Source organism: Homalodisca vitripennis, chromosome 4, assembly GCF_021130785.1.
Source record: "Homalodisca vitripennis isolate AUS2020 chromosome 4, UT_GWSS_2.1, whole genome shotgun sequence".
Lineage (NCBI taxonomy): Eukaryota > Metazoa > Arthropoda > Insecta > Hemiptera > Cicadellidae > Homalodisca > Homalodisca vitripennis.
Window position 1 is genome coordinate 164,908,985 of NC_060210.1, and position 72,089 is coordinate 164,981,073.

At 34.0% G+C, this 72,089-nt stretch overlaps 1 protein-coding gene across 1 annotated transcript; it reads left to right on the forward strand.

Moving 5' to 3' along the window:
* The first annotated feature begins 4,686 nt into the window (after positions 1-4,686).
* Positions 4,687-58,658, forward strand: LOC124360525 (RNA-binding protein 33-like). Its single transcript, XM_046814224.1, has 15 exons — positions 4,687-4,767; positions 11,915-12,017; positions 13,564-13,628; positions 14,460-14,586; positions 16,034-16,070; positions 17,383-17,574; positions 17,721-17,930; positions 21,890-21,963; positions 22,048-22,173; positions 31,305-32,166; positions 37,258-37,655; positions 41,597-41,713; positions 53,088-53,210; positions 54,351-54,527; positions 57,466-58,658. The coding sequence occupies exons 1-15, from the start codon at positions 4,754-4,756 to the stop codon at positions 57,601-57,603; spliced, it is 2,763 nt and encodes a 920-aa protein (XP_046670180.1). The 5' UTR covers positions 4,687-4,753; the 3' UTR covers positions 57,604-58,658.
* Positions 58,659-72,089: the final 13,431 nt, after the last annotated feature.

Genomic DNA, 72,089 nt, shown 5'->3' on the forward strand with positions numbered 1-72,089 from the left:
GCCAAAGAAGATAAAGGACAGGAAAACTGCTTACAATTTAATAGTCATCGTTCTGTATTGTATGTTAACGATTGATATTCATTACTCAACAAACTATGTCAGCAGTTCATTCTATACTTAAACATTCGAATCGAAATTGAGCAATTGAAGTTCATAGGAAACCAACAGGGTGCCACAAAACCGAGAGGACATCGATCAGAACTGCGTGTCAAGCATTGCAAGGGGCTATAAATAGTACTTCGTATAGAATAAAGTTCAACTTAATAACTTTTTTACGGCAGGTAAAATTATGCTACCATTTACTTTGAATGTAGCAAATGAAAGACGATTCCAAAACATCAAAATTTAAAGGCAATCGTAAAAGTTTGGGAAGCCATTTATTTATTATACAATAACCTATAAAGCAAACTAGCCAGAAATAATCCCGTCTCTAATTGGAAATGAATTTTCAGTAGATCGCTCAAGGGAATTGTTTGTAGGGTATTCAAGGGTAAACTTATTAAAGTAAATTGTACATATTAAGTTCTTGACAACAAATTATGAAAACTCTTTTCATAAAATACGGTTTAATGGCTCAAAATGTTCGCAGACGGACTCACCACAATATAGTAGCCACTTCACTTTTTCATATCTAAGGTTTCAATATATAGATGTTTTGTTCGGTTTACTTATTTTTCCACGATATTACATAACATTTTTTTTCTTTTGTTTGAAATCACCGCCCTTGCCTTAATGTGTGTTGTGTGTTATTCGATAGCATAAAAATCGTGTTTTTATCTTTACGCTAACTCCGTTTTCAAATGTTGTAAATGAAATGTGGTGAATTGAAATTTTTATCAGAAGCGAGTGGTGTTTCGGGTTGTAAGATCTCTAAGAAGTGCAGATTTGGCTTCAAATCCCTCAATGTTGGACACAGGGTTTGCTAGTCCATGGTACTTTTTGTGGTTGACGTAGACGGTAGATGTACCTAGGTCGAGACCGTCGTCGTGCAAATCCATGCCACTGTAACCCGAGACCGGCAATTTATCAAAGTGCATTCACCACTTTATCAGTTATTAATTACTATATTAATTACTGTAGTTTGGAAAACTATTTTGTGATGGAGAACCGATAATATTTCGCTTTCGTACTTGGATAAGCCAAAATGCTTCATAATTGTTACAAACAGTAAGAGTTTTCCTTGCGGTTGCTATGAGCTCAATACAGTTGGCTTACTTTTCGTTTTTTACAATTCACCATCAGTATCTTTGACTGGCCATGTAAACCAGTAATAGAGATAAGTGATTTGTTAAAATATATGTTAAATATATGAACAGAATTGGGGTACAATAAGTTCAGAAAACCAGACAAAAAACGACAAGCAAAACAAAAATCAAATTCACAAAATTCCAAATTTAACTCGTGCAGTTTCCGTCGTGCATCAAAAAATGCGCAGTCTGCCACCAATAAAAGTTGATGAGCTAATGCTAATGGCAGAAGAGCTGCACCCCGACATATTTGTTGTTTCTGAACATGGCTTCACGGCTGAGACCGTTTCTATGTTCAGAATTGACAATTATGAATTGGCTACAATTTTTCACCGAACAAATTTTAAAGGAGTGGTGTGTGGCAATTTTTGTCAAATCACGATTGGAAATTTCAACCCTTCAGGATGGATTACTGCTGTGATCTAGACTTTGAGGTGGGGGGGAATTAAAAATTGATACAAATTCCGCGGACAAAAATTATAGTGATTGGCTTATATAAAATCCCCAAATGGATGTAACGAAAACTTTTTTGAAAAGTTTGAAACTTTACTAAATTTTCTCAATTCAAAATCGTTGAAGTTCATCATTACCGGGTGACTTCAACATCGATGTGTTAGACCACACCAACCCTCTGACCCAGCGACTACGGGATATTCTCAGTTCTTTCGGCTTAATTTGGTCCGTGAACTCGCCAACTCGAGTGACCGCTTCGTCGAGTACAGCCATCGACAACGTCATTACTAACGTAATAGACTGTTCTGTTTCTGTCATAGATGCGGCCATCTCAGACCACTACGCACAGGAAGCCGTAATATTACACCATAACCCAAAATTTGAAACTCCGTCAATAAAAAGAAAACGGGATCTAAAGCCGGCAAACATAGAGCTTTTTTAAGAAGTTTCTAATGAAAACATCATGGGAATTTCTTTCTGGATCGCTTTGAGCGGGTGGAAGATGCCTTTAACGCGTTTTTTCGACTGTTTAACTCACTGCCTAAATTTGACTTGTCCATTCAAAAATTTTAAAGAACGAAATAAGAAAAAGAGCAATACCTGGATTACTCAGAGTATACTCGATTCAAGAGAAGACTACAATTTTATCATTCAATATATGTTAAATCTGAAAATGAGGATTTCACAACGCTTTTTTCGAAATTTTCAAAAAGGATTACCGCAAAGCCATAAGAAACGCCAAGGCACGAGACGTTGAAAACCAACTAAAAACAATCGATAATCTTTCAAAAAGCGCCTGGAATATAATTAAACCTAAACACAAAACAACAAAAAACACTTCAAAATTTTCAATTCCGAAACTTAAAATTAATAATAAAAATTATTGATGATCCATTAAAAGTGGCAATTGCGTTTAATGATTCTTTTCAACTGTTGCTGGAACTGACAGTTCTTTGAATCAGAATATACACCTGCGGAGGGTTATTGACTAGATCGGCCTCGTCCATGTTCCTTCGTCCTGTGAGTGAGGTGGAGGTGGCCCCCGTATCATGCAGGATCTCAAACCTATAGAGATCTTGTGACATTAATGGAATGTCTGTGTGGTTAATCAAAAAGTGCTTTTAAGCATATTTTGACACCACTCACAAAATTAATCAATCTCTCGTTTGCCACAGGGCGTCTTTCCGTCCGTACTGAAGATATCCACTGTTGATTCCAGTTTACAAAAAAGATGATCCTTGCTCCTCTAAAGCAACTATCGTCCAATTTCTATCCTCCCAGTTTCTTAGCAAAGTTTTTGAGAAAGCTTTCCATCAATCAGCTTGAAAAAATTCCATGACCGCTTCGAAATTCTCTGTCCCGAACAGTTCGGGTTTAGGAAAGACAAATCGACCATCGATGCCGTAACTGAACTTATTCATAATGTTGTCGATGGCCTGGAGAAAAGAGAACGTGTTATGAGCATATTTCTCGACCTCTCCAAAGGCCTTTGACTGTGTGCATCATGCGACACTGCTGCACCAGTTATGGACTAGTGGTATTAGGGGTTTGCCGTACGATTGGCTCTCGTTCGTATCTTAAAGATAGAGAACAATGCGTACGGATTGCGAATGCTCTGTCTAATAGGATCAAAATGCCCTATGGTGTCCCTCAGGGATCACAATATTAGGGCCAGTTCTCTTCCTTATTTATGTCAACAAGTTGAATACATCAATCCAGATGGAAAGGTGATTCAATATGTCTGATGACACGACTCTCTGTATTAAAATCGAAATGTAAAAACTGATCTTGAAGTGAAATCATTTATCGATTTAAATTCATGCATCGAACATTTCTCAAGACTCAATCTGAAAACAAACAGCTCAAAATCAAACACAATAAATTTTTGCCTTCGGCATCGACAAGAACAGGAGTATCGTCCCGCAGTAATGATGGACGATGTTCTATTGGGAAAAAGGCCGAATCCGTTAAGTTCCTTGGAATGTACCTTGATCGAGGACTGACATGGGACTTTCACATTGACAGCATCTGCTCCAAGGTTGCTTCTGGCATTTATGTTTTGCGTAACCTTTGCAAAATTCTGTTCTATTGATGTATTAAAAAAACTGCCTACTTTGGCCTGATACATCCATATTTGTCTTACGGCTTAAGATTGTGGGGCAGCTGTTCTAAATACAAATTCGAAAGAGTATTTAGAGCTCAAAAGAAAGCTATCAGAATTATTTACAAATTGAATTTCAGAGAGTCGTGCAAAGATGCCTTCAGAGAGCTTGGATTGTTAACTTTACCCTGTCTCTATATTCTCGACGTCGTTCTATACTGTCGACTTAAATGCGAGTTGATCCAATGGGCAGTGACGTCCACCAATACGAGACAAGAGGCAGGGACAACTTTGGATTGTTCAACATAGAACGAGTGCATTTGAACACTTGCCGTCCAAAGTTGGTGATGAAACTGATAAACAAGCTGCCTGAGGGAATAAAAATATCTCATTGATTCTAAACTATTCAAATCTCGATTAAAACACCTCCTGGTGTCAAAGGCGTTTTTTACTCCGTTGAAGAGTTCATGTTGAGTTTGCTGGGATTAAAATTATTGAAAACTATTGAAAACACGAATAAAAATAAACCCCCAGTTCTGTTTATACAATTAAATAGCAATAACTGCAATGGAAACTGGTATATTATTATGAATGTACTTGACGCATGCATTGCAATGTAATAATTGTTTGACGCAATAAAGGTTATTATTATTATATGAGCCTAGAGAATAAAAAAAAATTGTGAAAATGTAACCAAAAATACAACGTAACAATATAATATTCCTCTACTCGGCTATGTAGACAGTCAAAGACTCGGTTCAGTATGTACAATACACGTTATTCTCCTAGACAATATCTAATACTTTAAGAGTAATAATTTTTGTCTAGAAAAAGGTTTTGGCTACCTTGTAACACTCGAAAACTAAAAAAAAGTAACAACTAACAAACAGTAAGCCTGCAAAAAAATGTCAGTCAGAGTGAGAGTGTAAGTACTAGTGTAGATAAAGTAAACATGGCAGACGTCGGGTAAGTTTAAATAAGTTAATTACTTTTATGTTTGGAGTATGTTTATCCAGAAAATCATATAAAATATGCATTGAAATGATTTACGGCATCCTTTCTTACAGATTTAACAAGTATAAGAGTTTATTGTAATAATACCAATTTAAATAAATATCTATAGGTTATATTATGGATATTGGTAGTATTATTTCACCTTATAAATTCCTCCTCTCTTTATATATATAAAGATCCAGCTGTATGCATAAATTAGATGATAAACATTGTTTGTAAATATATAAAATAAACATAAAAACTTTTTAAAATGTTTATTTATTTACTATTGAGACTTTGTAACCTGAACTACAATTTCTGTTTCTAGCTAGTTATTTTATATTATTGAGGTAGGGCTGCAGCATAATAAGCGTTCCAACACTCGAATGATCGATAATATAGAATAATCGATACTCATGGCTAAAGGATCCTTGCTATAATTACTTAAACCAAATTACAATATAAAAAGTAATGTTATGTTGAAAATAAAAAACAATCTAGGATATGTGTACTTATAAATATAACAAACAAAACAATTTACCATTTACTTACTTTAGACTATTTTGAAGGATAAACCTGTCTGACACAAATAAAACGTGCAAAAACACTGTCCTTGCTGCCATTACAGATCTCAAGTATTAGTGTCAGTGACAGGTAATTCAGTGGTAACCTATTACCAGGATACTGTTGTTTCAGTAACAGCTGGGCTGAATGATTTGATGTCCTTATAACCATTGTTTTGGTTTGGATTACTCGACAACCAGTAACAGTCGAGGCCAATTCATACAAGCAATGAGGCTAGGAATGGACATATTACACTATGCAATGTTATAATGCGATATAAGTAGCTTTAGATTAGGTTATCGGAATGTTATTTAGTAGTGTCAAAGTTAAACATAACCTTCACAAGTGCTTACATGATCTGAGCTTGTATTTGGATACTATCTCGAGGAATGTTTTTCCTTTTAGCCAGCAGTGCGCGGTGGGAGGTGCCACCGAAGCTGCACTGATGGCCAGAAGCATTTCCGATTATTACTTTCCTGATCTTAGATCATGTCCTAAATTGTATAACGTGAAGTCGGAGAAGTTGGCCGATCTGGGATGTTATCTGAGGTCGAGAAAATACCAATCATAAATAGCTCTGGCTGTCAGTGTGGGATTCTGTAGCACCTTTGGCGCTACCCCACACTTCTGACAAATTAAGAAAAACATTCTTCGAGATAGTACCCAAATTCAAGCTCAGATCACTTGAGCACTTGTTAAGTTTATTTTTAATTTTTTATATTTATAATACGTATAGCATAATAACAAATAGTATATAAGGATTTCGTAGTACGCAATAATTGTGATGTATAGTCATTGTTTCTGCCGATGTCACTACTCATTATGAAAATGATTTTACTGTACTGAATGAAATTAATTTTCAACTATATTGTTATCTGTTATGTCATGAAAACAGCTGGCAATGAATAATTAAGAATATCTGTAAGTAATTACTTAGATTGGATCAGCTGGTAACATTTTACCAGGCTATAGGAACGTCAACATGTTATTTTGTAATAGGTATTAATAAACAACAATATTTTCCGTCTGTAAAGGCTATTACTCAAATACCATACACATTATTTAACTTTGGAATACTTTGGAATAATAATGTTGAACTGAATTACGTTATAGACTTTTAAGATTGTATTATAGTAAAGCTATATTTTTATATGTCAGAGAAATGTAATGCATTTTAGATTATAGAAAATAATACAACTTTGTTTATACTAAATTTGAGCAGGTAGTACTTACAATTATTTAACAGGGTAAACATGCCTGACAGTATTTAAATCGTTCTAATTGATGATTCATTATTCAATCAATCAATAATTCTTTATTCATTAATTGTACAATACGGTACATGGAATAGTGTCATACATTCTTATGGCGTGTGTTATATTTGTGCACATTATTTTCTAAGTTAATTTGTTGGCCATGATTGAATTTAAAATACAGGATGTTTTCATATATATAAAGTCCAAAAACTGTTATTATTTTTAATTCTTTAAAGCAATTTCTAAAAGATTCTGAGAATTCAAGTTTAAGTATATACTTCTAATGGCTTGTTTTTGCACCTTTAAAATGTCAGTTAGGTTTTTCTTAGTTGTGGCCCCAAATATGGCTATGCCATAAGCTATGTGTTAATGTATATGAGCATAATAAATCTGTTTTAGCACTTCAGTAGTACATAAACAAGACATTTGCCTAATTGCATACAAGCCAAAACTAATTTTACCAAGCACAAATTTAATGTGCTCATCCCAGCTCAAGTGATCAATCCGAGAAATTTAATTTTTGATGCATTTTCAATCTCTGAATCGTCTATAAGAATATCAAAGTCATAATCATTATTATTTTGTTTAGTTTTAAAATTAATGAATTTAGTTTTCTCATAATTTAAATTAAGTTTTTTGTTGTTAAAAAATTGTTGTAGATTAGCCAATTCGATTGCTGAGATGAATTCAACTCTTCTTTCGAAATTCCAGAAACCTTTAGATTTGTGTCATCTGCAAATAAACACATCTGCAAATATTAATGATTACTCAAGTGTTGGACGCTTATTATACTGCAGCCACAAAATAAGTAGGCACTCTGCATTTTTAACATTTTTAACTGCAAAACTTTAATTTTCTACTAAAAGTTATCCTTAGCTTTACACATAATAATTTTCAAAAAATGAAGGCCATAGCTTTTTTAGTGAAAACATTTATGGTGTAATATGATGGAGTCCTACAATTTTTTAAAATACAAGTAGATATATCAGGTACTTATTATTTCAGCATCCGTGGTTGACAGATTCAAAACTTAATTACAATTTTGACTGGTTGTATATTAGTTTTTGTTGTAAGAATAAATATATGCATATATAACTTTTGTCTATTTAGATTAATTTTCTATGTAAGGAATTTCAAATGCCCTGATCAAGATAGTATATACCAACAAAAACCAACTTAGAATAAAAAGCATCTACTTTCGGCTCTTTTGATTTACTTTGTATCTAAGATGTTTTAAGTGCCATAGTGATAGTGGCTTTTTTGTCCCGATAAAGAAAACATTTATAACTTACGTACTGAAAAGTTACTGCGGTACAAAAGAGTCAGGTGCGACTGATTAAATTCACTTCCGCTCCAATTCATTTACGTATCCTTAGTTAAGTCCCATAATTATAGTTTCCCATATTTACCTGATCAAGAAAATGTGTACATAATTATGTTGGTTTTCAAAGCTTGTTAGGGTCAAAAAGTGTCTATCAGCACTTGCAATCTGCCTTCGGTCTAAGATATTTCAAGTGCATTTTTGGTTAGAGTTTGTTTCAATGGAATATATATATATATATTTTCCATTGAAGAAAATATATATATATATATATATATATATATATATATATATATATAGCCTACTCGTGTATGAATGAAGAGTTACTGCGATCAAAAAGTGTCAAACAGGCCATTAAATTCTTTCTCAGTCTAATTTATTAACGGTTTCACAGTTGGGTTAAGTTTGCTATACTGACCAAGAAAATAAACACATATGTGAGTTTTGAAATCCTTAGATTTAAAAGCATTTATTTGTGATCTTCAATGTTTCTGGTGCTATTAGTATTAGTATTGATTTTTATCCTGATCAAGAAAATATGTGCATACATAAAGCTTAAAAAGGCTTCTTTGGTCAAAATGCATCTACTTCCATCACTTGTATTCTGCTTCTCATATAAGGGGAAGAGTGTACCATTCCTTTGCTTTTCCTTTAACTACAGTAAAATTAGTAAGGGAGACGACCAGTTTCGATAACCTTATGTGCAAAATATACACAGCTTCATTTATCAAGATGATTAAAACAACGTTAAAATATTATTTTCAGTGCATTATTTGATGGTTTATTCGTCACTGGTGCAATCTAAAATAAAAATTAGATAGTAACTGTGTCTTTGCAATCTGCATAACACTACTGATCAACCTCTTATTCAATATTTTATCAAATTTAAATGTAAACAAATGTCTTTGCCACGTTGGTGAATGTCAGCTTTAAGTGCCAATAGGTGTTTAGGGTTAGTTAACTTTGGATTACATGCTGTAAATATTATAGTTATTTTCCATAATTTTATTAAATATTCTGAGAAACTCTTCCAATGTTTTCACCTTTTAAACCTTCCCTTCCTTGGACTTCTACAAATATTTCAAAACCAAAATAAACCAAATTGGTCCAGCCTTTCTCAATATTCATAAAATATATCACTATATTTACATTTTTGTGCAGATATTTACTCATTATTTGAAAAGGTTACAGCTCTAAAACCACTGAATTGTTTAACATAATTGAAAACTTATTGAGCCAACTTTGTTCCCGGAAAGAAGAAATGTTTTTTCAATCTCACACCTGTCACATAAATGTAAAATTGTTTTCTAAAATGTCATGGAAGCTGCTGAATCTATGGGAATTAACAAAAAAGTCACACTGTACAAATTTGATTAGTTCAGTGTAATTACTGTAAACCTATCTTGACAGTTCTGATTAGTTCGGAAGATTTTACTGTTGATCAAAGATGGTTAAGCCATTATTAAATAAGGTGAAAGAGGCAAAGCTCTCTTAGTTGCAAGCTGTTGTTTCCTGTGCACTAAGCATCCCACCTTCTAATGATAGGGTACAAAGAATTTTTTCTCCACATACGCCTCAAATGGACAAATGTATGCATACATTCTCCTGTTGACTTTGTAAAAGCTGAACTACTTATCACTTTTAACCTCGATGGGCCATGTCTTTACTGAATTTGTATCTTAATAAGCTGTAAAAACAACAATAGCGTAATCAGTCAAAATGAAAATGAAGTTTTATTTTAAATGTGTATGTTTTGTTTTATTGAATACCCATTAATAAAACGCATTACCGGAGAAGTCACCGATATAATCCTTCCACTGTATATGACCCTACTCCCTCCCCTCTATCATGTATCATCCCAGGATCTTAGTGTCCTGATTATTTCCTCAGCCAAGGTGGCAACCCTGTTTTAAATTGTTCTATAAAATGTGGCAAAAGTAAATAGTATCCAAATTTATATTTACGAATGTTAGGCTACCGGCACATATTTTTTAAGCCAAGACAATATTAGGTAAACATTAAAATAAAAATATGTTGACTCCAAATCCAATTTAATTCCAACCCTTTGTTGGCAGTCCAATAATTCAGAAAGTAAACCAAGAATATCAGTTTATTTTACACCTTTCACAGATATATGAGACACTGTTAAAAATTTTCTACATATATATGTATATTTTGGAATACCACAAAATGTTTGTGTAGAGACAACTGTATTTAATTATAATTTTGAAAGTCTTTAGGTCAATCGATATCTGTTTTATTTATGTATATAAAAAATAGTCCAGAAGATGTGTATATAATATCTCATTAGATGTACATGGTGGTATAGTTGTAACATAATTTTACTAAATTATAATTAAAAATTATAATAGGTACTGCAGCTGTAATATTTATTTTAAAATTAATTAGCAAAATCTCATATTTACAGTGCTTATTAGGTCTAGGTAGATTTTATACACCTTTATATCGGTACTTTATAACATTTATTCATATTGTTAATGATTCTCAAACTTAAAATACCTTTCTGCTTAGAAGTTTACAATAGCCAGATAAACCTAAGAACTAAGAAACCTATCAATTCTCCTCATTATCAAAGTGAAAACTATGTTCTCAAACCACCAGGTCATATTGTTCCGTGTCAAATGATTAATTGCACAATTTATATAATACTATTGTCATTTTAGTTCAGCATTTGATTCCTGAGACAGTACCTGTTTCAGTGGCTAGTTTATTGTTATCCATTCTGAATTCAAATATATTAATATGAATATTAATATTAATTAATAATATGAATATGAGTGTCAGACACCCAAGGGACCGTCTCTGAATTACGTGATGCTCCAAGGGGGAGAGGGGTTTTTAGTAGCATTACACACAGTTAATGTCATTGTTACAAGTCCATTACAAGGGGTGGGAGGCGGGTCTGAAAAGACCGATTTTAGCGTTATGTAATTTAGGGACGGCCCCAGTTATCTCTTTTATCGTATGGTATACGTCTTATTAGGTATATAGCATTCTCCAGTCAGTACTGAATATATATTACTGTGTTACAGTTCCACCAATACAATATAAAGTCACATCTGTCTATGATAAGTAAACATATAAATATTGTCTTCCTCTGGTCAAGCTTATATTGGCATTAAGTCTTTTAAGCAAGAAAAACTTGACCATAATTCTAATTTGAAAGTTCAAAGTGAGCTGAGTATATTAATGCTGTTCAGACAATAATATTGGGACTCCACTCAGTACCACATTGATTATAGAAATTTGGTGTTCTCTAACAGTACTTTGTGAATTATAGCTTTTCTCCCATTTTCACTAGTAGGACATTATTTTAAGGATACTCAGTTTGGAGCAACTAGGAATAATGATTTTTTAAGACTCAGCAACTAATAAAGCACAAAGCAGAGGGATATATACCAAAGTTACCTAATCCACCTTCGTGAATGGTTATGTGAAAAGGCCCGCAGCTACATACTTGGGCAGTTGCATCCAGCATTAATTAAAAAAAATATATATAAAATCCGAACTTTAGCAATATTGCTTAATAAACAAATAAGGCAGTAATTAGGTTTAGTAATATAGCAGAGTCCTTATCAGTACAATGAGCAAATAAACAAGTAGTCTTGCATCAAACCTTAGAAACATCAGTAAATGTATTTCTTAACGTAATAAAAACTGAAACATTAAAATAGAACAGCAAACAAAATACAAGAAGCATACCTAAAAGTATCTGTCTAGTTAGCATAACAACACAAAAAAATTGTTCAAATTTTTGGCAAGTTTAGTGGAATTACCTGATAAGGAAATCATTAATTTTAAATATAAACATAAATTTGAAAATGTGATTATGTCATTAGTTATATTTGAATTAAAATGTCTCCAATCACTTAAAGAATCTTTTTTGTACATATACTACATGCACGAGATTCCATTGTAATTAGAATGGTCTGTGTATAAATGAGATATATTTTTTCAGAGATGATCTTTTGGATGGGGATTTAGATGAAACTTCTTTTGGAGATTTGGATGGTGAAGAAGAAGATGCTTTGTTGGCAGACGATGATTATGAACCTTACCAGGTAATATTGGAAAAATTGATTGCAATATTTTCATATAATACAAGGTAGGAGTATGCCACACCATGTGTTGTGTAACAGGCATCGCTGAGATTGCATGCAACATTTTAAATCTGTAGCTCATTTCGTTCTTGAGATGTCTTGTTGAAGGATATATAGATTACAGAAAAGAAATTTTTACATCCTCCGCCAGACAAAAGATAAATTGTGTTAGCCTCCTGACTGAATGGCTTCAATAACGCTCAGCCAAATTCCATGTTTAGATATGCACAATCGTAGAACTCATTCTTGTCTAGGTAGATATGAAGTTTCCTGCAAAGTTTAAAGTTTACAAATTAAATCTTTCTTGAGATATCTTGCAACATGATACATTCACATTTTTTTTCATTAAGTCAGGTTTAATTTCAGTATTCCAATAATAATAGTCTCAGTCAAGCTAAGGAGGGTGCGCTTTTCAAATCTTGTCACCAAATTTTAACATTTACTTTCCACTCTATTGTTTTTTCTTTTACCTCTATAAATAAAAATATCACATGTTGAACCGCAATACAATTTACTGTACACAATTTGTTTTAAAATGTATTTATTTTTCTGTTTTCTCATTACCATTATGTTTATCTATAAGACCAATGTGAAAATATTCGCTAACGTTCAGCCAAGTCCCATGGAGTGACATGCACCATCATTGAACTCATCATGGTGGCATGTAAAATATAAAATTGAGGTTTCTTGCAAGTCTATAGGTCAATTCATGTTTAAATATTTTATTTTTAACATACATTATTGATTGGACAACCATCAAATTATTTTGACAGTTTATCTTCAAATTTATTTGCAAAAAATCTTTTTATTATTAACTTATATTATTTAGGCAGTGTAGAATAATCAAGGCATTATAAATTGTCTGTCTGTCCACATATCTCAAGAATTAACTGACCTATAGACTTGAAATTTTACATGAAGCTTCATTTTTGTTTAGGCAATATTGAGTTCAATGATAATACATGTCACTCCAAGGGATTTATCTGAGCGTTAGCGAATATTTTTACATTGGTCTTATAGGTAACCGTGATGGCAACGAGAAAACTGAAAAACAAATAGATTTGTAAACAAACTGTGTACAATCGTATGACATTTTAACATGTGATATAGTGACATAGACAATGTGATATGTGACAATGACACATGTAACCAAACTATCCGCAAGATGTCACGAGAAAGATTTCATCTGTAGACTGAAACTTTGCATGACACTTCTTCATTTCTACACAGACAAGAATGATGGTGCATGTCAATCACTCAGTAGACTGACACGGTTTCTCTTCCGTCTGCCCGGGAGCTGTAGAAATGTCTTTTTTATATGATTGTCTGTTTGCAGGACATTTCGAGAATGAAATGAGGTATATAGGCTTTAAAACTTGCATACATCAGTGAAGCATATTACATGACATGTCATCTGGCGCACTCCTACCTTTTTTTTTAGAAATACTGTAGGGAACAAATCTTTTTCAAACATTTTAAAATGTTTTGTTTCATTTTTTCTTTGCAGAGTACCAGGCGAAATGTCTTTTCAGGATCAACAGATCAAGCAGAAAGACATACAGAATTATTTCAGTAAGTAGATTTTTAAGTATTATCTAAAGTATTGGTTACAGTGTATTAACAAATTTCTCATATGTGTCAATAAAGATTTTTTAAATAAAAATCATCATATAGCAATTAGATAAAAAAACGTACTCACCAAAAGGTAAATTATGTATTTAGTATTATAGATAAACTCAAAATGTTTTGCTAGCTCCACTTTTTACTTTTTTTAGAATTGTTTGGTTGTATATTCGTATATTTTAACAAAATATTTATATTTCTTTGTTTAAAATTTCTTTATGAATTAAATAAATTAAATTATCTCTTTATTAAAAATGTTTATAAAATGTTCACTAAGCTATTACACTTTGCGTAAAATTGGTTAGCACTCTTGGACATGGCAGTAGTCTAGTGTCATAGTGACCTATTTTTGGTCTGTGCATACAGTGGCGTGTATGCTACACAAAACTACACTAGGGCTCTGTATTCAATGTGTTAATTAATTTTTGAATGTTTAGCAACATCATACCAATGATGTTGTAAAGAAAACTATTTTACTATGTTCACAGTGTCAGAATTAAAAGACAAGTCAGACATGATGTTCGATTTATTTATGGCTTTAGACATAGCAAGACAAACTATGTTTATATTAGCGTACCTTAATTTTTGGATTCAGAGGAATATTTTTTTAAATTTCATTAAACATGAATTTTTTCTGTTGTGTTCTTTAGCAGTGAATATTACAAAAGTGCCTTTGTAAAAGGAGAAAAATGCATTATTGTAAAAAAATAATTGTTTAATTCTAAAATTAATATAAAGTGTAAAAATAACTAAAATTAATATTTCTTGTTTTGAATCTAGTATTGTTGACCAAGTTCAAGATGTGTCTGAAGGAGATGAGATAATTGAGGATGGAGATGTTCTGGAGTTGGCTGTGGTGGATGAACTTGATGAGTCAGAACTTGACAATGGCCAGCTGAGTACTCAGGTATGTGTTATTGATTTCTTTTCTTACTTAACAATGGAATATGTCCGGAAAAATTCACTCAGGTATTGGTTTTTAAGTTATGTAACTATTCTGTCTTTTTTATTGAAGCAAACTATTTAATTGTATTTTTAATTATTACAAAACTCAAGATTAAATTGATTTCTTTAATATTTTAGTTGTGAAAAATAATCAAATCAAATATTTACAGTCACATCAAAATGTTAGGCCTAACCATATGCCACCTCGTGACTCACCTTCACTCGCTTACTTTGTTTTATTTTTTTAAACCAGCCTTAATACACTTTTTGTAATTGAGACCAATCCCTATGCAGAGAAATTTCTTTCAAACAATATGTTTCCTGATGGTTCTCGAGTAACTAAATAGATTCCTCTTACAGAAATTAAAGTATTTATTGCTTGCATGGATCTAATAAATAAACCAACAATTTGCTAATACAGTCTACAATTCCTAACTCAACTTCGTGGTTTCCATAAAATTATGATAAGGCACAGATTTAAGTTTATCCTGAAATTCTTTTACTTAGTGGATAACTCTAATCTTACAAGTTCTGTCCCAGGCGCATGCACAAAATTCCAAACAATTTGTAACCATGCTAACAGGTTGTTAGACACTATTATATACCTTATCAACAACTCTCTATAAATGAGTATTTATTAGGCACCAAAAACCATATATCACTAATACAGTATTTACACACAAAAAATAAAATAAAATAAAATAAAAAAACAGCACCAGAGATGGGGGGATGAAGTAATGGGTTCTGTGCGATGCAGTAACAAATTATTGCCTTGGATTTTTCGTCTACAAAGGTAAGAAAAAATTAACCCACAAGATAAGGATGTGATGATGATGTGAAGGAGTGTGGTCTGGAAAATTTTGTTGTTACAAAACTTTTGGGAACAAACCAAGGGAAATTACCTCAATAAGGTTTATGGATATTTTTTTTAGTTTGGTTCCATTGACTAAGTACTTATATATAGTAGAGGAACGTACATCACAGGAACAATAAGAATGAGTAGAAAGTTTTATCTGCAGACATCCAGCAAAAATTTCTTGTTGGGACTCTAAAATGTTTCAATAACAGGTTTTTGTTACTTTTTTACATACCAAGGATGGTACTCAATGCTTATATTTTGAATGCAGGCAATGTGAAACCAATGATAAAAGCTCAGCAAAAACCGATGAGCCATTTTCGTTTTACCAAAATTATTATCAACATGCCCGGTACTTCTTGCATATACCATATAATTTCACCTGAGACTCTTGTGAAAAACTATTTGAGAGAAGAGTTAAAGACCTCCTCGAACTAAGATGTGTTAAGGAAGCAATATTAAGAAGAAATAGTGTCCAATTTAATTGAACATTATTATTATTATCTCTTATTATTATATATTATCACATTATTATTTATTATCTCTGTTTCAGGCATGGCCAGAAACTTCCACAATGACAGTTGATTCAAGTAAGTTACATTTTCAAAAATAATAATATCAAAGGCAAAATATTCTCTTTTTATTCTCTAGGGGCTGTATTATTTAGGTATTAGTACCTCATCAAATTTGACATTTATAGTACGAACTTTATTAAAAATATTATGTTCCAAGGCCAAATTAAAAGTGATAATATTGTTTTGTTGCACAAACATATTTTTGAAGTAGTAACAATTTAGATTTTTCTGTAATAATAACTTAGTAGATATTCAAATTCCTATATTGTGGGAACCTGTTGCAACAAACAATTGCTCTATAGCCCATTTCATCCTAGAGATGTTTTGCGGACAGATACACAGACATACAACCAAACAGAAAAGAAATCTATACAAAAATGACACACTAAACTCCATTGGTGGACATGCACCATTGTAGAACTTGTGCTTGTCTATGTAGAAATGAATTTTCATAGCAAAATTTAAAGTCTACGGTTGAAATTGTTCTTGAGATATCTTGTCACATAATACATTTATATTTTTATTCATTAAGTTTGGTTTCATAGTTGTGTTCAAATAATAAAAGTTATGGTGAGCTAAGAAGGGTACTGATCTCAAAACTTGTAACAGACTTTTAACATTGACTTTTCACTCTTGCCATTTTTTATTTGTACTCTATGAATAAAAATGTAACATGTTGAAATCTCATATGACTTTACTCAATTTGTTTACACCATACACAATATTTGTATTATGCAATATTCTCTTCATTGGGCTGTTAAATTTCAATAATCAATTTAGTTGATCCTGAGATGCAATACATAGTAACATAGAACAACAAGTATAAAGCTAAAAACAAGACATTTGAAAAATTACACCTAGGTTATTAATACAAATTAGGACAAGTTTTAAATGTTTCATTACAATAATAAATACATGAAATACTATTTAATTCTGTGCCCAAAACATGATTATTATTTAATAGTTTACTGTGGTTTATTTAGTTACTCAATGTAGTGCAGGTTCTTCTCTATTTAGTGACGTGTGTTTAGTGTAAAGTCAATATTCTTTAGTAGTAACAAAATGTAAATTTTTGCTATAAAAATATCTATTTTACTCATTATCTTATTTTATTCATTAATTATGTTACAAATAAATTAAATTCGGACACTAATACTAAAGTGGTATTTGGAAAGTAGTCGACTTATGATGATATCATATAACAAGGCCACTCAAATGTTCGTTTATGCCATTTATCATTTTATTTAAAATAAATTGTAGTTCTAACTTATGGAATTCATACTTCTGAGTTTGAAAGTGAACTTATGTATTTGTTTTCCAATTTCAGATACTAATGGTAGGGGAGAGCCAGGAATAGGTGTGACATCGTCTACAAGCAGCATAGTAGCTTTAGGAGGGGAGAGTGATGAAGAGGAGTCAGATGGGCGGGGCAGTCGGTTCAAGACCGAACGGACCAACATAATATCACTGAAAGGTGTCAGTAGTGGAAAATCAATAAATGAAATCCCAGACTCTTTAGGTATGTATCTAACAAATCTGTCAAGTTGAGTAGAATTTTTACTAACTACAAGATTGTGATGGGGTGCTTTTTGCATTCATTAGATCTTCCTAAAGTATTTTGTTTTAAGTAAAAACGCTTTAACATATCTAAATTTGATTATTTAGATAATGTGAAGACACCAGTGCCAAGCTCAGGAGTGCGGCGTGGAGGGCCCATGCAACGAGGTGGCAAGGGTAGTATACGTGGGCGACTAGGCCCCATCCAGCGGGTTCCCATGATGCGAGGAAGCTTTGGTCCTATGAGGCGACCACAGGCTCCACCTCCTGGCCATAAGATACATGTCAATCCTCACTTCCGTGGTGGCATGCATCAGTGTAAGTTTTAATGAAAACGTAAGGTATTTAGATTGTAACGCTTGTTTTGTATTAACCCATAGACTACCGAAGACGGGCACTACCTATCATTACAAGTTCGTAATTTTGGAATCAAAATATATTCTTGATATCGATTATGTTGGCATTTGTCTATACTATTACATCGATGTTGTGTTAAATATAGCATGTTTGATTTTGAAACTGGTTGACTCGCTCAAAATCGATTGTTGTTTACTGTTTCATCTGTTGATTGTTTTGATTAGTTGGCATCTGAAATGGTATTGCGGCAAGATCACTTCTTTTCTGAGTTATAGTAACTTTGTGGAGAACATACTCAATAAAGGTAAAAATAAGTGAGTGATGGTAACTTTGATGATGAAAGTTTTAGTGAAAGTGGTGATGAAGAAATTTGAGGAAATTATGTGACAAGGCTTAACTCTTAATCTTCGGAGTCGCCAAGGGCAAACAAATGATCCACATAATTTTATTTTTAGTGGTAGATCTGGTATAAATCCAACTGTTGCTAGACAACTAAATACTTAAAATGTAATGTAATAAAATACAATTTTAACTTGCTATATGGTATTTTAATGTTTTTAATTGACTGTAAGCACCCACACAATGATATGCTTTGCAAAATCAAAAATCAATTCGGTACCCGGGGGTAAAAATATTTGAATTTAATTGGTAGTCATTGGGTTAACCCCTTGAGCCCGGCTGTCGTCTATAGGTCGACCGCAGTATTTCCGCAGAACACTAGCTCATCAACTATAGGTCGACCAGATATTGTTGCCGATTTTTTCATATCTATTGCTGTTCAACATTTGGGTTATTGGATACTTTGGACTTCTATTTGTGTTAAATGAATACTTCTTTGATTTTTACTAATGATACAAGAGGCACTGAAAATGAAAAATAGAACATCATCTCAGACGTCGTCTGCACTCGTGTTGTGTTTGTAAACATGACCGATCCTACTAGAAGTTTCATTGATGATGATGAAATATTAAATGAACTAAACAATATTGATAGTGTTTACAGTGATATTAGTATTCAAAATGAGCAATAAATTATTGAGGAAGACTGGGGTAGTGATGTTGAATCTAATCAGAGTGAAATTTATTCTGAAAACTTTGTAGTAAATGGGAATAACCAAGACGAAAATAAATTGTATGGGTTAGAAACTTTAGATAGGAACAATTAAGAAGAAATTGAATAATTTGTAGAGAATGTGGTAGAAATAGGACAAGGAGATGTAAGTAACAGAGGTAATCTTAGGTTAAGAACTAGTAGGCTAAGAGGAAGAGTTAGAAATGTTACTCAAAGTAGGCCTAGACCAAATAAACAATTACAATGTAAGTTGGATCCCTGGTGAGGAAAACGATCATACCCAAACAAACTTCAAATACACAGGTGTAAAAACATGTCCCTAATGGTATTCTAGTACTATTATACTTTTATTGATGCAATTTTGGTCTATTGTTTATGTGTGTGAAATAAATATTACTTTTTTCAATTTGATATTTTATTTTTATACATTACAAATTATTACCTATAAACATAAACAAAATATTTTTATAGATGTATAGGCTCCTTTGGAATTATTAATTTTCCTTTGTAAAAATAAAAAATATTACAGAAAGAATTATTTAAAACATTTGGTTTCTATAATGTAAAAAAGTTGTAATATATCAGAAACTAAATACAACCTGGGGACAGTTGATACGATTTTTAATGAGACCTCAAAGGGTTAACTTAAGATTAAATGTAATTAGCCAGTACATGGCATATTTAGGAGTGACTGGATAGTAATATTCTGACTGCAGATATTATGTATTATCAATAGATAAAATCAATCATAAAATCAATTCAACTAACAAAAGTATTTGTTAATACTTATTTATTGCTCTTTGTAAAAATTAAAATAAATAAAAGTTTAATTCCTAATTTTAACTTATATGATTTATAACTTACATTTACATTTTTCCAAGTTACAATGTTTGTATGTTTTTTCATAATAAATATTTACAATTTTAACTATCTATTGAACTATTGTATTTATCATTATAAAACACACAAAATAGATTAGATCTCAGCAGTTAATAAAATTAATGTAAATCTTATATTTTGTCATTTAAATTTATATGAAACTATTATTTTGTTTTGCAGAAATAGTTTATTTTGTAGTTTAGAAAATGGTTGGTAGACATTGATCAATACTACACCTCCACGTTAGTGCATGGGAAATAGAAAACAAGTTTGTATTATTCTCTTAATATAATTTATCATGTTTTTAAATGATCTCATGATTTGTTAAAATTGTATAAAAACTACTGAGAAAATAACTATATTATGCAACTATATTAAATTTATATTTTCATTAATTTAAAATAAAAAATTTCTTTTTTCAGTTATTTTTCATCTGATCCCAACAGAATACAAAACATTTATATTTTAACAAAGCTGTGAGGAAAAAAGTGTTCATATGAAACCTTAGAATTTTTAGTAGTGTGAAGTACATGCAAGCAGTAGTACTTTTAATAAACGGTGAAAGTATTAAGTCACTTTATGTCTCCAACAAATATTTGTATGAATAAAAGACATTTTGTTAGTTTTTATAAAATTTGAAATGAAAGTATATTAATATTCCAGCTTATTGAATATCTCTGTTGGTTTCCTGAGACAAATGAAACCCAAGTCTAACCCAATTAATTCTCGTTCTGTTATTTAAATCATGTTTGATATATTTTTAAATATATTTTGCTAGAAGGACCTAACCATCTTACTATTAATAGTACAAGCTATATCAATGCAAGCCTGGATTATGGCATGATGTTGCCAGCTGTAAAGAAAGAATAACTAGTTATGGGATAATCGATTGAATTCAACAATCGAGCAATCATTACTGCTTATGTATCTTCCTTAATCCTTTACCTTCACAACTTAACCCTTATAACGTCACAGACGCCGTATGGCGCATAGACAAACTATCTCCAAACGGTAAAGACGCGGAATGGCGCATCGACACAAAACTGCGTCTATAGCAAATTTAAGTTTCTTTTAAATCCGATCAATGTCACTAACGGTATGTGTCAACCATGTGTGTGGGTTATTGACCTATGTCAAGCGTCAAAATATAGCTGTCGCGTTACATTGTTTGAAACAATAGACGCGGTGTCTAGACACTCTCCCCGCCACACGGCACAGACGCCGTACAGCGCGTGTGCTTTTGTTTGCAGTTTGGATTCAGGTAGTGTGTGTCTAACCATTGCTGAGTCGGTTTCCTTCGTCGTGTTTTCTGTTTATATAAAAGAACACTATTAGGTTAGTTGTATATTTACAATCATGCATTTCTTTTTTATATTTATCACAAGTGTAATTTATATAATTGTCTGGTAATGTTTATAGTTTAGCTAATAAAATTTTGTGTGCCTTTTATTTTGACTTTATTTATATCTACAATATAATGTCCCATAAATATATGTACGTACAAGATAATTTTAAAATTTTTACTTTTTTATACTTACCATAATTATAGAAAGTAAAAATAAAAATGAACTTTACACATTTAAAAATTTTTTTTTTAATATTGTGCCGTTTGCTGGAAGTCGTGAAAAGATATACTGACGTTATAAGGGTTAAATTGACTTGTGTTTCCACTAAGACACAGAACGTGAGCAAAACAATAATTAAACCATGACAAATAATCAAACGCTGAAGAACAAAATGGATGTAAACAACTAGAACAAAGCAAGACATCACTGCATCGGATCATACTAAGAATCATTTGATATGAAAATGTGGCAACACCATAAGGAAAGAAGTGGGGTGTGCCCCACTTCTTCTCTTATGGTGTTACTGCCTATATGGCCAGGCTTACAATGATGTGTCTTGTACTATAACTGTCTATGTATATCATATAGAAGATACTTAACAAATTTGTTTGAACAATGTTGCAGCTCAGCCAGTCTGGGACAATGAGAGGCTGCCTCCTCCCCCCGGCTGTGAATCTTTTCCTTCTCCTGCAAACCAGGTAAACTTATCATTTATTTTGAAATATGATTATGTGATCAAATATTACTATATATAGTTAGCTACAGATTGGCTTGATCTGCAGGATAACTGGATGGGACCACCAATGCCTCACCACATGGGGAAGCCTCCGTTCCCACCCCAACACCCCCCTGGGCCTCCTGTTCAGTACCAGAACATGCAGATCTACACTCCTCCTCAACAACCACAGGTATGCATTTATCCATTATTGTGTAATATCTTTAAAACAGATTCCTTCATCTTTTTACACATTGAGTATTCAGAGTACTTTCTTTGCACCATATTTTCTTAACTTATATCCTTAGAGCTTAATGCAACTGGTTGTTGGATACAATATTTTTCATACAACAATATGATAGTGATGTTGGTAGGATTCAGTAATCTTTTTGAAATATTTCAGCCATACAGTAACTACTATCCAATGAAATAAAGTTTAACATGTTTGCTGCTATTTTGTCTTGACAGTGCTTCATCCCTTGCCAAAACTGCATTGCACTGTCCAGACAGTTTTATTACGTAGGTTACAGTGCTCTTTAGGTCATCTTTTACATGCTGCATTCTTATGGTAGAGCCCTGAAACTCTTTAACCCTAGAAGTGGCAATGCTAAACTTCCACAGTGGCAAGCTCTTTTTGGCCACTTTGCAGAGAATTTTTTAGAAATTCACCAAAAATATATTTTTTACTCTATCTTAGTCATGTTGCATACTGAATTCTTCAGAAAGAGTTGAATTTTCATATTATGACAAAATAAAATGATTTCTTGAAACCTGAATTGGACTTATCATGTGAAAAACCAAAAAATGTTGATTGACTGAACTAAAATTGTAACTTTGACACTTTGTAAAAAATAATAAAAACATAGTTACAGAAAATCCATTACATACCAAAGGTAGAAACAATAATTACCTACAAATACCAAAGGAAAAAGTTTGAAAATTATAAAAAAATAAATAAAATAAATGAAAAAATAAAAAATAAATTTTTTTTGCAAAATAGCAAAAAAAATTGTTTTGTTGAAACTGGTAAAAAACAACCTAAATGCTGTAGAATCTTTGCATACTATATTTTATTTTGAAGAGAAAGAGTTTTTCTACAGATCTACCAGATCAGTTTATTACAGTAAATTATTATTTTTAGTTTTTTGTTTGTGATCAAACTTGAAAATGAAATTTGGTACCAGGAAACAGTGAATAAACAAACTAACACAAGATCGTAAAAACAATGCCAAATTTATTACAAACCAAAAAGATAGACAATGTTATAATAATAAAGAAAATATATAGCTATATGTACAAGCCAAGAGAAACGAAACAGTCATGTAGGCCTACTCAGCTAGTTTTGCCACAGACCGCGGGAGAAAACTTAGGATTATTTCAGTTAGTACCATTGATTATTTCATCGTGATGTTGATGATACTATATGAAATGTATTTGAAATTTAGTGGTGAACGCAACTGTGCAAACTAGGCGTAAAAATAATTATCGGTTGCCTAGCAATAAGCGGCAATGTGAAGCGACTTCTAAGACGTCGCTTGCCACGTCACGGCGGCGTAAATAGAACGTCTCAGACGTCGCTTGCCACTTAGAGGGTTAAGGTTATTTCAGACTAGTATAATTACTTTCTGACACTTCAGTTTGGTCTGAAAATGCGGTGGTCAGAAAAACAATATAATCAAAAAAATGATCAATTGAATATATCTTTTTAATTCTTTGTTCTTTTTGTTATTTTTTATTAATAGACATATTAGCTGGTAGGACCGTTAAATGTCAGAGACAAAGTTTGTTTGTAGGGCATGTGATGGAGAGCCAGGCCTATGCATTGAACGAAGCTTGGACATATACTACGAAAGATTGTAAACTGTGAAGGTTACAGGTAGGATTGAGGAGCTGTAAATAGTGTAGATTATCTGTGTTGACTCTTACACTTTCCGTTGTAAAAATGTATTGTTTTTCATAATAAAACTATTCAAAGAATATTTGTATTTACGTTTTAACTGTATATACTGATGCCAGAGAGCACAGTGAAAGTGGCAGAGTTAAGACACTATATGAGGGGCCACTGTCTGGACTGTTGTGCTCCACAGAAACAGAACATGTGCAAATTAAGGTCATATGGAGGGTTCATGGCTCTTTTGATGATCACATGATGCAACAAGTAAGTTATTTTTGTTAGTTTTAAAAGGACGTATGTCTTTGCCAAAATACAGGTCACTGTCCGGACAGTTCTGTTAATTACTTACTTGTAAGAATTTAATATTATCCGGTATGATGATTTTTTAGTTTAATGAACCAAAATAGTAATAACTGAATGAAAACTCACAATTTTCGTTCATTATGTTATAAAACTGTTGCATCAATTGATATTAAGTTCATATGCTTAACCCTCCATCAGGCGCTTAAAATTAGAAACACCATCAGGCGCTCACGGAGGTTTCCTCCAGGTTAGCGAAAAATGGATATCATAGTCGTTTAAACTGTTTTTATTTGTTTAAATATTCATACTGATTTAATTACAATGTAATATATTCATTTTTAGAAATTAAATAAAAATTACTCTTATGTAATGAATTTTCCAAATAAGAAATTCAAAATCTTAAAAAATGTTATTGTACAGTAACAACATGATTAATTTTAAGGAATAATGCAATCAATTGTAAAAATGTTTAACCTACTGTAATAATATTTGGAAATTAACTTAGTTTTTAACTTCTTACAAAAACAACTTACTTCAATTCTTCAGATATTATACAATTGTATTGTCAATTATTACTCTGAAATCAAAATTTAATCTTTATTAAAACTTTTTTTACACATTACACAAAGTTTCAAAACATTTTCCTTCTGGTTCTTATAACGACAATGTTCACTCCATAAACAGTACTGAAATGTTCTCTAGCACACGGGAACTGTACTGACAAGTCTCTCGTCTTCATTCTCCATTTCACAAAATTCAAATAAAATATATTGTGAAACTTAAAAAAAAACCATCACAGGTCACATATTTAGGCGCACACGAATTATTACTCCATAAAAAGTAAACCCAATAAGGCGCTCACGGAGATTTCGTCCAAGCACTACAAAAACAACATCGGGTGCTCACGGAGGAATCGTCCAGTCTCGCACGGAAGTAGACCTCATACTGACAGATTTTGACAAAGATAAGCGAGAGGCTATTGTTTCGCTTCCCCGAAAGATGCTTGTGAAGTACACTGTGGGAAACGACTGCCAACATCAGAAAAGTAGTACTATTTTTAATAATAAAAAATACACGGAGGAAAACTCCGTTTAGCACCCGATGTAGGGTTAAGCAATTAATGGGGCTGAGTCCACATTTTTGGCAAAGGTATTTTTTAAAGTAGATAAAAAATCATAATGACTTACCAGTTGTGATGAGTGATATCAGAAAGAACCAAAAATGCTTCAGGTGAGCTTTTTGTGTTAACACAAGATAGATTACACTCTCATTGTACATGCGACGAGAGGTCATGGAAGGGCAACTTGAGTTGCTTAACTTTATTGTTAGTTGTAACTTTTTCTAAATGAAACATTTTGTTGTAAAGAAGTGAGACTAATTTGAATAACTTTTTCTCAAAATATACTAATTTCAATAATCTGCACATAAGATTATAAAAGTACAGTACAATGTGAACCCAAATTTTAACCACATGTGATTTTTTGAGCATTTAAATAACACATTTTTATGCTTAAAAAGAAAATGTGTATAATAAAAGAATAACATGCATAATGGAATTTAAATGTATTATGAATTAATGATGCATTTATAGTTTAAAATTGTTGCCCTTTAAAATTACCTGGGTGGGTACAGGGGACTCAAAATGTTTAATATTTTAAAAACAAGATGGGCAAAAAAACCATCAAATGTCAAGTGTATATGAAAACATTTTTGAGAAAGGGCAAGCTTCCAATCTGCTAATAATTTTATTCATAAAAATATTACCAAATTTGGTACTTTGGGATTATACCGACCACACCAGTATGAAGAACACAAAAATACAAATTTATAGGAAACAAACATGATAGAACGAAAAAACAACTCTTTAATTACAAAATTACAAACTTACAAGCATTTCCAGGTATTGTGATCGGTATTGTTGTCGCTGTTATCTTATCTTTCTCGAGAATCCCGATTACGGCAGGCCGCGCGGCATCACATGATTATTTAAGTTTTCTGCACGGTACATAATTGCCTTTCCATTACAATTCAATTTATATTTCTGATCAGACCCTCTAGAATTTGATATTTTACTGATAGGTACTATCTCGAGGGATGTTTTTCTTTCGTTGACATCAGTGCGGGGCACGAAGATGGCCGGAGGCACTCGCATTTTGGGTGGCGGAGTGTGATCAAGAATAAAAACAAGTTTAGAGTGTTTTTTCAATAAAGAGTTTAGTTTTAGTTTGGTAATGTTTGTTTTTATTGAATTTTTGTTTTTGGAGAAATGTAGAGGTAAAACACGGAAGTACAACAAAGCGACGCGCTAGCTGAACGGGCGGCGAGACTCTGCAATCACGTTATCTACTAGACTGCTCGACTTTGACCTCTGTCTGAGGATGGGGAGGGGTTTGCGATAAGACAATTCCTGTTTTATATTGACGAAATATTGTTCTACGCTAATCTAGTAATCAGTAGAAGCAAAATGTCAAATAACGATTCATGTCTGGGTGTGGTCGGTATAATCCCAAAGTACCCCAAATTCCTGCAAGTTCCTTCAGGTGCAATCTCATGCATGTTAACTTATCTTCATAATTTTTATATTGCTTGAAAGAAAATAGAAACACATATGCACAAAATGCCACATTTGTTTATATATCACATTATTGTAAGAATGTAACAACAGTTTATGTTTTAATTATAAATAAACAAAAATACTTTGAAATGAAATTAGTGTAATATTTCTTTATTTATGTATCCATGATCATGGTTTAGAGTATGAAGGTTTAAAATAGCAAAAATGTATCATACCTTGGTTTTATATTCAAAATGGCCATAAATATTCTTCTTTATGAAGACCACACCTTCCCTAGCTCCTGGGATTAGAATATTTGTCTCTCTTTACTTCAATACCCAGTTTTCAGTTTAGTAAAATTATAACCTTACCAAATAATTACAATTCTAAACACACAAATTATCAATCACTGAAGAAAACAAAAGATAAACAGCTTGTAATTCTGCCAAACAGTAACAGCTGCATTGAGACAACAAATACCAACCACTTCCCAAACATACTTTTCTTTTCAAGTGCTAATATTACAACTTTTAACTGCAATAATTATTTAAATGTTATATTTTTATAAAATTAAAGCACAATAGAGTTGATTACAGATAATCAAATTGTGATCAGTGGATATATTTTTTTCTTCTTTAAAAGCAAATTATGAAATCGTAATTATTAAATACTTTAAGTAATCTCATAGATTTATTTCATAAAAAACATAAATCTGTTTATGATGTTAAGTAAATTATCATAAGTACCCATGGTTAACAACCAACTTTTATACTATCATTCGACGCTTGTAGCCATGTTTGCCACTTATCTTAGTTCAGGTTCATGCACCACACTTGTGAAAAGGTCTGTATTTGTTATTACAAGTGTTCATAACAAACAAAGAATGAATAGTACTCTGGCCATCAGACCAAAAAAGTTGGCAAAATCTTAAAATAAAAAAGCAGTATAAAATAAGTTGCAGCAATCTAAATAGTCCATCTGCTCAATGGCTATGACAATTGGGACAGATAAAGATTCAATATATGGGAACATAGGCTCTACAGGGTTATAAAATGCTGCTGAGGAGGATGGAGCAACATGGTCAAATGATTTTATGTTACACATGTGCTTGCCAGACTAAAAACTAAGGCAACCAGATTGCTGTTTGAATGCAGTTTGTCAAAGGGTGAAACAGTTTTTTTGATCTAGAACACAGCAGAATAATGTAGAATAAGTTCTATTTATGCTGTTGTACCAAAGCTCTTCAAGAAAATTGCTTTGTTTAAATAAGAGAGTCTACTACCTTATTTATCCATAGCAGCACAGCTTTGAGCTCCATAACATGAGAGATCATTTAATAACAAATTATTGATTTTAGTAACAACTGGTCCTGCCGCTGAGGGATGTAGTCAGGTTGATATAATATGAACAAGAGGGAATGAATAAGTATGAATTTATTTGTCTTGTACATATTGTTGGGAACAGATTATAAAGGTAAAGCTTGACCTAATGCCTTGTTATGAAAATTTGTTTGAAACTCAGTAATTTTAGTTTTGAAATACTCCGCAATCACAGAATGCCAAAGTATCATTTCTAAAAACTTTAATATAGGTGTTAAAGGGAGCTGAAAACACTTGCATCGTGGAACGAGACACAGAACAGCTTAATTAAATTAATAGAGCCATGCATTTATAGTTTAAAATATTTCAGAGTTTGTAGAATAAACAATTCCTTTGTTTGTTAACTTGATAGATCATATTATTTGTATTTTTAATAACCATATGGAATCTGTCATTAATTCAGTAAAATTATGCTGAAGGTAATATTTACATTTAATTAAAAATTTGATTGTGCATCTGTATTTCTAAGATCAATTCTATTGAAATAACCAGAATAGTTTAATTGAGTACAGTTGCTGGTTTAGAACTAGAGTTTGACTAGCAATTTATTAAAATATTACAAGAGGTGTGGTAATACTATTTTAACCCTGGATCTGGCTGTTTAAATTCTTGTAATACAGGCACTATGTTGCTATTTGTGCACATCACCGTACAAACCCATGTGGAATGTTTATTATTCAAGTAAAGTATATACTATTATATAGTTTCTGGTACTTTGGTATTATCCGGAGGCCACTATTTTTGGAAGTTTTTCTTACTGAGGACCTAAAAAACTACATTATTGGAAAGAGCAAACCTTATTTGACGTACTATAAAAATTGCATGTCATTCTGAGGATCTGTTCTTGTTTTCTGCCTCCCAAGGAAAGCAATGTCGGCGAGAAGGAGGCCACTCTGTCCCTATATACTTCTTGTTATTATATGTGATATGAGTACTTTTAGATTAGGTTATAATGAATATGTTATTAGTAGTACCAAAGTTAAACCTTTATGAGCTCTCACGTGATCTGAGCTTAAATTTGGTACTATCTCGAGGGATGTTTTTCTTTTTTACCAGAAGTACGGGATAGCGCCGAGGCGCCACTCAAGCCTGTACTGACAGCCAGGGGCATTTCCGATTGGTACTTCCCTGAACTCAGATCATGTTCCAGATAATCCAAACTTTTCCGACGTAGATGAAGTTGGATCCCCACCCCGCATTTCTGGTGAAAAGAGAAAAATATTTCTCAAAACAGTATCTAAATTCAAGCTCAGATCATGTGAACGCTCTTAAATGTTAACTTTAACTTTTTCTATCCAGGCAATAATATGTACATATGTATTTATGTACTTATAAAGCCTAATAACAAATAGTAGATATCGCTTCCTTTTAGGAGGCAGAAAACAAGTACTGTAATGATGTGTAATTTTCATAACAAGTCAAATAAAGTGCGTCTTTTCTTATAATATAGGTTTTTAAGTCCCCTGAAAAAAAAACTCTTCCAAAAATAGTGGTTTCTGGGTAATACTAAACTATCTATTTTCTTTTTCATTAAATTGCACAGAACATTTACATGCAATTGGATCTATTTTGTATCTTTATTTAGGTTTTTTCAGTATTACGAATGAAAAAAAGAAAAGTAAACAAAACAAATTCCTAAGTAAAGCTTCATGATAAAAAAAGTTGTAATTTTTCAAAATATACAAAATTTATCCAAAGGTTTTTGCAAAACGTAAAAACATTCCAATTTCCAAAAACAATTTTAATTTTTGTACAAAAATAGAAAACATTTTGCGTGTTCACAAAAATCACATTTTTACATTCACCATTACACCACTTGACGACAAATGTCATTATGAACACTTTGATGTCACTTGATACATTCACAAGTCTATAATAAAATAAAAAATTAATAAATACTAGCAACTAGTCAAAACCAGTCGTTGGACATTACAGAAATGCCGCTATCCGTGCTTGTAATGGATGTTTTCTTTGGACAATATAGTAATAAACAGATGTTTGAAGCAAATGGTCTTGTTGAGGAAGAAATTCTGAACGCAGTGGTCTAGGCAAACAGTTTTACAAACAAAATTTCCTGCATTAAAAGTAGAAGACCAAATCCTGTTACTTTGCATTCTGTCGACGTGGGCGAGCAGAAACGGCAAACAAACATTTTGTGTTACAACTTTATAATATCACTGTGTAATTTTTAAGCATTATTACTCAATACAATTAAACTGCAAAACATTCCAATTAATTTGATGTACAATTTGTCCTACCTAAATCTGATTTTCAGTAGCAAAAGTTTGATTAAAACATGAGACTGCATAAACGATTAGTATTGTCACATGTTACACGTACATGATGACATTGGAGAAACATTTTTAAGTGACTAGTTGTATGACAGACTCAGGGTTAAGTGCATACAGTTATTTCTCAAAAGTAATGTGTACCTTTTTAGTTAAACCATTCTTCAACAGCATTTATTCTCTCAAAGTTATCAATTTATTCAAATGGATTTTATTTTTTACTATTCAATAATAATATTTTTGTTAAGTTTTTCCATTCATTTTTATTTTTGTCTGAAACCTTGTGCTTATCTAAATATTTTTCACTTGGGACAGCTATAGAGTACAATCTCAGTCTGATTACAATAAATTAAGTTATTCTTTTTAATGAAAGTTTTAGTATTGTGATCAAATTGGGTCAATAACACAACAGTAAGAGGAACTTTTAACACACAGTAAGTGTGTCTTTTTGTGTTAAAATAATATTGTTATTTTAAGAGAAGAAATAAGTTCTCCATTGCACTATTAACTTATAACCAATATATTATGTGACCTAGTTATTTACAAAAAGTTAAGTACAATTTTCTTTTTTTATATAAAATAGCTAATGTGATTTTTAAAGTAGCTAGACATTTGATGTAGATTTTAATGTCATACTGACAGTAGTAGCTTGCTCTAATACTTTTCTGATAGGACTGGACATGGATATTGTGAACATTAAAAATATGAAAATACTACTATAATACTAAATACTTTACATGTATATTTCAGGGTTGTGAAGATGAGTACAATCATATGATGAACACTTTTCTTCCGAACAATCCCAACAGGATAGCGCAGTTCGCTGAAAGAAGTCAGTTTATCTTACGATATAATTATCTTATGATACTGTGATTATTAATCAATTTTATGTTTTTGTCTGCCTAGGGTTGTGAAGATCAGTACAATCCTGTAATGAATACTCCTCATCCGAACAACCCGAACAGGATAGTGCAGTTCTCAGAGAGTTCACAGTTGATTACTGTTGAAAACCAACATTTTCAAAGACCATCGTATGACCAGAACTGTGGTCCAGTAAATAGTCAGTTTCCACCTCATCAAAATGTGCCACCACATTATAATAATAACAATACGTTTCCTAACCAATTCAATCACTCACAACCTAGACCTAACTTCCCTCCTCAGCCATTTCCTGTGCCCAACCCTCCTCAAAACTATCATGGCTATCCACCACAAGAGTATCATCCTCCCCACTCAAATCCTCCACAATTTCAAAATTTTGAAAATAATTTGAGTTCACCTCCTCAAACAATGAATGATCAACAGAACCAATGGGCTGGACCACACTCACACCCTCAACCTCAGCCCCCGTGGTTCTCCGATTCTCAACCTCAGTTTCAACCTCGTCCACCCTTCCAGCAGCAGAACTTTAGACCACCGATACAAAACCAAATAAAGAGAGGCATGGGCATGAAAAGATTAGTTCCCAGACAGCCGTTGAACAATTCAGTCAGTCCAGTAAAACAGATGAGGTTTGAACATACGAAGGTGAGAACGGCTCCATCAAATATACGAAGTAATTTACAAGAAATAAAGACTGTTGATAATTTACCAGACACGACAACTACACAAGAACCTGAACCAGAAATTGAGGAGGATGAAGAAACCAAACAATATAGATTAAAAATAGCGGAACAGAAAGCTCTCAGAGAGAAAATACTTAAAGAGAAAGAAGCAAGAAGACTAGCTGCTATTATTGAAAAACAAAATAAACAAGAAAATAACTTGAGTAAGTAAATATTTTGTGTTGCATAACTATTTCTTATTTTATTATATGTAACATAGCTTGATTTTGACATAATCTTGACAGAATTTCACCTTAACTAATAGTTAGATGCTAACACGTAAATTATTTAAAATTAGATGTAAATAATGAGTATGCAATCAGATAATTAATTTTAAAGTATTGTTTATTATAAATGCATAATTTTCTATAAATGCCATCCCAAAACTACTGATAATTTTACATTACCAAATGTTCTTGAATTGAGTAGATTCCATCTGGATTGGTGTAATGAAGAAGAAATGTATGCATTGGCAAAACCTAGTTTCATGGCTGACGTTCAGAAACACTTGCTGTTGCAACAAAACTGAAATAAAATAGCCAGCTGTCAGACTTTATGTTGAGCTTATTTACATTAATTTTTTAGTGTGTATAAATATATTCAATTATAATGTTCTAAATAAGTACAGTAAGTGAGTCACGAGACGGCTCCTGGCCGTCATCCTGGCCCGTAGTGCAGCTGTTTATTGTGTTGGTATCGCCTTATTGTACAGGCATTTATGTCAGTAATTACGTCCGCAACATTAGTGAACACAATTACACAGTAGTTAGAATTGCCGGTATACAAAGAGACTAGGGGATGTTTCATGACTCGCCTTTTTTTTTCTTCTATGGGGCAGCCTATTACCATGTACTTAAGCCTCAAGGGCCTTTTGCGCACCCCGGAAGCACACCATGAGGCCAAACAGTCTACGATTTCGTCAGTTCTAGAAACCACCGAAAACAACCGATCAGGTCCTCCTGGAAATTAAATGTCTACAGTACAGTTAGCAATAATAGTTTGTTGCAACTGACACCTGATAGCCAGCTGACTGATTTCTCTAGATCGTTTAGTGTTTAAGCTGAATTATAATGATTCAAAATTACTAAGTCATTTGAACGAAGACAAAGCCATACAATACTTGAACAAAGTGAGACAGAACATACGTTCAAGTGAACCTTTTTGCTTGGTTTTGTGCTGTGCCAACCTTTTGGGGATCACCCTTTGTATTAAAAAAACAGAAACAACAGTAATGTTGAAGATGGCGCTCATATTGGTTTCTTTTGTAATCACTGTATTAAAACTCACAACAACCAATATATTAAAATATTTTTATTCTGTGAGGCCTTTTGATAAGAAGGCCTCGGAAAGTTTCAACATATTGGTTATAGTAAATTTTAATACAGTGATTAGAAACACCCAGTGTTTCATACTCATCTTCAGGTGCCAAAAACTAAGAAACAAGGTAAAGCATGTATAAAAACTAACAAATAACCAATGCATGTTAACACGGCTCTATAATAGAAAAGTTTTAGGTGCAAATATAAAAAAATATTTTTGATATTTGATACAATGATACATGTTGTTAGTGTCAGTAAACATTGCTGGTGATGGGTTACGTGACAGTGACATAGATCGTTTCATGATCAGTTTTAATGATAAAGGGTTTATTTAATTTTTAAAGACAAGCCGTGGTTATTTTGTTGGCAGAATAATATGCTAAAAAATGAGAATAATGATTATTCCAGCATTTAAAATACACAAAAAAAATTAAATAAAAACTTCTCTGGAATACACTGACCACTTTTTCAAGTATTGTGGTCAGTGATAGCATTAAATAAAAACTAATTAAATTCTTGAGTCCATAAGATCATGTTGCTACCAGTTGAGTCGCTCTTTGTGGCGTCTATCAGACACAGCCGACACTTATCATGCTAATTATTAAACTACAAACATATTTACGAGACTAGAAACAAAAACTACTTGTAAACTGTAGTACATTTTCCAAAACTATTTTTCTATATGCTTATAAAAAATAGAAAAGTAATGCTTACAATGTTTGAAAGAGACAATTTTAAAAATTAAAAATGAGAATTAAATACAAAATAAACAACTCACTGCATACTCATAGAAAAAACTAAAATCTGTTGTAATAAACAAAAAATAAAAATTTCAGCTATTCAGTTTATTCAATTAATATTTGAAATGAGAAATATCTAGTTGACAACTAAAACAACCAGTTTTTATTTGAACGCAAAAAATCTTTTTGTTTTGCTATTTCTTTATTTCCTCCGATAATATATTGAATAATTTGGACACTTTTAAAGTTCTGAACATCCTATGTTTAATGCTTCTGGTCAAGTATAAAAGATCTGTTGTTTCAGTGTTTCTGCTACGCAAATAAAATAGTCTCAAAGCTTGAAAAACAAAGATGCTGGATAGGTGAAACGTTCAGATCAATAAATAGAGGAAAAGAGCTTTCCCATTTTTGTTTGTTTAGAATTAATCTTATAAAGTGGTTTTGTATTACTCTTAATCTTTCAATATGTACTTGTCGGTCCTCCCCCAACAAATATTGTACCACCTTATAGCAATCTCGATTCTATTAATGGAAAATAAATACACCTTGAGAGTTCTGTGCTACAAATGTTTTAAAAGTAAAATTTTATAATTGATGATTTTAATTTTGTTTTAACTGATTTTACACGTGCTTCTCAGTTTAAATGTTGATCAAGAACCACCCCTAAATATTTACAACTTGTTTCCTTTACAATGCATTCGCAACTGCATTTTTCTTTCATGCAATATAAATTTATTATGATACTTTAAAATTGTACTTAACTCAAAGTCCTTAAAATCAAATTTTACATACTTAGTCTTTTCCACCTTTTTGTACTTTTTATATTTGGAACACCAATTTCTCAGTATCTGATACGTGGTTTGTCAAAGTGTTAATACTTTTGTTTGTGTAAAATAGTGCCACATCACCCAGAAACGCTCTAGGTTTTCCAAAGAAATTTAATTTAAGCATGTTGTTTATAAATACAAGAAAAAGGGATGCAGAAATGACTGATCCTTGAGGAACTCCGCGCTCGATTTAAATAATAATTCGATCTAAATTATTGATAAAAATACCAGGCGGTCGATTTGTGAATGGCCGTTATTTATGTGAATGAAGACTGGCCGTCCTAAAATCACACAGCATTTTGAATGGTTCGTGTTCAGTTATATTAAATGTTATCGCTTTCCAAATTATTACTAATAACATTTTAGTTAAAATGTTTCCAGCCAAAATAGCCTTTAATAACATAATATAACTTTTGTAACAAAATTATAACAATCCAGTGGCAGCAGTCAGCTGTCGTCTGTCTCAGTACTGATATATTCGGTTTATTTTGTTGTCGTATTGGTGTGCTCTGTTGTTATTGTTTGGCTATATGGTTAAACTTGTGTTTTGTTTGTTTTTATTTGTAGTAAGCCCTTACGCAAGTAAGTTAAATGCATTTATACAAATAATGGGAGAAATTTTAGAACAAATGAAGTGGACAGACAGATAGTTGGATAAACTTGATTCAGAAGATTCTGCTGCATATTTGGTGACGACTCGAACAACGATCCAACATAAAATCCTAATGGTGATCTATCAACTTTAAATATGCTTTTTATGCCAAGTAGGCCTATGTTTGATTCAGTCAGACAGTGAGTGACACTTTACAAGACAGGCCTAGATTTCAACGGAATAAGAAATGTAAAAGGCAGCCTATCTCCTCGACTATGTGTAGGCCTATAAACAGGGCAATACTCAGTGATTCCTTTGATGAGGATCTTGTTTATAGTTCTGACAGTGAAAATAATGACAGGCTTAATCAAACTATAAAAACTTGGAGTTTGTACATAGTTTTTCTTTATTAGAAACTCCTGGTGCAAGATACTGCAACCTAGTTCCAAACTTATAAATTATTTTAATTTACTGTTTACTAACACTCTGTTACAACTATTTGAAACTTAAACTAATAAGTATACTACTCAAACCCTTAACTCAAGAGGCAATCTTCCCTCACAGTATGTTTAGGTCTTAGGTTCCTATTTCATTGATGGAGATAAAAGCACTCGTTGCGGTTTTATTGAATATGGGATTAGTAAGGAAAATAACAATAAAATCTTACTGATCTCAAACTAGCTCTGTCAACGTTTTGGTTCTGTAAAATGTTTTAGTGATCAAGATTTCAGTATACACTCTTAATTTTTCATGTGATTGACAATACTAAATATCAAAAAAGCAATGAACTTGGATATGATGCTACTCAAAAATGTTAACCTCTCCAAGATCACTGTAAACACATGTTTTAGTATTTCTATACAGGACATCAGCAACTGTCGATAGACTGTCTCATTGGAACAAAGAATCAGATCATTTTTATGCAGTATGTGCTTAATAAACACCACCATCACCGGAGCTCACAACTTTTAAGTTTGATGTGAAGCTGTAGGTACAGCTTAAGGTTCTTATTTTAAAAAGGAGCCAGGTCACAAGAAGATAAACATGAAATTAAAAACAAAGGCCTTGCATATACAGTTGAGCCTAAGCTTCATTTTGTTATTACTTTAGTATATGCTACAACAATTTTAAGACTATTATTTATCAGTATTCCTTTGCTCAAATGCTTTATGCAAAAAGAACTTCATGGAAGGACACAGTAAGAACAGGAATGGTTTGCCAAAGGAAACAAAATCTCAATTAAAACCGGACAAAAAGTTAACTGAATAAAGTAAAATATTGTTATTTTGGTACAATACTTATAGTTTTAAAAGAAGGATTTAATTCTGAACACAACAGTACCAAACATACAAATTCAGGTCAAGATATATTTTCCTCAAATACATCTAAATGTCCCTCATTGAGTACTGTGCAGTTTTGGTACAAAGTACTTGAAAAACTTGATGCTGTTTTCACACATATAAATGTTTTGACTATGGTCTTCAAAGTTAGTGGTAAACTGAATATCTATACACTTCAATTATATTTAAAATAATATAATTTCTTTGGGCCAACCAGAGGATAGTGGGTGAATGAGTTAAAGAGATAAAATAAATATGTACTGTAAGTCAAAATTGATGTTTTAGAATCTTCACTATCATACTTCAGTGGTATCATATGAAATAATAAAAAAGTCTTTAATTATTTTGTTATTTTTATACAGTACAATTTTAGTTTTTATAGTTGTAATTAGACATTTTCTTATAAAAAACATATAGAACTTTTGGTGATTGCACAGATAATACTTCAACCAGTGGCATAAAACCAGTATGTGTGCAGAAGACTCAGCTACAGCATCAACCCCCTCAGCGTCAACAACCAACTCCCCAACGTCAACAACCAACTCCCCAACGTCAACAACCAACTCCCCAACGTCAACAACCCACTCTCCAGCGTCAACAACCACTTCCCCAGCGTCAACTACCACCTTATCAGCGTCAACAACCACCTCCTCAGCGTCAACAACCAGGGCCAGGGAGGGGACGAGGTCGTGGCCGCAACTCATCCTCTCTAAACCGGCAGCCTATGAAACCTCTTGCCCCTGGAGCTCCAGTCGTGCAGATACAACAAATGTTGGGCACCATGTACAAGATTGTCAAAGTCAGGACTAAGGAAGGTGCTATAGTTACTAGAAAGGTAGGCCCATACTTCACAATTTCAGTGGACATAACTAAACCTTGCCTTGTTGTTATAGGAGCGTAACTAAAAGTAAAGAGAAGAGATTGATGCCGTCTTGGAGGAAGGTGACTATAGGACTAATGTACTCACCCTCAGGCCCAGATGCAGCCTCCACCTTCTCTCATATTCAGTGTAAACCCACTTTGAGACACCCCTAAGGGATGCACATTTGGAAATACCACAGATGGTTGAGGTCCTGTTATGTTGGACGCTGGGTCCAATTTGGTCAGGGCATTAGCTCTTTCGCTCCCAGAGACCCCTTCATGACCAGGGACCCAAAAAACAGTCACATGCTGATTGTTCCAAATAAACAAACGACTTAATAACAATCTAAAACAAGTTTGGAGTTGAACACACAAGAGTCTAGTGCCTTCAGTGCTACCTGGCTATCTGTGAAAATGCTATCCGTCTTGATCTTATACCGCACATGATTCTCACTGGAACATCCTATAATGGTTCTGACTTCTGTCTGAACAACTGTGGGATAAGGACCCGTATAGTTCACCAGCTCTCTGCATGGCCTCACTCCCACAATCCCAGCAGTTGTGCCATTTTTTCTTTTAGAGCAAGCACCGCTGATGGAAGATGTTTCTTTCCCTCCGACCAAGCCTCCCTAGAAGGTATCACAACCCTGAAGGGTTTGTTGTAAGAAAGTTTTGAGACAGAGATTATGTGCAAAGTGTCCTGAATCAGGATACTAATTTTGCAATGCCCGAGGCTGACCAAAGCCCCTCTTGCTGAAGTTAGTTCCATGCTCAATAGATTCCATGATTTGTTGAGAAATACCTGTTCATGAGCTTACTCCATATGCAACTCTTGTGTACATTAATGGTGCTTTAGTTGTAATTATGGTATATCATATTTTTAGGGTGCTTGATTATAAAAATTGTTTGATAAGTCTGGAAGGGTCGATATTGAAGATTGTTATCTCTCTTTTGCAAGGTATTGGATAGATTTTGATTCTAGGAATTGGATGTCTGTTTACTAGGAATCATTTAATGGATACGCCCTAAAATCTGCCTAAATTCTCAAATCACCCGATTTTTTTATTATGGGAACGATAGGGAACACCCATTCACTGCTACAAACAAAAGTTAAAATTCTTTTTTGTACTAGTCAATTATCTCTGCCTCTATCTTATCTATTAAGGCAAAAGGGACATTTCTAGGCTTGCAAAATTTTTGAACAATATTTTCCTTTAATTCTAGCCTAACTGGTTGCTCTGTATAGCAACCAAGTATGTCATTAAATACATTAAGATACATTTAATTCATTAATTTTGGTTTATGACCTATTATGGTAGAAAAAGATGGTGAATTGTTATTATTGTAACTAGTATTTCTACTGGCTGCAGTCTTAATCACAACCTTGTAGCTCTTTTGTCTAGTACCCATTAATTGGTTGGCGCCCTTAGATATGACATATAAGGTTAACTGCTTTACTTTTGATTCATATTTTACATGATCTGACAGTTTTACAATAGGCTTATTGGACCAATTAATATAAAAACTTAGAACCAGATTAGTATGCTGTAATTGAATTCGACTACAATTATCTTTGTAACATTGATCATTAACTACAGACATAACGGCTCCCCTATCTACTTCAACAGTTAACAATGTAGTTGATTCAATTTCCTGATCTACTGTTATTTGTTTATTGTTTTAGTTACAACACTGTTAGGTTTGTCAATTTTATTTAGTTTAAAAATATTTGTTAAATCATACACTTCGTCAGGTAACTCATTAGAACTATATCTTGACTCAAATTCATTAGTAGCTCTATCCCCTGACACTTCTGCTTAATTTTGCTTGGGCTTATAATATATTTAAAATATTTATTTTTGTAAGAAACAATGTTGTTTGACTTACCCCGGCTCTTGTGACACCTGTTACGCTTATAACCTTTAAACCTTTAAACTTACACTGATTTGATTTGTGACCTTCTTAGCCACTTAACACTTAACACATCTTGTCCTCTCTCCTTAGATTGAACAACCTCTGGTGTTGGTTGCCAGTCTACACCTGGTATTTTGTAGACCTCCTTTAGTTGATACCCAGCTTGGCTTTTCCCATATTTCCCCCCGCTGTTGTTCCTGCTGACATTCTGTCCCTCTCTGTCTGTCATGTCTGTATGGGTTCCTATTTTCACTGCTGATTCATATGTCTAATCAGTTTCTCTCAGCAGACATTTCTTCATAATAGTCATCATGAAGTCCGCTAACTGACTTATCTCACAAACAGTCTGACAACTTGTCACCAAATTTCCAGTTCATGGAAAGATCTTTTAATTGCACAATATATTCTCCAACCGATGTATGTTCTCATTGACTTTGTAAATTAAATTTATAGCATTCCGTTAAAACTAACTGGTTTGGGGCTCAAATGCAGTTGTATTAACTTTACAATATCTTCAAATGCTTTACTAGTAGGCTTGCTCGGTTCACACAGAATTTTTAACAGGTTACATATTTTACGTCTTATTACTGTTAGTAATATAATACCTTTTCAGCGATGATATCATTAGCATCAGTAAATATTTCTAACCTTTCAATATATAATTTCCATGTTTCGTAGATTCAAAAGGATCCATACTGCCAATTAACTCATACTTCTTGTTATCGTTGTACAGCATATTTAAGATCAATTGCTCAAATTCAGATATGTATCATACACCTTACTATAGATACGAAATTCAGATTTTTTCATGTGGTTTCACGTATACAGTTACTCTTCAATTTCACAGTTCTTCTTCAGTTCCACTATATTCTTCTTCACATTCACAATAAGTTAGTAATACACCTTCCTGTAGTATGGTACTTTTCAAACATGTGGCTGATTTACTTCACTGCAGTAACTATTACAATCACAGTTCCGTATTTAACTATTTCGTTTCTGTACCTCATCGCCAAATGGTAATTTTCATACTGTGGAAACATTGGAATTCAAATAAAACTAGCATGGTTAGGTTATAATATGTAGTGATGCTTATACCTCAAGGATCAGTGTGGAACAGTTACGTTAGCAAGGAATATCAGCTGGATTGGACAAGCCTGGTCGAAAAGGATCAGGAGATATTCCTCCCATAGCATTACTATATTTCACTCATACAGTAGTTATTACCAACTTAACATAATGTAATGCATGAGCAGTGACATTTGATGGATAACATATATGTATATAAATAATAAGATGTTGATAGTAAATAACTAATTCAATATTCTACAAACATGCATAAAAACACGCTTGTTTTTTAATTTAAGTCGTGTCAAATTTCATATCCTAGGACATTGGGAAGTTGTAAAAGCAAAATGATAGTTCTTCTAGAGGGGTTGCAAACCTATTTTAAATCCCTTTGGGTGGTTTATTTTCATAACAAATCTATTATTTGTCTGTTGAGAACTTAAGATGTGTGTGTGCCAAATTTCATCTTCTAGGACATCTAGAAGTATAAAAACAAAGAATAGTTTTTATAAGGGACTGCAACATCATTTTAACCCCTATGGATGTGTGATATTAATGAAAATTCTTAAGTTTATCTATTTGTGTCGTGAGGCATATGTGTACCAATTTCCAACTTGCTAGGATATCGAGACGGAGAATTAGTGAAGAGTGAGAGCTTTGCCTTTTGTATATAGAGATGAACAAGATTTTTAAGACTTTTACAGAAGAAGTGTGCAAAATTAAAAAAAAAACACTGTGCATTTCAATATTTTAATTGACATTTCAAAGGTTAAAGGCAAATTATTAAAAAGGTATAAATTACAAAGAAAATTTGTCTGTTCTTTCAAGTGGTTTAAGTAAAGAGTTTTATATGGCTGGCAAAGTTGTAGAAACTTTAAAAATTCTATAATTGGAGTATTAATAGGTATCTTGTTAAATTAATGTGGCATGTTCTAGACACCACTGGTTATGAACTCTACGGGAACAGTGGCCGCACCCATGAAGACAGTGAGCTCGACTGCTCCAGCCCCTACCCAGAGACGTGTGGTGCTCCCTCAAGCTTCCACTAAGAATGTAAGTGTTACTCTTATCTTACCATCAACATGGCAACAGTGTGAAACTGATGCAACACAAACACAGTGCACTAGCATTAACTTTAATTTCATCAAGGCATGTTCAATATCACATTGAGAATCATTCAGTCAGCAGGTCTTCTCCTTTAGTGATTGTAGGTATATATATATTACATTTTACACTTTGGTTGTTTATAATTTTTACAAGATTTTTGTTTTCTGTTATTTATTTTGGGATTGAAGAAAATGAAATTATACCATAATTTAAGTTTCTTTTGTCCAAATATGCAATAAAGATTTAAATGTAACAATCTATATATATATATATATATATATATAGATTCAATCCCAAAATAAATAACAGAAAACAAATATATATATATATATATATATATATATATATAGATTTGTTACATTTATACACATATATAGATATATAGTTTTCACCTGTTCTTGATGTACTCAGGCGTCCAGCATGCTGTTTTAACAGACCATGTATGATGTATGATTTAACAGACCCCTAAAGTGATGGATTTTATTCTCTGCATCTAATTGTCTGATGATAACATAACTAGATTTATAAATATATTTTTGATTATCACAGGGGAAAAATTCTTCTATCAATTATAAGAAAAACCAGGTTGTGGTTTATAGAATGTAAATTTGCTCCCAGCTCCTAGACTATGAGTTTTATCCCTAAGAACAATGTTAAACTTCAAATTTCTCATTTTAAATATACGGCTCAGATGCATCCAAACGCTTGTTAATTTTTCTTGTAAAGCATATAATTTTTTAATCTTTATATATACAGGGTGGTCAATTAAGTCTGGAACCTCTTTTTTAATTTTTGAACCATTAATAGAAAGAAATACCAAAGTTCACACGTGCTTACTGGTGATCAGTAACGCACACATCTGCCCAATTACCGACCTGATAATCCCTTTGGGGGACGGTCCACAAGGAGTCAGACAAAATTCTTAAATGGCAGCATAGGTCAAGTTTGGTATCAAATTAAAGGTCCTTACTTAGCAGAGTACAATGCCGCAAACCGGACTTAAAAAAGGTGGATTCATTCAGTAGTTATAGATTATTTGAATCTTAAAACAATTGAACAATGTAAATTATTAAGTATTACAAGTAAACACCAATTCCTCCAGGTTGATTCCCTCCAGAATAATGTCCACCAGTTGCCTTTCGCTTAAGTCAAGACGTAGTATTTGGGCCACCCCTCGTATCTCGCCGACAAATTGACTAAGCGTCTCTCCGGGTGCCTGTGGGCGATAAAATACGTTCAACTCGCAAAACGCTCCATGACACGACCAGGTATAAAATATTTCAATAACTTGAGCATGAAAAACTCATCAAAAGATGCTCTTCGCTTGAGACAGTCAAGTAGGCGGTCACTTAGTGGTCTCAAGCAAAAGGGGGCTAAAATTTCCATAAGTACCCAAATCGGTCATTCCAGGAAACTCCTGAATTTTGAAAGCTTCCCTGAAGAAAAGCAAGGAGGTGATTTAACTCCAATCCATCGGCCTTGGGCATGCTCTGAAGTATAGGTGAGAGTGAGTGGGACAACTTGGCAAAGGCTGAACTAAATAGACCTGAGACATCATGGCCATCAGCAACCGTCCCACAACCTACATGATCCATGAACACAGGATGTACCGAAGACTTTGAACCTCCAATTGCAGCAGAAATGGCAGAGGATACCAATTCCGAATCTCGGCACCCTGGAGCAACACCCTGAGACCTGCAGCTCCTCCAAGCTCAGCAATACGAGAATCCGAAATTGACAGAGTAGGAGGCTCCTGAAAGGAGGCCCCTCTCTCTCTGACGGACCTAACCTCACCTAGAACCTCTCCAGGGCTGACTGTAGTTTTTCAGAAGTAGTAATGGCCCATGCACCAATATCAGCGGTGAGTCCAGGAGCCTTATTAAGCAGTTGCACCCTGGCGCACCAGTGAATAATCTGGGAGCCCAAACAAGCCTTGGCCGACCCAGTTAAAGGCAGTGACCCACTATCAATGTCATCCTCTAATTCTTCCATCCTAGTCTTGCAGCTAGCTAATTCATCTTCCAAACAAAATGATTCCTGCCATGTCCTCTCTAAGTTCAAACAGCCCTGAGCTGAGCTCTCAACCCCTTTACGTCCTCCCGAGCCTGCTGCCCCCCTAGACACGACCTCAAAAACCAGCTCCGGCTTCCGGAGATACTCAGGCACCAAAGAGACGGCCATATCAACTTCAAGACAAACAAAATCTAACTTACTAAACTTAAGTAGTCTCAACTCAAAAGGCAACCAACTGACGAGGCTCAATAAGAGTACCCAGCTCCTACTTCCCTGAGAAAAAAAAAACCCAGTAAAAAAAACCCCGCACAAATACAATACTATAAAACACGGAATAAACTAACACACAAAACTCAACATTACATGCTCCCAGCCCGGAAACCGCTTGGCAAGCCATAACCACGCTCTGCTACCATCTGAGCCACACCCCGCTTCCGCTCGCCCCGTACTAAGCTAAGCTTAACAAAGAACGTGCTCCCATTGGAGCGGAGCGGGGCCCGACTCACGGAGAGAGAGCAAGGAAAGGCAAAGAAAGAACGTGGATGGCCAGCCATAGTGAAAATATATATATATTTTTGAGAAGAAAAAAAAAACAAGGGGACAAACGCAGACAAAACTACCCAGAAAGGTTGCCTACTCAGGTGCACCTGGAGAACAAAACTATAAGTGGTCAACCCAGACTTATGGATAAAAATTAAAAATCTTTATAAATTTAAGTTAGATAGAATTTAGAGCGCCAAATTTCAAACAGGAAAAGCCAAAATCACCCGGAGTCCTGTGGCACAGGGCGGGTTTCCTGAAAGGATAGAATTAACCTAAACTTAACTACTTAAAAACTAGATAACAAACTGGATAACAATACTTAAATAACAGGCACACTGAGACAATATCACAGCAGGGTATCACAGAGAAATAATGTCCTCAGGTAGGAAAACCTTAGTAGCCCGCCGCCATGGCACCGTGTAAGGACCCGGCCCAAGAATCATGGGAGAGGCGGGACATTGGGAGCTGGAGCTCGTGAACCCTGCAAGCACAGAGTGCTTCTATAGCCTGTCTTGCTAGGTAAACATTTCAACAAAGTAAAAGTGTATAAACAAGTTTCAGAAGCCCTGGGTACATGAAAACAATTCAAAAGAATAAAAGTTAAGAATTAAGAGTGAAAAAAAAGAAAATAGTAAAAAAAAATTTAGAAGGTAAAACTATTATAATCAATAAATATACAGGAAATTACATGTTAAAGTTATAATTAACTGCTGTGACATAAGTAATAGTACAGTACAAAACAAAAGGTAAGTCTAGAAAACCTTTGGTTTAAAAAAACAAAAGAAACTCATATAACCAAGTACAAAAAAATTAAGATAAGGTTCAGAATTTCAACTTTAAAGACTAACAGTAAGTAAAAGCAAGCACAAAAGGAGTTGGAACCTTTAGTAAAAGTAGCAGGGACATCTGGGTCAAGCAGAGAGAGCTTTAATATAAACATTTGGTGGTACATAAAAAAAATAATAACCATAATACAAGACAACTACCAAGGAAACTAAAATTATGGAAAAAACTTATAAAATACAACTATGTAGAGTTAATTCCTGAACCGAATTAGCTGAAAACTTTCTGAAAAGCAGGGGAAAAGCTCCCTGCAGCTATAATAAGGTAAATCCCCCCTGAAAATTTAGGGAAACAAAAGATAGCCTAAGAAACCCTTTGATCTAGGCCCTATCTAGGCCTAAAAACTTAAACTTAGAAACAGGGTGAAAACAGTTTGCCTAGAGTTGACAGAATAAAAGTTAAATCCGGAAAAACATAAATCCCAATTTAAATTCCCCCAAATAACAGTTAGCCTAAGAAACAAAAACAATGGGAAAAGTTAAAGTTGCCCAGTTTCAAGGGTGAGTAAAAAAAAACATTTAGCGGCCCTCCTAAGGCTGGGAGAAAGGGAGACAAGTTACTAAATAACACATAACTAATAAATACAAAACTAGAATCCCCAGAACCAATAACTTAAATTCAGAACCACACGCTTATTGAGGTTAACCTGCTAAACGAACAAATATAAGTAAAATATAAATAGAGAACAGTTACTCACTTCGTCAGTTGACACAGCCGTGTTTAGCCAGACATTTGGGGCAGAACAAAACCCAAAACAAAACCCAAAACTAAATAAAAGGGTAAAAACAAAATAAACTTCACTAGTAACGGTCTGAACAGAAGTGAAAGTCGCTACTCTCTCGATCCAGTCGCAGACGACACCAAAAGCCTCGAAGAGTCAACGAGAGCAAACACCAACAACAAAATAAAACACTATAACAAAAAAGAGTCGGGAAAACCGAAAGGGGCACGAGAATTTGACCCGGCTCAGTAACAAGACAGAAGCTTTGAAAATGTTCCTTCTTTAGCTTGATACCAGAGTTGGAAGAACTCAGTGATTCACAAATCAAAACAATTTAAATGCAAAGTTTTTACTCTTATTGATGAAATATCAGGCACATCAGATGTCACACCAGCGTCGCCACATTCCAGCATTTCACTAATCTCTCACCAGTCAGGCAGCAATATTAGTGCGCCGCCAACATCCGCTGGTAATTACTACACGCAATTTACACAGGACATTGACGCCAACCAGTTCTATGTGCAAAATCTGGAATAATTACTTGATATCTAATTTTGTATTTTGACAATAAATACATACCTTAGAGTTATGAGTATTCTTTCTTCAGCCAGTCACACATTCCCTCATATTTGTGTCAAACTTATGTATAAATGGAGCAACCAGCGTCACCAATTCCACATATGACTCTTTGGACATTTCTGTAGAAAGCTATAAAACTTTTTTTTTTTTTTTTTTTTTTTCCTTCTGAGGGAAGAGGACACTTTGTCCCCGCACTTAGTCCTAAAAGGACCTTTGCGCCTCCCTTACTTTATTTGTGCCCTCAAAAACCCGAGGCTTTTTGCAAAAACCAATCAAATTTAAGGGCTCCCTGTTCTCTGATGTCCTTGGGGCTGAGGAGATATGCTTCCCAAGTATCTTTTCCTATTCTCTACGGTGGCAGGACAATCCAACCAAATGTGCTCTGCTGACTCCTCCTCCTCTCCACAGAGTCTACATTCGCTGCTCCTACTAAGGCCTACCTTCACAAGGTGCTTCCTCAGAGGGCTATGTCCTGTCAACATTCCTAATATCAGTCTTATATCCCTCCTTATTCTGGTCTAGGAGAGCTGTCCACCCTTTTGCATAAGGAGAGATAAACAGTTTTTCGATATTCTTAAACCCGAGGCTCTGCTCCAATTCTTGTATCTTGTCCTCTTTTCCCAATCTTTAACCAGAGCTTTAATGCTGGAGAAGGATATTCCACAACCTGGCTCAGGCCCCCACCAATATGGATTCTGCTCCCTTTTTGGCGAGGATGTCCGCTTTTTCGTTTCCATGAATTCCTTCATGACCCGGCACCCATCCGAGTGTTACTCTGTTATTTGTTGCTAGCTCTGCTAGGGCCTTCCTGCATTCCCAGACCGCTTTCGAATTAATCGAACAGGTATCCAGTGCCTTCAGTGCAGCCTGACTATCAGAGAGTATAAGGTATGATAATCCTTTTGTCCCCAACTGTGTGAGTCTTCTAGAACATGAATCTATTGCCATGACCTCTCCGCCTGAAAAACTGAGGCATGTCTTCCTAGGGGCACAGCCATGTCAACTCCAGGTCCATGTATTCCATATCCTGCCCTTGAGTCTAGGAGTGAACCATCGGTGTAAAACTTCAGACTCCTTTTTTAGGGTAGGCCTCCCTTTTAATCCATTCCTCCCTACTTCCGATAGAGACCGTGTATGGTTTTTCAAAGGAGTATTTCTTAACCATAGTATCAGATACTTTGGTTAGCATTTCAGCCTCAGGGAAATTTTCCAATATCTTCATGTGGCCTTCTAGGGAGGTAGCATTTATTACCTTTGTTCCTAGAAGCTTCCATTGCGCTCATCGCAGCTGTTCTCATCACTTCCTGGCCAAGAGGAGTATAACCCAGAACCGCTTCCATTGCTAGTGTTGGGCAGGAGCTCATTGCTCCCGTGATGCTTAAGCAAGCTAACCTCTGAAGACTCTGTAGCCTTTTTGCAGCTGTTGTTTGTTCGACCTTCGGCCACCACACTAAAGCAGCATATGTGACCATTGGTTTTATTATGGTTTCGTAAATCCAATATATCATTTTGGGTTTAAGTCCCCATTTAAATCCAAAGAGTCTCTTACAGGCCCCAAGGGCCATTATTGCTTTGGATGTCTTGTTTCTAATATGGGAGTTCCAAGTGAGCTTCTCATCCAGGATTAAAACCCAGATACTTCACTTCTTTTGTTTGGTTAATGCTGATTCCCTCCAGGACCGGTTTAGCTAGCTGGAATTTCCTTTTCCTGGTAAAGGTAATCATATTAGTTTTTGATGGGTTGATCCGCAGACCTTCCCCATGACACCAGTTGCTTATGAAGTTTCAGTTCTGTTTGTATTAGGCGTTCCAGCCTGCCAATGTTTTTTCCCTTTAATCATAAGCACTAGGTCATCCGCATAACATAGTAGCCTTATCCCCTCTTCTCTGCTTTTCTTAGGAGATCATCCACTACCATCGCCCACAGGAGAGGGAGACAAGACTCCCCCTGGGGGCAGCCTCTTTGGGCCGTGATCGCAGCCGATTCGTCCCCGTACTTGGCTTTCACCTGTCTACTTTTTAGGAGGGCTACTATCCATTTGACTACGTCTGGGGAAACTCCAAAACGCTCCCATCGCAGTCTTCATGGATTGATATGCTACTCGGTCGAAAGCTCCTTCAATGTCCATGAAGACGCTGACTAGGGCTTCCTTTTTTTTCGAAGGTATTCTCCACCTCTCTCACTAAACTGTGGAGAGCAGTGGTGGTTGATTTTCCTTCTATGTATGCGTGTTGTGTGGGACTAAGTGGGTGTACCAGTAATATTACGTCCCCTTATGTGTCTATTTTATTATTTTTTCCATAGTTTTCACCATGAAGGAGGTTAGGCTTATGGGTCTGTACGAACTGGGTTTTGTTGGATCCCTGTCATTTTTTTCCGCAAAAACACCACTAGTGCTATCCTCCAATTCTTTGGTATATATCCTAGGGCGAAACTGCTTCTAAATAGAATGCTAAGGGTATTTAATAGAATGTCCAGCCCCTCTTGAAGAAGGGCTGGAAAAACTCCATCCGCCCCAGGAGATTTAAATGGCTTGAACGATCTTATCGCCCATTTAATTCTTTCGTGTGTGAATAGTCTGTTAGACACCTGTCTGGCTTTTGCCACCTCCCGACTGGATCCCCCCCCCATATAGAGAATAAGTATCCTCATTACGAGTTAGCTGACCCCCCGGGAAGTGTGTCTCCAGAAGTAGTTCTAAGGTCTCCTTCCTGTTCATTGTTAGGTCACCATTGTCCTTTACTAGAGTCCCCCATAGGATTTGTATGCTCCGTTTGAGAGTTTTTTGAAGCCTGGATGCCTCGGGAAGACTGTTAATATTTTTACAGAAATTCCTCCAGGTTTCTTCTTTTGTTTGTTCTAAGTTCTTTCTTATATTCATTTTGGGCCTGTAGATAAGGGAGCCAGTCGTCTGTCCTTTTTGCCCATTTTAATAATTTCCTTGTTTTGTTTCTTAATGTTTCCAACCTCCCAGTCCACCACGGCACATCCCTCTTCAACCGGTTTTTGCCTGGGAGGACAGTTTTTCTCGTAGGCCTTTATTATAGCTTGCTCTACTATTTGTGTGCAGACCTTTCTAATTCAAATTCATTTTTCTGAAAAGGGTCCTATTTCTTCAACTCTTCTGCCAGGGACTCTCTGTAACCTTTCCAGTTGGTCGATTTAGGAACCCTGTGGGTCACGTATCTTTCCCCTATCTCCTCTATGTCGAACCTAATTGGACAGTGGTCCGATAGTGAGGCCTCCTTGGAGACGTGCCACCTTACTATATTTATGTTTTTGAGTCCTGTAGATAGGGTTATGTCCAGGACTTCTTTCCTATTTCTAGTTATAAAGGTTGGGCTTGACCCTCTATTCTCTAACACTAGATCATTGCTGAACATAAACTGTAGAAGTTCCTCACCTCTCTTGTTTGTGTTCGTACTTCCCCAATACGTGTGGTGAGGCATTGCAGTCGCAGCTGAGAATGAGGGCCGAGCCTCTGTCTCTGCAGCTCTGCAATAGTCTTTCTAGTTCTTTTGGTGGGCAGCTTGTTGACGGGTTGGGGAAGTAGGCTGAGGCTATAGTAACCTCTCTGTCCCCTTGCAGTGAAGCCACCTTCACTGTAGCCGCCACCAGATCCCTTGTTATTAGATCTGTAATCGGAAAAGACTGTTATTAGTTTTGAAGTTAGAATACAAGTTCTTGGGTTTTTCAATTGTTCGATCATAAATGAGATTACCTACCTGAGTTGTCAGTCCTCTGATGCAACCTCTATTGATCCAAGGCTCCTGGATTAGGGCGATATCCAGGCCTGTTGAGATAAACCTTCTTCCCAAGATGTCAGTTGCGCCCTTTGCATGGTGTAGGTTTATCTGTATTAGGCGCATACTTACGCCTTTTTCCCACCTCCCCCAGGTGGTCCATCCCCGTCTCTTCTTCTGGATTGCTTGGAGACTTTATCCCCTTTTCTTCCTCGAGCCGAGACGGATGGTCCTTTGAGCGAAGGTCCCTTCTTCAAGAAGAGAGAACAGGTGGGTCTTTCTTCTTCGACCGCTGCACTGGCTTGTGGAGTAGACCTTTTAGGTAAGGTATGTACAGATTGCTCTGACACCTTCGTGGCCTCCTCCACTTCCATCTCTTCAGCGGTCATTTTTTCTGTGGTGACCGTCTCAGATTTCTCTGTAGTCCCCTCTTCCCTTGTGGGTTGTTCTATGTTTCCTTGATGTTGTTTTTTCTTCAGTCTAAGCTGAACTTTCCCAAACTTGTAGCCGATCCAAGGACCTTCCTTCTCAAGCTTGTTCGCTGTAGCGCAGTCGACTGCCAGGGTGAGTAGGACAGACTTCCCCTCGTCGCTTCTCCGCAGAACATTCCATTCTCCGACAGATAGCTCTTTGTTTTGTCCTTTTAAGAGCTTCATTATCTTTTCGGTTTGTATCAAGTATACTGTCAGGAAGATAGACAGTCGCAATTCTCGCACGAGGGATTTCTTCCTCTGGTACTATCCTTAGACTGGCCTCTTCCCAAGGCTTTAGGGAGTCTTGCTTTCCTTTAAGCCATTCTGCTGTTTCCATGTTTTCGCAGGTGAAGATTAGAACCCCTTGTCTCCTGTTTGATACCGTAGAATCTTGGAGAGTAGGGACCCTCCTGTTCCCTCCACGATAGCTTCCAGGATGAAGCTCTGGATCTTCTCCATCTGTTCGGGCTTGTGAGTAGGGTCTCGGGAAAATTGGAGTGCAAGACCCCCTACCCTTATACCAGCTACCGCTTGTTTGTAGGAAGGTTTCTGGGGGTTGTCCAGATTGCTCCTTGCGTTCCCCTTGATTTCCTTCGTTCTTTGTTTTCTTTCCTCTGGTGGGCCTCCGGAGTGGATCCATCAGAGTGAGGTCTTTTTCGGTTTCTTTCCCTCTTTTTGTTTGTTCAAATTTTTTTATTTCTTTCTTCTGGAATTGGTTTAAGGCCAATTCCCTGGCTTCTTCTTGGGAATACCCTCTTTTTCGGAACCAGACCATGCGTTTCCTGGCGGCTCCACATAACTTAGGCAGTGCTGGGAGCTGTCTCTCGACTTTTGCTCCCTCTTCCTTCTGGTGATCGCCCTCCAGTATCGCATCTTCTTCATCGGTTTCGACTCTAACCGAGTCGGAGGCTGTTGGACTTCTACTAGGAAGTCCGCCCTGTTTTTTGGGTTTGATCAGATTGCTAGGGTCAGAGCCCCATCATCAATCCCTCTGTGTTTCGTGAATTTTCATCCACATTTTTGAGTGCTACAAGAGCTCTCTGGTTTTGTTTGTTTTTCTTTAAATTCTGTACTCATTGTGTTCCCACGAGTAGCGGAGATCTAAAGGTCACCCCAAGCATTGTCCCGCTCTACTTGGGGAAGGCTAGGTTTAAACTGGAGGTCGCCCAGGTATCCAGAGTTCGCATATTTATGACCAAGCTCTCCCTTGATCACGCAGCCCTCGGCATATGCTGTTCCACCTTGGCTTGGATTAACAGAAGGAAAATTAGAATTAGAATAGTTTAAGATAGATTGTTGGGAAGATTACCCGACAGGTGAGAGTAGTGGGGAAAAGAAAGTTAAAAATTGGGATAGTTCAACAGAAAGCCCGCCAGATCAGCTCAGCCTGATCGGAAGTATAAAAGAAGACAAGATTTGGATCAGGCAGTTCCCAGTGCACGCGCACGAAAGTACAGCACTCAAGAAGAGAGAAGGTGGCTGTGCGTGTGCTTCGTGGACGCTCTGGCTTGGCACATGTGTTGGGGTATGAAGACCCCGCCACTTCGCACCCAGCTATAAACTTTCTGTCTGTCTCTTTTAATTGTTCAGCTGCTACGAATAGTCTGCACCTTTTACATTTTTCTCTATGTATGGGTGACACCAATATTTTTTCTGCGCATTCTTCGTTGTCTACGACGTAGAAAACATGCATTTATGTCTTCCTCATCCTCACTAGTACTTGACATGATCGATAAAGTTACACTCCGACAAATAACTATTCAATTATTGATAATTTATCGAGTAAAAAATGTGAATGTAAACATTACTATACCACTATACGCATGTTCCGCACAGAGATCGCCAACTGATCCACACCCAGTCGCGTCGTGTGTGGAGTCAGGTTTATTTTGGTTGCAAACTCGTTGCGTTTGAAACTAGTTCTAAACTCTGGTTGCAAACGGGTCGACCCGTGTGTGGTAGGCCTAAAAGTACATGCCTGAAAAATATAATGTCTAAGTTTGTTGCACTTCACAATAAGGCTGAACAATTAATCTACATACTATTTGTTTTTTATAATTTGATATTTATGTACTTTACTGAGAACTTCATCTTTGTGTATAATTCTGTCCACCATATATTTTTGGTATTTATTGTTATAATACTGTATTTATAAAATAAAATAGTAGATTAGCCGTATTGCTTGGATGCATTTATTTGTTCAATACAATAAGCAACATTTTACAACGTGCTGTAGCTGTTCAGTCAGAACAAAATTTGTGCATTTACTTCTTTCTCAATATCTATGTTTTTGTCTTTGTTCTTCTCCACCACCTATCTGCTGAGATAACTGTTTTGTATTTCAATAACATTGACATCTACTGGATACAACATCTCTTATGCTAATCTACAATGTAATGTGCAGGTTGGTAATATGGGAAGAGGAGGAAGTGCTGGTAATACAGTTCGGATGATCTCGGCCAGTCAGACACCCCAAGGCAGGACACTCTTCACTGTACAGACCACCCCCATGTCTACTCCAAATAAGGTGAATCTAACTGATATTAACTTAATTTTTTAATGAAAACTTTGAGTATTTTTAGTATGCGGGTGGTTTAATAAGTCTGTACAAAGTTAGAAAAATAGCAGCACGTCTGTTTCTAAATAGTTTTTGGTAAAAAGCAACTCTTGGAGATACTGATATGTTCATCTATACTGTATTATTATTGTATGTTACAAGTTAAGTTTTTAGAACAAAATTATTGCAAAAAAATCTTGTCATCTGTTCCAATAACGATTTAAGAAAAGGCATATGGAGGAGTTTTGTTATTTTTGGCTTTACAAAGAATACACCTATGCCTCTAAAGCAAAAAGAATAGTCCAAACATTAGGTTGCCAGAGGAGAATGCATACCAAAAAAGACAGAGTTCAGTCAAGAAGGTTATGAAGAACATAGATTCTTTTTTAGATCATGGGGTCAACTAGGTCTCATTTTACGATATTGTATGAAAACATCAACAAAATATTGTGCTGTATGTGTAATAGTAAAGGTGTAGAAGATAAAAACTTCATTTTTTTTTAAGAAACATATAAAATAAAATTAGGCTTTCACCATGGATGTATTGAAAAAATACCACACATTGTTGAGAGACATTTTTATAACAAGTTTTTGTTTTGTTCATAAAAATATTATATCGTACAACTGTACTAGCAAATCCAGTTTCAACTCTACCAACTAGAACTACAAAAATACAATGTTAGCAAGCATTGGCATACCATTTCTTTTATCTTGGTTAATTTTATTCATAGTGCTCTAGTACTCTATGTACATACAAATTGATTGGAAAAGGTTAATGATTAGAATTGTAGATTTATGTAGTCACTCTTTTTAGTTTTTACTAAGATTTTTTTAGCGTATACTAGGCTCAAATAAAAGAGTATGATCCTAAGATAAAAATACATTGTAAAATAAACATGTTTCATCTAAAAAAATTAATATATATAATAAAATTTAAAAGATTTTAATTTTTACTATTTAACATGTACACCATTGCCTTGATATTCTATTAATAAGTGAGAGAAAGACAAGGTATAACACAATAATGAAGATAGTTGCTATGGCTACATCCTCTGTCCCAGTGTCTATTCTAGTCATTGTAGATAACTTGTCTCTGTGCATCACTTACAGGTACAAGGACCTCCGAGGGTGGTAATTGATAAGCGACCGATCAACACTACAATGAAGATAGTTGCTACGGCTACACCCTCTGTCCCAGTCTCTACTCTAGTCACTGTGGATAACTTGTCTCTAAGCACCAGTCAGGTTCAGATACAGAAACTCGCTAAACAAGTTGGCAATCTTTCAGTGAGTACTCCACTAATATATTATTTAGTATAGGTTAGGGCTCAAACTGGTTTCATTCACTCTTGTACCACTGAAGGTTCAACTAATGTATGTCTTATATAAGCATTGTTTTTTATACAATCCCTTGATATAAAGAATGCTTAAAAAAGATCGCCAGTTGTGATATATCAAATTAAAAGATTTAATAAAAATAAATACATCAACATGTTCATATAAACTTCTTATTTCATGTATGAAAAATTATATAATGCATATGGCCTCCTCTACTGCACTGGGATGCCTATGAAATTCAGTATGACTACGACAAGTTTCCACTTCTATTTTGCCTTTAAGTCACTTATGTTTTGGGATTTTTTGGCACCAATAACTTCAAATAGCCCCAAAGATGAAAGTCACAATGTGTGTCAAGTCACACGATCTTGGTAGCCATTGATGGGATTCTGAGAAATGACATGATCCTAGAACTGTTCACAGAGCAACATAATTGTTTTGCAGACAGGTGGCAATTAGCACCATTCTGCTGAAACAACTACTCATCAATGTCCATTCCATCCAAAAGAGGTCACAAAAACTCCCTCATCATCATATGACATCAGTCTCCATTTACGGCCATTGCCTGCCCTTCTTGATCTTAAAAAAAATAAGGGCTAATGAAGCCACCTGACCAAAAGCCGCACCAAACTGTCACTCACTGTACATACATTTCACTTTCTTTAATTATGGTTGGGTTTTCTGAACCCTAGATTTGGCAGTTCTGCTTTATTAACAAATCCATTTAAGTGGATATGCGCTTCATCACCGAAGATGATTTTGTTTCCGAAGCTGTCATCCTCCTGCCGTTTTCGCAATACCCAGTCAACAAACTGTTGCCTCTTCTGATGATCTGCCACTTTCAAATGTTGCGTCAACTGAATTGTATATGGGTGATGTTTGAAATCAGAAAATACTCCGTACAGAAGAACATCTTAAACCCAATTGTTGAGAACGGTGACGTATTGATTTCACTGGACTAAGAACCACATTGTCACGAACAAATGTAATGTTCAACTCAGTTCGGCCAGAATGACAATGTCCAGAATTTTTAAGGTCCCCTGTTAAATCCGTTTTAAAGGACTTTTAAATGAATTTATGAACTATTGATTCATTACGTCATAGAGTAACACCTGACTAGCAGCATAACTCTCCACTCTGATAAAACGTTTTGACGACTAACACTTTGCACACATGTAAACTTCTCCATGGTTAAACACAAATTGCAAGAACAACAGAAACACCAGCTGTGTCAATAATCGAAATATTCCCGGAAGTAGAAACATTTCTTGGAGGTCAAACATTGTTGCCAACCGATAAATGAAATTTACCAGCCGTTTTAAAACCGGATTTTTTCATTACCCTTTATTAACAAAAATTAGGTTCCTTATAAGTATAAAAAATATATAAGTTTTAAATTTGCTAATTTGTTGTTCTGCTAGTTTGAAGTTTTGAATGCTTTGTTATGGTTTGAATGTTATAAAAATCCCAACGTATACAATTATGTACAGATCAAAAATATGTCTATGCATACACAATTTTTATTTCATCAATTGTTTTAGAGTAATATTTGGACAAAAATTCATTTACAAGTTTTTATTATTTTAAGCTATTTTTAACTCTTTTTTATTGCTACTGACAACATCACGAATGCGTATAATAGTTCTAAAATAAATCAATACTAGTTTAACAAAATTTTATGATTTTAAAAAGTAAATTTTAAAGATTTGTAATATTAACATATGAAAATGGTGGCTACATTTCCCCTTGTACATACATACTTCAAGGAGTTCAAGAGAGAACCAATAATAGCACAGAAAGTAGCTAGACAGACTGTTGGATTATTTGGTTATTGTAAGTACAGTAAAAGCCTGTTATAACATCTCCCAAGTATAATGTTCTCTCACTTTTAATGTTTTTTTATATTTCACTGATGGAAAATTATCTTTATTAGTGCAAAGAATCCTGCATTTAAATTATTCTGCTTATACAATCTGTTTTCACTACTTTTTAATTGCTTAGAACATTTTTTTCTAAAACTGTTTTCAGCTATTTTTATAGGATACACTGTACGTGGGAGTTGTGGTGATAGTCTCTTAACCACTACCGATCGATCATCACAGTAGACAAAGAACGTAACACCCAAGACTATTTTCTTCTCAAAATTATTCATTGTTTACCAGTTCGACATAAGGGAGATTTCACCTACACCTATGTTGCCGGACTGGATGTGTTGGAATATGAACATGAATCCATTCCAATAGTGATGTGACAAATTCATTTGATTGATTCTAAATTTAAATTTGTTTAAGATTCAGTGGATTTGAGATTCGGCTTTGACACATCATTATCTTCCAGTTTCTCCCATGCATTAGATAATCACTTAAATGCCTAAAAAAGTGATTTGACATCAGTGCTAGTTGTATCGGTGGGAAAACGTTATAACAAGTTTTTTACCCATAACGTAGCTATGGTGGGAAAGGTTAATTCAATAAGAATGTAGAGTTTAGCTTCATTTTACCTTCCTCTCAGTGCAGCATCTGAAATCTGACGCTGTCACAGACTTGGCTCATGGAATCTTAGAGTCAACGTCCTTCTGAAGAGATATAACAGAATTGACGATGTAGATGTTTGACAAAAACTATCATTTCGACATCACAGACATCTAGACCACAAAAGACGAAAGAGCTCTATCGTTTCTCACCAGCACTCAGTGTAATCTAGATGTAGAGGTGTTCTTATTGTGTTTCTGATAGTTGTTCTTCTGATGTCAGGTGTCAAGTCTGTGACAGTGTCGGATCTCAGAAGTCTTTTTAGATTGACATTTTTAGAAGTATCTACTTATGTACTAATTTAATTAGTACAGTTTTTATTATGGTACCTTTAAGTATGTCTTTGTTTGTTTCAGTCAATTAAACACGAGCCAGAACTAAAACGAGCTACCTTGAGATTCAAGAATCCAAAAGAGGCTGAGAAATTTTTCTTAAAGTTTCATAGAAAAATGATTGATCTATCAAGAATAAGTGTTACTGTAGTACCAGAGTAATTGTTTAGATTTCTCTGATTTATCTTTCAATAGCTTGAGAAATACTTATCAAAAACATATAATTTGTCATAGAAAACAACCATGTAAGCTAATAATCCAAAAATAATAATTTTTTTCGTTATATACGTATCCTAAAGTTAGAGAGATATAGATGGAAGTTACTTGGATAGTAAACATAGTGTATACTCATTTCCTTACAGACAAATTGTGTTTTTGACTAAAATCAAACAAAGTTCTTTAAGTTTATAATTTGTAATGAGAGGATCCAATTTTTAATACCTAATTATGCATGCATAATTAGTTATTAGGTATATTTAACTGAGCTTGTGAAGCTGAATCAATATTGGTAATGACTTCACATTAGTGTCATAGGTGAGTAGTGAATTAAGCATACAGACATATCAATGTCATGTTTTGATGATCAGTGAACTATGACTATCTAAGGTTGTTAGATTCTGAAGACTTTGTAAAACGATTCTATAAAATAAATAAGATGTTTATCTTAAAATTGAAGATTTCTACAGAGAAGACAACTAATCGAACCATCTTAGATGACGATTAGAAGTATGAAAGAGTTAAGGAAGATAAGAGAAGATTATGATAAGATGAAATGGTTACATCTGGAGGATAAGTTACAGATTATGAGGTGTTTGTTAGTAGTTCTGATGGGTCGTCTTCTGAACTGAGTAGGGAGCGACAATCAACTGTCAGAGCGAACACCACACCAGTAAGCTTTAGTTTCACCTCTAATTTGTCTTTCTACTCTGTCAACAATAATCATCATCATCAGAAGCCATGAATTCAAAATTAGTTCTACGGATTTTGCTCTGCATTCAGAGATGTTTTAAACTTAATTCTAGGCTAGTATATTTTATAAATAAATACATTCAAATGTTTATTGTTTGATTAAAACTATATATATATATCCATAAATGTCTGATATAATATATTTAAAATATTTTAACAATGTTTGTGTTATATAGTAGTTGTAATTGTTTGTGAGGGTTTTGTTGTAGATTTTATTTAATATACATCAATAAATGTGCTGTAGTTGGCTTAAGAGTTTCATTACACAGTTCACAATTTATTGTTAGATTTTTATATTTATTTATTGTAAGGTATGTTTAGCTGATTTATTTTATTGATAAGGATATTAAAAAAATGTATGCACATATTGCAAACGGCAATATTTCTCATACATTCCTCAGTCTTAAATTAATATTTGAGTTTGAAATTTGTAAAGGAATCTTGATTTGTTGTTCAGATGCAGTTATCTTATTGTTTCTTGTAATTATAATCTATTACAATGAATTTACAATAGTTAGAACTCAATATAAAATGTTAAAATGAAATTTTGAAAACATTAGTATTTTTTTACTTAATGTTATTAAACTTAAATTATTTTGTATCGTTTGATATGATAATTGTTTTGTTATGTTATGATTATTTACATTTTTTATATACTTAGTGGAGTTCTGCTAATCTGAATTTATTGAGACTGAACACTATTTTAAATAGTTAAAAACGTAACTAAATAGACTATTGAATTATAATTAGGTCCATGTCTTCAAAAGCCACAGAAGATTTTGGTGTTTTGCTGTACATTACAAAGACTCTCATTGGTTTAGTTTAAACTTTATTGCCAGTAAACCGTTTTCAGAGTAATTTTTAACTCTCTTCCGTACAAGAGAATGGATTTGCCCAAATCTACTCGCTGGCCAAACCTTGACTCCTGTGTAAGTTGTCCCAATCGCCCTGCCATTCATAACTGCACAATATGTTAATTTCTTGACAAGTGCTGCACTCTAGATGTGATGCTGGAAACTATTTCGACTAGTTGGTAGTTGCAGAACATTCCCCTATTCTATTCTTATTTTTATCTTGATTGTTTACGGTTCTGCACATGGTTATGTGCCATTATATTTTAGTATCATAGCGAGTTCAAGTTGCAACATTAGTTGCAGCAAAATAGATCATGACTTATACATTCGGCTTCATTGTTATATGTATGCTGTTTTCAAATTATTTTCCTTTGTATTTTTGCAACTTAACATTAAAAATAAAACGGAAATGGAAATGAAAAAACTAAAAATGTTATTTACCACCTTAATAAATAACTTTGCCTTAATAAAACCGTGTTGTGCTACTTTAGTCCGTGTTAGTTTTGAAGTTACATTTTTAAGTATTAAAACAGTACAAAAACAATTTTAGTTTACAAGACAACTTTTGTATAAAGTAAAGAGTTATCCGTTATGTTTTTTGTTTGAACGGCTGGATAAATAGGTCTCGCTACGGGTACATGAGCACTACTTAATGAGTATGGAAGAGAGTTAAATATGTGCACAGAGATTTGTGAGATGAGAAATGGGGGAAAAGGGTGTCTTGCTATCAAATCCTTAAGAAAATCTCAATTCTGATATTAATAAAAGTGTTAGGTCTCATTTTCTAAATTTACAAAAGTCTTCTGAATGTTTACTGGAGGTATTGACTGCTTACTAAAGCTAACGTAGATTATAAATTTCCAAAAAAATTATTTGTTCTGGTATATTTTTATTATCTTAATTGTTATTAAATTTGTTTGCATGTGTTAAATGGTTACCAGGAATTAATGGGTATTGTTTAAATAAAAAATTGTTTACGTTCTTATTCATTTCATTGAATTTGAGTGCTTTGACTAAAAAGGTTTTTTTAATGTTATTTCAATTCTTACTCTAGGTATTGTATTTGGATTAATGAAATTTTCATGTTATCACAATTCAGATTAGCATAACTCTACTGAAGTTGAATTTATCACATATCTGTATTTTTGCATGAAGAAAATAATGTGTGTATATTTTACACGTACCACAAACATCGGCAATAAATGGCAAACAAGAGCAATAATATGCCGTTACAATAAAATTAAAATTCTGTTTAACCTATTCTCATAGATATTACAAAATTGTATTGTAACTTCATGCCTACAGTTTTATGGTGAAATATTCCAGCCATACAAAGGTTAAAAGTTTAGAATTTCATATGATTTTTGTAATGTCATGAATTCTGTTTAGTTTACTCAATTTTTATAAAAATTAGTGAACGAGTGTTAACAGTTCAATAAGTATCTAAATATCACTTTACACTTCTTTCTGACAAATTCTTTGTGGTTGGGAAACAATTCAAAAGTGACTGATGTTAAACTTGATTTTACAGAAAAGGTTATTTTATATAAAAGACACATCAAGGGCAAATGCCATATTGTATCAAGGCAAAAGCCTGTGTGGGCTAAAGAAACAAATTTTAACATAAATACTAATATTATAATCATCATTATAATCTGTAAATTATGTGATAAAAGTTTGACGGCTGTTTCAGTGTTTGGAGCAGGCCTTATGTTATACACATTCCGGTGTTAACTGTATGTTTGCTCATTTGAGGTCTCGTTTGTTAGTATAATACAACCTTTCTAAACAAAACTGGAGCATAAATGGTTGTTTGTTCTACTATTTCACCTATACTTTACAATTTGGAGTTTAAAAGGCATAACACACTAATCTAGTCATTTAATATCATCCTTCCTAAAGGAACCTTTTAATTTATAAAAAATGTATTATTGAAATGGAAATTGTATGAGAAACTTATGTATAAACCGTTGGCCTACTCTATAATTTTATTTTTAATAATACAATTTTTGTAACTAAATCAATTTAAAATGATATTGTATTATTTATTTTACTGTTTATATTTAATATAAACTTGTTATTTTATGGTTAACACTTTTTTCTTGTATTTAAAAGGTGCCAAGTTCAACTTTTGCCAAGATAATGAGAATGTATTGAAGTATTTCTTTCAATGTCACTACTTTTATTTAAGTGGTGAAATTGTTTTACAATTCACAGCTGTAAAAATTTAATACACCCTGAAATTACTACTTATAAGTACAAATATTATATTATAACAATCTTATCTAAAAAATCAATTTCGACTCTCAATTACTGGTTCTAGTGCATATAACTGATCCCAATAAAATAACATCAGTTGACTTCTATATAAATTCATCTTTTGTTACACATTCAAAATTTGATGTTGTGAACAAGTTTAGATGTGTATAAGGATATAAATTTAATGTTTTAAGAGTATAATATGTTAATAAGTTAGCTGGTAGTAATAATGGAATGGCCCCATTGAAAATAAATATTTACATTGCCATTCCATCAGGAACGGATAATGTCAAATGCTGACATATAAGAGATAATATTTTGGTACTATGGCTCTGTGACAAATTATAATAAACATAAGAGCCATTCCATTGGCAATGTGAGATTTAATAACCAATCACGCAACTTTTTACAATCTTTATAGGATATTATTGCTTTTCTATTTTGATAAATCAATTTATTGGTTGATGAATAATTTAGTAGCTTTGGAGTTATTTTTAAAATAGTAATTTATTGTAAAGGTTTGTATGATAGTTAATTTTAATGTGATGCATAATAAAACATCAACTAAATCTGATTGGTCTTTGTAATTATATTTTATCACTATTTGAAATGTAATCTTTTCTTAACTTTAAATTATTTTCTAATTTTTTTCTCAGTACCAATATTTTATTTTTACTCTTTGATTACAAAAAACTAATAAAACCAGTTTCTGAGTTGGCTGTACTGTCAGCCATCTTGAAATTAACCCCATAAGATCAGTGTTGAACCTCATACTCTTTGAAAAAAATATAATCAGTAGGCATCCAAATATTTGTTTGATATTTTTATTAGATATTTATGACAAAATCTCTAACTTTTTTATAGTTTGTCATTGAAATACTCAACAGTACATGCTTAACATAAAAGAAATGTTTGGATACGTAATGTTCATATCTTTAAAATGAGACATCAACCATTATTATATGACCAAGAATATGAATGTAAAAGATTTTTAGGTTTAGTAAGGGTCTTATGGGGTAAAACTCAAGATCGTTTCACTACAGCCAGCATTTATTTATCAATGAAAGATAAAACAACAAATATACTGACAGCTAATTTGTTAACTATTGTATCATAATTTCTGTTTATTGCATGATTAAAAATGAATAATTGAGAGTTGAAGAAATAAATATTTTTTATTGTGTGCATGTATTACATGTTGTTATATAACTTCGTATGTATAGCTGGTGATCTGCAGATAAATTACAATAATACCATTGAATTGCACTGGTCATGCTAGGTCTGCTTGTCTGTACTGCAAACATATTCTTGCTTTCAAAAATGCAGGTTACTCAGTGAAACGGATATTGTAACCTAAAAATTACCCACCACATATGTTGTTTATAACAATGCACCTTAAAAGGAACAATATGTAGTGAATAGATGTTGGAAGTCAGTTAAACAATATTTATAATGCCATCCTGTGTGAATTCTATATTTTCTATTGGATGCAATATACTCCAATTTTAATGCCCAGTAGGTCGTATCGCCATGCACGCTATCTCCATCATTGCAGCTATGGTGGTCGTACAATTCTTTCCGAGGCGAGTAACGTCGCTATTATTTCAAATATAAAATAAATTTCTTGTAATCCTGACTTGACAAGTGATGCTTTCTATCAGGAAATGTGGCAACTCCGTTAATCAGTAGTTCACATTATTTCCGTTTTCTTTAGTTTTTGAAGCCTTTTGTAGTACCACATGCTTCTACTGTTAGAGACACACAGGTTAAGTTTATTATTTTACAAATCTTATTTTAATATTGAAAATGCAATCATGGTAGATCCAAAAAGACATATTAAGAAGAAAGATGTTAGATTATGGTGATCATGGTTGACCTTTGAACTGATGGAATAAGACAAGTCATTCAAACACTAGAATTTGATGATTGAGGATTCTATCACCGTTAAGCGGTAAGCAGAGAACCCCGAATGGGAGGGAAAACATGTAATGGGTCTGTAGCAAGGCCATGCGATCGGCACATCACACTGAATATCCAAGTGCACTTAAAAGACAAAACTGGGCCTTGAGTGTGACCTTCTGAGCACTAAATGGTAATATTGATTTCTTCTCCTAGATTTGGGTCTCACAAATAGTCATCTCTTTCTTTTCCAAAATTGCTCTTGCCAGCCAAACCTGTGATCAGATCAGACAAGCAGGCCTAATGAGAGTCAGAAGTTTGAACATGATCTTGCAACTTCTCTCTTGACCAAGAGGAGATTTAGCTCTTTGAAGCTATAGAAACAATCCAAACTAACCACTGTTACTACACGTCAGTTGCACAACAGAACATTTCATTGATAGCCCACCCCCCAGCCACCACAAGAAATGCAAGCAAATCATTCTACACAAAATATAAATGTATATTTCTATTGTTATGAGTCACTTTTAAGTAGTATTGTCAAAACATTTCTTAATTTTAGACTTTACAGTTAGTTGCACCACCTTGTTATCTTTTCAATTATATAGAATGTTCATTATTTTGATGATAAAGAGTTTTATCAAAAGAAGTTAAGGATACATTACATATTGACAATTAACATTCAGAACATGTTTAAAATATGCTAAGTATATCAACTATATTATAGTTTATATGTTTGAAGCAGAGTAATACAGAAGAAAGGGATGTAAAGAAGTGAACAGGGAGCACCAAGTGCTAACTATTACGAGGTCTGTCCAAAAAGTATCCGACCGCCGACCAGTAGGCGGCCGCGGCGTAACCGACCTGTTCGAACCGGTTATTGGAGGGGAAGGGCGAGCCTACTCCTTCCCATATTAGGCATTGAATACGATCCGGTCACTCAGTGAGTCACAGCGCTCTGTTCCGTGCAGTACTGCTGTGTGTGTGCGTCGCATTTCAATATGACTGAACGTATTGAACAACCCCATTTGTATTAAATTTTGCCAAAAACTTGGCCATTCAGCATCAGAGACGATTACTATGATACGGACAGTTTATGGTGACGTGTCTATGGGCGATACACAAATAAAAGAGTGGTTTAGGCGGTTTAAAAATGGCCGCATATCGGTGGAGAGTGATGACCGATCTGGCAGGCCTTCAACGGCCAGAAACGCTGAAAATGTTGAACGTGTTCGTGCAGCAATTAATGAAAACCGTCGATTGACTGTCTGAGAGCTGGAAGAAGATTTAGGAATACCAAAATCGTCAGTTTGTAACATTTTACACGAAGATTTAAAAATGAACCGTGTTTCGGCAAAATTTCTTCCTCAGCTGCTGACAGAAGACCAAAAGAACTGTCGACTTGAAATCGCACAGGACAATCTGGATTTGATAAAAAGTGACCCAGGGCTATTTAAAAAAGTTATTACTGGTGATGAGTCATGGGTTTATGGCTACGACCCTGAAACAAAGGCTCAATCTTCACAGTGGAAAACTCCACTGCGAAGAGCAACGGCCGAAAAAAGCAAGACAAAGTCGAAGCAATGTCAAGACAATGCTGATATTTTTTTTTGACCAGGACGGCGTTGTTCATCACGAATATGCTCCAAGAGGCCAGACAGTGAATAAGGAGTATTATCTTGAGGTCCTAAGGCGGCTACGAGATGCAATGCGAAGGAAACGACCTGAACTGTGGACAAGCCGTGACTGGATCCTGCACCACAACAACGCGCCAGCTCATTCCTCAAATCTTATTCAGCATTTTTTGGTCAAACACGACATCAACCAACTACGACAGCCTTCCTACAGTCCTGACTTAGCTCCTTGCGACTTGTGGCAATTTCCGAAATTAAAAATTCCTTTGAAAGGAAAAAGATTTGACGATGTTGAACAAATAAAACAAAATGCGACAAAGGACCTGTTAGCCATTCCGCAAAATGAATTTAAGGAGTGTTTCCGGAAGTGGGAGGAGCATTGGAATAAGGCAGTGGCTTGTGGAGGGGAGTACTTTGAAGGGGACCAGATTGCCGTTGCCGCCGAGTAACGTCAGTTCATGCCAGAAGTCAAGGTCGGACACTTTTTGGACACACCTCGTATATATAGTAGTTGTACATCCAGTTTATAGTGTCTAGTTCATCTTATCGCCACCAGGAGCTTGTAGTGCAGCTGGATAACAGTAGTCATCTGTGTGCTAACCAATTCTTCACATCCCTATTCTACTGTATACAAAACATGAAAGGTAATTTATACCCTTACTTTTCAGATAAAATCTGATTGTTGTTAGTTTGTCCAGCATTGTACATAAAATTCACAGTAACTGAATATTTGTACTATCTGATCAAATTTTGCGATGAATTTTGACTTTCACATTAAGATATCTGGGTTATGTTTTTTTTTAATTTCTCGACTATAGTTCTGTTATTTTATGACGTATAATTTTAACCTTTTCCACTCGTGAAAGTTATGATTTAAATTTATTTTGAATACAGCGCCACCAAAAAAAGTAAATAAACCCAAATTCAATTATTAAAAGAAAACAACAAAAAAAGTTTATGCAAGTCAACCTACCACCAACATAAGATGAATAACAACACAGCTTAACCATTCTGGGACAAGCGTGTTGGAATAGTAACTTAGCTGTCAAATAACAAAAAATTAATTTATAAATTTTAAACATTGTCTCTTATACCAGTGGAAAGGGTTAAGTGATCAAATGCAATATGTTAACACATGTAAATTTTAATTTTATATTACATTGAAGTACAAAATTATTGAAAACTTTGTGAAGAAACAAAATGATCGTGGATGGCTGGGGAGGACTGTGCTGTTTTATCCCTTATATGAAATTTCAAAATATCACTTAAAATATTCTTCACCAAAATTATAATATGTAGATTTTCAGGTCTACTATATTCAAGAGGAAGAGCAGCATTTTGATGTGTTCTATTTTAAAAACAAAAATATCTCTCTTTTAAATTGCAACAAGTAGCTCTATTAGACTTATCAAAATAGAGAGATATGTACAAAGATTTGTACAATGAGACTTCTTACAATGTACTTTTTATTCACTGATAAATGGATTAGGTAAAAATCTTATAACTGAGGTATTTGGGTTGAAAGGAAAGTAATCTACAGATAGAAATGCTTTTTTACAAGACTTAAAACTAAATATCAGAATTCTATCTTGTTCAGTAAAATATTTATTAGGATTGAGAAGATCCTCCTATCGTGCCCCTGAATGTTATGATTAGCTACTGCAGTCATATCCAAGTAACACCAGAGTCTGGGAGGGTAAAATGTTTACTAGTTCCAGTTTCTAGAACATGCATATTTTAATTGTTTTCAAAATTGATAAATTATTTATTTGTATGGGTAAGAGGGAACTCTTTACAAGCCAAACTTCTTAACCACTCCTTCTTATTTGTAAGATTGGAAAGTTCTTTAATTGACCACAACTAGGAAAAGAGGTTTTTGATAGATTTAAGAAAATACAGTTTTGAGTAGTTTTTATTGCATCTATTTTTTTTAGTAAATTTATAAGAAGAAAAAAACTGGTAAATAAGCACCGAGGTGTTTTTCTAACATTAACAATTCTTCAAAAATTAAGTTGATTTTGAAACTAGTTAAAATCCATACAGTATCAAAGGAGATATTTGTTACCTAGTTAGAATTATTTTGCACCTGAGAGGATTAAAGGTAGAAGTTAATATCTAGTTATATAGATTTGCTATGGAACCATAAACATCTGAAGTTGCTCAGTAAACTTTTAATTTCTTAATATTAATTGTTTCAGTACATACTCATATAACTGTATAATGTGATTCTAAACATAGCTTAAAGATACAAGAAATTATAAATTATTAATTACGATTTGGAGGCATTTTGAGGAACACAGCAAGGTAAGTTCTATATTATAAGCTAGCACCCAATTAATTTCAAAAATTTACTGTTTGATTACGTGCATTCTACAGTTTGTGTACAAAGAGTGTTTTTCTTAGTAAGTATCATTTAAAAATTTTCAAAAATAGTACAACAAAACCAGCAACTCTTTCTACTGCTATACATAAATTCTTAAAATATGGTACAACCAGTTTTGGAGTCATTCTTGTTGAAGTCTACTGACTAATTTGACAACTATAGCAACAATAGTTGTTTTGATTACACCATCTCAATCTCGGAATTTACCATCCGAATGCAAAAACCTGTATAAGTTACTGGGGACTAGATCAGAACTGTATTGAGGATGGATGGTAAGTTGTTTGCCGCCAAATGATTCGATAAAATCTTGACTTTTTATGCATCAGGACAGGCATTGAAATGAGCAAAATTGTCCCATTACCAGGCATACCATGCCTTTTTGTTTGGATTGCATAGTTCTTTTAAGTTTTCACAATGATTGCTGAATTTATGATAATTGATTTTCAACGCTGAAATTGTTTCATGTTCATTCTATTGGTATTGAATGCTTTCATTCCATGGATAGCTGGTTTGATTCTCATGGTATACAGGGTGAGGCAAACCACCCGTACAGTACGTATAGCAGCCAAACCAAACTAGGTAGATTATTCGTAACAACTTAAACCCTCCAAATAATAATTTCCAATAATTTCCACTCCAAAGAATTTGGAGAAATTATTTTGAAATCTCTAAAACTCCCCAAATGGGTAGTTTTTGGGGGGTAGGGGTGGTTTTTGGAAAATTTTCAAATGTAAAGGTATGTTGAGTTATACCTCATTTTAAAGGTATTTCTTCACTGATTATTTTGATGGAAAAAGTTTGAACCTATCTTGCCGCTTATGTACAGGGTACACCAAAACGTTAAAAAATCAGGGGTTTGTGGGTAAATTTATTGCAACTACCTGCACAAATGTAGAGAGACGATATTTTTATTCAAAACTAATGATGAGACGGCTTATCGAAAAATATCATCAAATGCCACCCTACCCCAAAATTTACACATTTTAAAAATACATAGAATTTTGAAATACTTAACAGCCCCAATCTAAAAAAAATCAAATAGCAACCTAGGTTGTGTTGTACATAATTAGAAAGATCTTTAAAAATTCAACATTTTCTACATTTAAAGTTTGTCTCTATCTCCAATGCTTTCAAATCTGTAGTACAAAAATAGATTTTTTAATAATTTTACTTAATGTATTTATTATAAAAGTCAGTGCAATGTGCAAGTAAAAAGAAAGTTCCAACAGTAAACTTGTCTCTTATGTTTATGATTGAAAAAAAATACTGTACCCAATTTTTAAAGGAGTCTTTTAAAATTTAAAAAGGTATTGGAACACTGTAAACTACAATGTCTTACAATAAGTGCTGAGTTCTCTCATGAAACAGGAAAATTACCCATTTATTAAATTAGTACATTTTGAACTATAAAAATTTTTACACTTAAATTACACAAAATGTATAGGAGAAAACCTGTTGTTATTTAATCATTGATGAGTGTGCCATGGAAGGAGGAGTATCCTGTCATTATTAAAAAAGATAAACACTTCAAACTGGTTTTGAAAACAAATCTACCATGTTACAGCAGCATCATGGTAAATTATCAATATGACAATTATCAATTATTAAACTAAAACCAACAATAACCTAGTAACTGACCTCATGAAGAGTTAAAACCGGTGTTTAAACTGCAACCCATTGTTTTCCAGACAGAGTTCAATCCTTGAGGTGAAGCTATCTACAGCCCTCATTATCTCTTCTCTACTGATTGTGTTTATAGCCTCCCTTATCCGCTGCATCATGTCCTCTGTAGCTGTTGGTCTTGATTTATACACTAGGTCTTTTAGTCTACCCCACAAGTAAAAGTCCATACACGTTAAATCAGGAGATCTCGCTGGGTAGTTCACAGGGCCGCCTCTTACAATCCATCTGTCAAGGTATTGCTCGTTTAAAATTAATCGAGAATCTTAGGCGTAGTGTGCTGGTGCCCCATCGTGCATAAACCACATACGTTGTAAGACTTCCTCAGGGATTTCTATCAATAAATTAGGCAAGTGACCAATGAGAAAGTTGATATAAACTACTCGGTCTAGGCGATCGTCAAGGAAGAATGGCCCTACAATTTTGTCACTGATAATACCGCACCAGGTATTTAGGGTCCAGTACCTTTGGTTGTCCACTTCTCGCAACCAGTGTGGGTTTTCAAACGCCCAGTATCTCATATTGTGACGGTTCACTTCTCCATTACTCCTAAACGTAGCCTCGTCACACCAGAGAATGTTACAGTGAAAGTTTTGATTTTGTTGTAGTTTTTCTCGAGCCCACAAACTAAGTTCATTCTATGAAGGTAGTTATCTCCATGGAGTTCTTGATGTAATGACATCCTATATGGGTGCATTTTATGATTGTGAACGATTCTTAAAACAGATCTTTGACTCATACCAGAATCAAGATCTTCGTGTAGAATCATGCGGATTCAGTTCAAAAGCTGCCAAAACTTCGGGTGCCCTATCATTTCTCACGGGTCTAGCGAGTTCCTTTCCTTTGTTGTGGTCAGGTTGAACATGACCTGTTTTATGAACTCGACTAGCAAGTCTTTGAAAAACGTTCCTGGAGTGATGTTCGCGATCTAGGTAACGTTGGGCATAAAGAAGAGCGGCAGCTGAGTAATTTTGGAAACATTCCCCTAACACCATAAGCATCTGGAATACCTCCTCATCGATAATAACAGAGATTATAGATAAGAGACTAAGGAATTGGTTCCAAAGTTCTTCCAGGGGCAAACTCGTGTATTTGGGATTGTTAAAACATGAACACCACGGTTAGATTGCTTTTGAAAACATGTTACACTGATAGAAATCCTGATGTGTTTTTTACATTATTTAAAACAAATTAAACTTAAAAGTCCAACTTGTTTTCCATTTGTTTCATTGGGTTTTGATATTAATACAAACTAACTTTGTAAAAACAACCCATGTTTTGTCACTTGTGACCATTTGTTTTGAAAAACATCACTTTTATTTCAGTAGTAGTAGTTACTTGCAGTTACTAGCATAGTAAAGGCTAAAAAGGAGATCTGCCTTTTCTTTAAATAATCTAAGAATTTTATTTGGTTACATATGGTCTATTGCACTTGGGCACTCAAAACATTGTATTCTAGTTGGTATTGACCATGGGTCAAAGATAGGAAACAACTTGGCACCCTGTATGGTGCTTGAGTTGTGTGTTCAATAACACATTACTTGCAGACTCCGCCTCCAATGGACTTCTTTTCATATCTGTCATGTTAGATTTGGTTCTTATCATAAGTGGTTAATTCTATGTTTAAGGAATAACCTACAATCATGGCAGCGAGATTTTAAAAATTTGGGATAAAATAATGTTTCAGTTTCAATCTCAATGATATTTTGCTACATGTTTTTTAATGGAAAGAGTGAATAAGGTATGTATAGTCTTGTTTATAATCTAGAATCGAATAGAATGGGATAAGATCTTTGCCAGGTGACTCTGACATAAACATGTTATAAGCTCAGTCCATTCACATTCATTCAACATTCACTGGTTGGTCTATACTGAGTGAGACTGGCTACTCTGAATCTGGCTCTGCACCGTAAGGTATCTGCTGCAGTAAACTTCTTCTAATGGGTGGCCTACAGGTATTATCGTGCACGCAAGCTTCAAGGGCCTTTTTCACACTGCAGAAGTATAACCATGACGATTTTCTGAGTTTAACCATAATTTCTCTTATATCTTTCATTTCCTCTTTGTCACTAATATTAACTGTCATCTAATATTTATAAAAAGCTTTAAGATATTCCTTTTTTAGGTTATTGGTTTCATCATCATAGATTATTTTTAACTTTGTGTATTTTGGTCTACTTTTTTTTGATCGATAGTTAGTCAAGTGATCTCGTCACAATTAATTATCAAACATTTTTTATAAGCTTCTTCAGCATTACAAGCATTAAGCACATGGCACCAATCTTCCCCAGTCAACTCATCTCTTAAGCAATTAAGGTTCTGTGGACTGTAGTTTCTTCTAAAGAAACTTGAAGTTAAAAACATGCAATGTCAAAATTCAGAAATTCAGAGTTAGGCTATTGATATTAACATTGCCCATTATCACCAAAGACTTTTGATTCAGCGTGTATGAAGTTGAGTATTGTTACAGTTTTGTTTTGAAAAGGTAATAGTTCATATTATTTTATGTTTGTTTATAAAAGATTAATAAATAACTAAAGGAGTGTACACCACATAAGTACACACACACACAGGAAATCCATATAAGAAAGAAGAACATTCACCCATACAAATTTTGATAACTTACAATAAACATATATAAATTAATAGATTTTAAAATTAAGAAAAACTAGCAACCTATTTTAGAGTTAAAATTAACATAAAACAAATTATCATACATCTAAGACAGAAATACATAAACTATTGTAAAATTGAATCATCAGATAAAATAAAGTAATTTCTTTAGACCAAATACCACAGAATACATTAAGTCTTAATATCAAGGAGATTGTGTTATGCAAAGTGAGTTTACAACACCTGGAGTTATAAAGTGAATTTAAATCAGCTGGTGACTTTAGAATAATGGAATTTAATTCTCTGGAATGATGGTTTAATAGGAGACTGAGAAGAAGCTTTTCTCATCAAAGTTAA

What these genes read in the sequence shown, in the direction of transcription:
- LOC124360525 (XM_046814224.1), top strand. An exon ending in ATGATTATGAACCTTACCAG is followed by an intron (nt 12,018 to 13,563) that starts GTAATATTGGAA and finishes TTTTCTTTGCAG; the next exon opens with AGTACCAGGCGAAATGTCTT. An exon ending in GTGCTATAGTTACTAGAAAG is followed by an intron (nt 37,656 to 41,596) that starts GTAGGCCCATAC and finishes GGCATGTTCTAG; the next exon opens with ACACCACTGGTTATGAACTC.